We start from the raw sequence: 72,089 nt of genomic DNA on the forward strand, positions 1-72,089 counted from the left end.
TTTTGGGGCGCCGGAGGTGGGCATAACGGCCTAAACCCTAGTGAAGGAGAGGGTATTTCAGTAAATAATTTGGAAAGTAGTTCTGTTTCTGCAAGTAGGTCTGACCGCCTGAGCCCATCTGCAGAGGAACACTTTGGAGAGTCCGTCTCCGTGGTCCACCGTCCACCTCCAAACAACATCACACCATACCGTCCTCGTCGATCTCATTAGTGAATTTAGGCTATGTTTAGCTACTTTAGTCACTAGACTAAGCTTTAGTGACTAAAGTTAAGTAGCTAAAGTATCTCGTTTGGTTCCAGTGACTAAACCAGATTAAAAAACATTAATTATTGTGAATAATGACTATTGTTGAGCACCATATTGAGCGGCCGGACGGTCCGGCCCTGAGGCCGGACGGTCCGCGACCGTCCGGCGCCTGTGGGCCGGACGGTCCGCGCATGCGCAGAGTAGTTTAGGGTTCCGAGTTTTGTGCTATGTTTGTTGGCTAGATTTGCGGAATTAACCCAGAATCCAGTCGTGTAAAGGGTCCAGCCCCCCTTCTCTATATAAAGAGAGGTCTACGGCCGATTTGTAATCATCAATCGAATTAATACAACTTCTATTCGCATTTATTTCCAGTACAATTAGGAGTAGTTCTAGTCTAGTTCTAGTTTAGCCTCTCAATCCCCAAATTCTTCGCCTCTCTTCGACTCTACGCCGACTAGAGGAGTCTAGGTCGGCCGGCCCGAGCCTAGACAACCCCTAGGATCTCTCCTCCCCGACGGGGTCCCTCCTGAGAGCGAGATCCAGGCGCCGCCGGTGATCTTCCGTCGCCCCTGCACACGCGCGGACCGTCCGGCCCCAGGGCGCGGACCGTCCGGTCGTCAGGCAGAAAACCCTAGCCCCTGTGCCAGGTCGCGGACCGCGCGGCCCTAGGCCGCGGACCGTCCGCGCCTGACCAGAGAGCACCGCCGCCGGTTCTTCTTGAGTATTTGGCGCTCCAAAAAAGCATCAACATACTTTTTGGCGACTCCGCTGGGGACATACATATCTAAGCTCATCAAATCGACCCTCAATGGCCGGTTCAAGGGATAGCTCTGATATTTCTCCAAGCAACATCATAGAGCCGACTTGGGAAACCTTGCCGGCTGACGAGCAGCTCCAGTTCGAGGAGCACAAGGAGCGGATGATCCAGGAGGCGAAAGCAAAGTTCTTGGCCAACTTCAAAGTGGACAGGAACAACAAGGTCGTCCGACATCGGGCGACGGATCCGGCTTCGCTCCAACCCATGCCAGATATCCCCAATGTAAGTAATACCAACGATCTGCAATCTCTTAGAAATTATGTAGAAGATCAGCGTGAACAAATGCAGAACATCATAGGGGGTATGCAAAGCGATCTTAAGAGACTAGTACGTGCATTTGATAAATCTAGTATCACAAATTTTCCTTCGCACGAGGTTGAGTTAGGAGGTAACACGCGTAACACATCGGCTACAGGTTGTCACGACCAATCACAACCCCTTTATGGGATGCCGATGGACACATACCCTGAGCAACCGCAAATCGGCAGCAAATCAGCCGATTTGCACATGCCCGGACCGTCCGCACGTGAGCGCGGACCGTCCGGACCAACCACAGTCGGGCCGATTTTTAATGAGTTACCTAGATATGCGCCCGAACCACCACACACGACACAGAATCTAAACTACCCAGTCGGACCGTCCGCGTACAACAACGGACGGTCCGCACATAATCACGGACGGTCCGGGCCAATGTCCGGACAGTCCGCACATGACCTTTTTGAGGAGGATTGTTACCGGAATCCTCACCCGTCCCAACAGCACTTCCCATCGCACTATACAATGCATCAACCCATTAATTCAAGATCTAGAGCCCAGGAAAGCTTTCCGGCCCCACCCAGGAGGCCGGAAAGAAACGATCAAACCTATGACCCATATAGGGCAAATGAAAATGCACCACGTAACTCAAACCAATGGGGGGAAAGACAACATGCTAATATCCAGCCAACCCCACCTATGTTTGACCAGAGAGCCGGTGGTCTCGCACCGGCTGCCATTGATATAGTAAGGGAAGAAATAGCCGGGGCGTTCCGAGATAAGCTCGGAGTAAGCATGGTCCCTGGGGGGCAATCATATCGGAAACCTTATGATAGCCGATTTGATCACCACCCATACCCACAGGGAACCAGGATACCCGAATTCGCAAAATTTTCGGGTGATAAGGGAAAAACACACGCGAACATATAGGCCAGTTCTTAGCACAATTGGGAGAATTGGCCGACACAGAGGCATTTCGCGTACGTTTATTTTCATTATCGCTAACAGGAACCGCGTTTGCATGGTATGCCACTTTACCTCCTAATTCCATTTCATCATGGGGGGATCTAGAACAAAAAATTCATGATCATTTTTTCTCCGGTGACTATGAGTTGGATTTGGTAGATTTAGTGTTGTTGCGACAGACAAAAGATGAATCGGTTAATGATTACATCCGGAGATTCCGAGATACAAGAAACCGATGCTTTCAAATTCATTTAGCAGAGAAACAGCTAGTAGGATTAGCCTTTAATGGTCTGCGATATTATTTAAAAGAAAGATTAGAAGGCATCCAATTTTTTACACTAGCACAGTTACACCAGAGAGCTTTGGCTTGCGAAAGCCGGAGCAAAGAAACTGCTAAAATAATGCGTCACAACGTACACATAGTAGAATGCGACCAAAGTAGCTCAGATGACGAATCAGCAGAAGTGTACGTGAAAGGGAAATGTGCCTTGGGCCATTTCTAAGTATTTTGGTGATTGAGTGCCAACACAAGTGCTTAAATGTGAATTTATGCTCATGGATGGACAAAGTGCAAATCAAAAGTAAAGGTATGTTTCTAAGCCTTAGTACATTGGTTTTATGTACTAATATACTTGTCTAAGTGTTAGAAACAGAAAGAAGAAGAAAAGAAAAGAGATGAAATAAGGCTTGGCTGGGTACAACCAAGACACTGCTCGGTCTGGCACACCGGACTGTCCGGTGGTGCACCGGACAGTGTCCGGTGCGCCAGGCTGACTCGGCGCGAAGTGGCCGCTCTCGGGAATTCGCCGACGGCGTACGGCTAAAATTCACCGGACTGTCCGGTGTGCACCGGACTGTCCGGTGAGCCAACGGTCGGCCGGGCCAACGGTCGGCCGCGCGATCTGCGCGGGACACGTGGCCGAGCCAACGGCTAGAAGGGGGCACCGGACTGTCCGGTGTGCACCGGACATGTCCGGTGCGCCAACGGCTCTCTGGCAGCCAACGGTCGGCTGCGCCATTTTAGGAAGGAAATCGGGCACCGGACAGTGTCCGGTGTGCACCGGACTGTCCGGTGCACCCGACGACAGAAGGCAAGGTTGGCCTTCCAGATTTGCTCTCAACGGCTCCTAGCTGCCTTGGGACTATAAAAGGGACCCCTAGGCGCATGGAGGAGCACACCAAGCAACCTTAGAGCATTCTTGATCATCCACACTCAATCCTTGCGCATTCGTTTGTCATTCTCAGTGATTCGAGCTCCGTTCTAGTGAGAACTTTGAGATAGTCTTTAGAGCTCGATTCTTGGCCGTGTGTGTGTGCGCATTTTGGTTGTGGATTTGTGTGTGTTGCTTCCCTCCCTTACTCCGTATTTCTTTGTGAATCTCAAGTGTAAGGGCGAGAGGCTCCAAGTTGTGGAGATTCCTCGCAAACGGGATATTGAAAGGCAAAGCAAAACACCGTGGTATTCATGTTGGTCTTTGGACCGCTTGAGAGGGGTTGATTGCAACCCTCGTCCGTTGGGACGCCACAACGTGGAGTAGGCAAGCGTTGGTCTTGGCCGAACCACGGGATAAACCACGGTGTCATCTCTGTGTTTGATCTCTTGTGGTATTGTGTTTTGTTGAGACTCCTCTCTAGCCACTTGGCGATTATTGTGCTAACACTTAACAAGTTTTTGTGGCTATAAGTTTAAGTTTCACAGGATCACCTATTCACCCCCCCCCTCTAGGTTCTCTCAATTGGTATCAGAGCCGTTCTCTTCAAGAAAGGGACTAACCGCCCGAAGAGATGGATCCTAAAGGGAAGGGAATCGTGATCAACGACAAGGAGAAGGAGTCCTTCGTCAACGAGCCAAAGGATGACAAGTCCAACGACTCGAGCTCGGGCCACAGACGCAAGGATGGGAAGAAGAAGAAGACAAGACGCATCAAGGAGATCGTCTACTACGATAGCGATGAGTCTACTTCCTCCCAAAAGGACGACGACCACAACGACTACGAGAGAAAGAAACCGGTCAATTCGAACTTTTCTTTTGATTACTCTCGTATTCCTCAAAGTACTAATGCTCATTTATTATCTATTCCACTTGGTAAACCTCCTCATTTTGATGGAGAGGACTACGGATTTTGGAGTCACAAAATGCGTAGTCACTTGTTCTCTCTCCATCCTAGCATATGGGAGATTGTAGAGAGTGGAATGCACTTTGATAGTACGGATAGTCCCATATTTATTAATGAACAGATTCATAAAAATGCACAAGCTACTACTGTGTTGCTAGCCTCTTTGTGCAGGGACGAGTACCATAAGGTGAGCGGCTTGGACAATGCCAAGCAGATCTGGGACACCCTCAAGATCTCTCATGAGGGGAATGATGTCACCTTACTCACCAAGATGGAGTTGGTGGAGGGCGAGCTTGGACGGTTCGCAATGATAAGGGGCGAGGAGCCAACTCAAACATACAACCGGCTCAAGACCCTTATCAACAAAATAAGGAGCTACGGAAGCACGCGATGGACGGACCACGACGTCGTCCGCCTAATGCTAAGGTCCTTTACCGTTCTTGATCCTCACTTGGTGAACAATATTCGTGAAAATCCTAGGTACACCAAGATGTCGCCCGAAGAAGTTCTAGGGAAGTTTGTGTTGGGGCGAAGGCAAAGACGCCACCCTTCGCTCCAGGCCTTCGCTGCAGCCGCTGGTCCGACGGAGGCAAAGCGGGCAGGGACACCCTTCGCAGGACTCGACACTTTGACGAAGACCTGCGGCGACGTCCTCACACGGCGCGACCTCATTCAGCCCCAAGGCCCACGTGTGATCTGGCCCATTGTAACGGGCCCCGCGTGGCCGCCTCTGTATTACGGGCCTGACTTGTAAAGGCATACTTGTAATTACAGCTTGTAACCCTGCTTTATGGGAATATTCCGGGGATAAACTAGGCGTCTGAGGGCACATGCGTCCTTAAGACAAGACGCTGGGCACTCAGACACCTATAAATACCCCCGCACAGTGCCCGTGAGAGGCTAGATCAACAGAGCTATTGCCCCCGTGCACGTAACCCTGTTGTCGCCATTGTTCACCCCCGTTGGCCCACTTGCAGCAGAGAGCAAGTTCCAACATTTGGCGCCCACCGTTCGTGCTACGACAAAACCACCCGCGATGGCACCCAAGAGAGCTAACCCCAAGGCTGACGAGGCTGCGAAGGCAGCACTGCTGGCCGCAAGAAAGGGCAAGGCCCTCGCCCTCACCCAATCCACCCACCAAGAGCCCATTGAGGACAATGTCCCCCACACCGGCGAAGACGACACCTTCCGCACCTGCGGAACCGAAGGACAGTCGCAGCCGCCCACAGGCTTCGCCCCACTGGAAGGCGCCGACCTCACCGAGGATGGTGAGGCCCTCGGCGTCTCAACAGAAGAACAGCTGCAGCTGCGCGCCCTGCGCCTCAGGAACCGCAATCTCCAGAGGCAGAAAGAGATACTGGAGGCCAAGCGCCAACGTGTTTCCGCATTAGCCAAAGTGCGGCAAATGATACGCGACGAGGAGCAGAAAGCCCAAGACCTCGAGCGCGAGATCGCGCTGATGCAGCGCGAAGGCCACCTCGGTTTGCAGCAAGAACCACCCTTCCAACAACGCGCTCAGCCGGAGGACATGCGCGAAGGCTACCTCGGCCGACAGCACGGCCAACCCCTGCAGCACCGGGCGCAGCCGGAGAACCCGCGTTTCCCCCAGCATGACTACGCCCCCCAGCACGGCGCGCCATTCCAAGGGATCAACTACCTCGACGAGCGAAGTCCCCTGGCGCCACACCTGCAAGTGACGCCCTGGCCAGCCAACTTTCGAGCGGGGGCATACCCCAAGTACAACGGCAGCACCGATCCGGCGCAATACATCATGAGTTACCAAGTCGCCGTTGCATCAGCCGGAGGGGACGAGGCCACAATGGCAAAGTCTTTCATCATCGCCCTAGAGGGCCCAGCACTCACCTGGTTCACCAGATTGCCCCCGCTGTCCATTGATTCGTGGCGAAGTCTCAGGGACAAGTTCCTCCTCAACTTCCAAGGGTACCGTCCAGACACCGACGCTTTGGCCGAGCTCTCGCTTTGCAAACAGCTGGAAAAGGAGACTCTGCGGGAGTATTACCGCAAGTTCTTAACACTCAAGTCACAGCTGCCCTCTGTCGACGATCAGATCGCTATCCACTACGCCATCAATGGCCTTCGGGCCGGCGTCCTCTACAGCCATTGTATCAGGGATCCACCCAAGAGCTTGCAGGAGCTATATCAGCTCTTCGAAAAATATGCCAAATCCGAAGAGCTCCACCAGCGCAAGGTCGAGTCGCAACGGAAACCCAACAGTCAGACTCCGCAGTCCAGCCGCACGTGGACAAGGACTTCACAGCCAGACTCCAGTCGAGACAGCCGCAGTCAGCAGCAAGTCCACAACATCGTCAACCAACAGCCTGCTGCTGACCCCCCTCGCCGCCAGGAATATCCCCCCCAAGGCCGCGGAAATGGAACGCGCGGCAGGGGTCGAGGGCGGGCGCAGCAGCCGCCGCGCCGGTTCTATTGCCTTTTCCACGGCGAAGACTGCGCCCACCAGACCAAAGACTGCCCCGAGACGAAGGCCACCAGAGATAGAATGGCGAGGGCACAGCCGGCCGACAATCCCAGAATTGTCGCGCATAACTACCAGCCACCCCCTCCACCATACGTCCACGCCCCCGCTCCGCATCCACCGCACCACGCTTACCAACATCATCAGGAAGTACAAATCGTACCTCCTCCACCCCCACCACCACACCAGCAACACCAAAACATTCCCCATCCCCCAAAGCAAGAAGACTTCGCCGATCAACCTTATCGCGGAGTCATTCACATGATAACAGGGGGGTCAAGCACCGACTTCGACACCAAGCGGCAGAAGCGGGACCACTACCGCAGCATCAACCATGTCGCCGTCACTGGCCCAGTCGTGCAGACGAAGTGGTCCCACATACCGCTAACCTTCGACGCGCGAGACGTCGACCTACGCAGCGCCCCCCACATCGACGCAATGGTCATCAACTGCAGCGTGGCAGGTTGGGACTTACACAAAGTCCTCGTCGACAACGGCAGTCAGGCGGACATCATCTTCCTCCACGCCTTCGACCGCATGGGCATAAGCCACAGCTTGCTGAAGCCTTCGGACAACCCGTTGTATGGTTTCGGCGGCAAGGGCACCTTTCCAGTTGGCAAGATAGAGTTGCCCCTCTCCTTCGGTGTAGCACCCAATGCCCGAAGTGAGCAAATAACCTTCGACATTGTCGACATGGTATATCCATACAACGCCATCATGGGCCGAGGCTCCATCAACAAATTCGAAGCCGCCATCCACGGGTTGTACCTATGTATGAAGATACCAGGCCCGCTGGGCGCCATCACAATCTACGGCAACCAGCAGACGGCGCGCAACATAGAGCGGGACTTCGTGCCCGGTCAGAGAAATGTACACTGTCTCACGACCCAGCGCGAAGTCCCTGCGCCGGCTAGCCCAACCGACAAGCAGCACGACAAGGCACAGTTGCAGTGCCAAGACGGGACCAAGACTGTCCCCCTCGATCAGGCCACGCCCAAACAGACTGTAACTATCAGCGAAGACCTCACGTCACTTGAAGAAGAGAGACTTCTCTGCTGCCTGGCCAAGAATAAAGATGTCTTCGCCTGGTCTGCCCTCGATCTGGTCGGAGTCAGCCGAGCCATAATCGAACACAGCCTGGGGATTGACCCTTCGGTGCGACCCAAAAAGCAGAAGCTTCGCAAGATGTCAGATGAAAAGACAGAAGCCGCCAAGGCGGAGGTGCATCGCCTCCTGGAGGCTAAATTCATCGAGCCGGTGGCTTACCCCACGTGGCTCTCCAACGTTGTGATGGTGCAGAAGAAAAGCGGAAAATGGCGCATGTGCATAGACTTCACCAGTCTCAATAAGTCCTGCCCAAAGGACAATTTCCCGTTGCCACGGATCGACAAAATAGTCGATAGCGCGGCCGGATGCGAGGTCATGTCCCTCCTCGACTGCTTCTCCGGCTATCACCAGATATACATGAAGGAGGAAGACAAGGCCAGCACCAGCTTTATAACACCCTTCGGCACTTATTGCTTTGTCAGAATGCCGGAGGGTCTCAAGAATGCCGGGTCCACCTTCTCCAGACTCACCAAAACGGTGCTCGAAGGGCAGGTCGGCAGAAACGTATTCACATATGTGGACGACATCGTCGTCGCCAGCAAAAATAAGGAGGACCACCTCGCCGACCTGGCGGAAACATTCGCGAGCATGCGAGATGCACGACTCCGCCTAAACCCGGAAAAGTGCGTTTTCGGTGTCCGCCAGGGCAAGATATTGGGCTACCTGGTGTCCCGCCGAGGCATCGAGGCCAACCCAACCAAGATCCAGGCCATCGTCGACATGTCGCCTCCGCAGTCCGCCAGGGACGTCCAGCGCCTGACAGGCAGGATGGCCGCCCTCAATAGATTCATCTCCAGGTCCGCCGAGCGAAGTCTCCCCTTCCTCAAAACCCTCCGCGGCGCGAAGGACTTCGCTTGGGGACCGGAGCAAGCAGCGGCCTTCGCCTCATTAAAACAGTACCTGGCGGAGCTGGCCATCCTCACAAGCCCAGACTCCTCGCTCCCCTTATTGCTCTATGTCGCGGCTTCGCCGCACGCGGTCAGCGCGGCACTAGTGCAGGAGCAGACAGTCGAAGGCGCAGTCAGACAGTGCCCTGTTTATTATGTCTCCGAAGTCCTGACACCATCCAAATGCAACATGACAGAACTGGAGAAGATTGCTTACGCAGTTGTTATGTCCTCGCGCAAGCTGCGCCATTATTTTGAAGCATTCAAGGTCCGAGTCACCTCGGACAGGGGACTCGGCGAACTATTCAGGAACCCGGAGGCATCAGTGAGAATCGCCAAGTGGGCAGCCGAGCTCTCCGGCTACCATATCAGCTTCGAGCCCAGGACAGCCATCAAATCGCAAGTCCTGGCAGACTTCGTCGTCGACTGGACTGGGCCAGTAACACAGCCGGACCCATCCACAGAAAAGGTCTGGACTATCCATTGCGACGGTGCATGGTGTCATGCGGGGGCAGGCGTCGCTGCAGTCATCACCTCACCAGCCGGAGTCAAACACAGATATGCAGCACGCCTCAGCTTCGCTCTGGAATCCGACAAATGTACAAACAACATAGCAGAGTATGAAGCAGTCATCCTCGGCCTCCGCAAGCTAAGGGCCCTCGGAGTCACCACCTGTATCATCAAAACAGACTCCAAGATAGTCGCCGGTCAGGTCGAAAAAGACTATGCAGCAAAAGACCCCGCGCTCATGCAATACCTCGCGGCTATCCGAAGTCTCGAGAGGCAGTTCAAGGGATTCACCCTACAGCATGTGGACAGGGCCAAGAATGAGGAGGCCGATGCATTAGCCAAGGCCGCCGTCAGGGGCGAGCCCCTGCCCTCCGACGTATTCTTTCACACCATCGGCACACCAGCCGTCCGGAGCCCCGAAGGGCTCCAAATAACAAATGATAGCGAGGGCCACCGTATAGTCCACCTAATCATGACCGAGGACTGGCGGGCCCCAATAACCCTGTTTCTACAGGGATACTATCACCCAACCGACGTCAGTGAGGCGAAGCGCCTCGAGCATCGGAGCCGGGACTTCGCGCTAATCGAGGGCCAATTATACAAGAAGGGGGTCAGTCAGCCAATGCTTAAATGCGTCACCGAAACCGAAGGCATCCAAATCTTGCGCGAGGTCCACAGTGGAACTTGCGGCTCGCACGCGGGGCCAAGGGCCCTGGCTGCTAAGGTGATCCGGCAAGGGTTTTACTGGCCTGCAATGATCTGCGCCGCAAATCGAGTCGCAAGGTCCTGCGAAGCCTGCCAGAAGTTCTCTCCTCGGTCAGGCAACCCCTCGCAATACACAAAGCTGGTCGCCCATACATGGCCTCTTCAGCGCTGGGGCCTGGACATCGTCGGGCCCTTGCCCACCGCTCAGGGGAACCTCAAGTTCGCCTTCGTAGCCGTCGAATACTTCACCAAGTGGATTGAAGCGAGGGCTGTGTCCACAATCACATCAAAGACTGCCCAAAAATTCTTTTGGCAGAACATTGTTTGCCGCTTCGGAGTACCGTCCGAGCTAACAGTTGACAACGGCAAGCAGTTTGACAATCAAGATTTCAAGGATTTCTGTTTTTCCATTGGCACCAAGCTTGCCTTCGCTTCAGTCTATCATCCGCAGTCCAACGGAGTCGTGGAGCGTGCCAATGGGAAAATCTTCACAGCCATCAAGAAGATGCTCCTCGACGAGAAAAAGGGCAGATGGACCGACTTGCTACCGGAGGCAGTCTGGGCGCTGAACACAACCGAGTGCAGGGCGACCGGGTTCACTCCTTTCCGCCTTCTATACGGATCAGAGGCAATGACCCCGCAAGAAATAAAACACGGGTCTCCGCGCACAGCTCCGTCAGCCACCCCTGACGTGGATGAGCCAACCTCCAAAGATCTCATTGACGGAGACCGGGTCTTCGCCCTGCAGGCCTTAAACAAATACCAAGCCCAGACCAAAGCATGGCGCGACCGCGCAGTCATCCCAAAGGAGTTCAGCGCGGGGGACCTCGTACTCATCCGAACAGCTCGGACGGAGTCCAAGGGCAAGCTGGAGCCCAAGTGGGAGGGCCCCTTCATAGTCAAGACAAAAGCTTCCCCCAGCGCTTACAGGCTCGCAACGCCAGATGGCGAGGACCTGGAGCACTCCTGGAACATTGACAACCTTCGTAAATTTTTTGTTTAATTCCTAGGGCTGAGTTCGCCCTTGTAATTCACCGCAAACAATCTTGTACCGGCCCGCACTCTTTTCCTCCCGGGGGGTGAGGTTTTTAACGAGGCGGAGCCATGTAATATATGTGAGAAAAATCCCCCGCAAAAGCATGTGTCGAAAAAAGACCGCGACAACGGTCTTCGGCATTCGACCAATTCGAAGTCACCGCGAGGCTAAGCGCTAGCCACCCTCGCGTGCGACCAATCCGCGCAGAAGTCGCCTAAGGGTGCAGCCGGATTTAGCACAACAAGTGCGCAAAAATCAAAGTCTATCGCGAAGACTATCCGCGCAGAAGTCGCCTAAGGGTGCAGCCGGACTTAGCACAACAAGTGCGCAAAAATCAAAGTCTATCGCGAAGACTATCCGCGCAGAAGTCGCCTAAGGGTGCAGCCGGACTTAGCACAACAAGTGCGCAAAAATCAAAGTCTATCGCGAAGACTATCCGCGCAGAAGTCGCCTAAGGGTGCAGCCGGACTCAGCACAACAAGTGCGCAAAAATCAAAGTCTATCACGAAGACTATCCGCGCAGAAGTCGCCTAAGGGTGCAGCCGGACTTAGCACAACAAGTGCGCAAAAATCAAAGTCTATCGCGAAGACTATCCGCGCAGAAGTCGCCTAAGGGTGCAGCCGGACTTAGCACAACAAGTGCGCAAGAATCGAAGTCTATCGCGAAGACTAACCGCGCAGAAGTCGCCCAAGGGTGCAGCCGGACTTAGCTCCACAAGTGCGCAAAAATCAAAGTCTATCGCGAAGGCTTTTCGCGCAGAAGTCGCCTAAAAGGCGCAGCCGGAGCCTACCGCAAAAACCGCCCAAGGGCGCAGCCGACCCAGTATGGCAAAAGCAGAAGCGACAGCAAGACCAATTATAATCACACTGGCACAGCACAATCAATCACACCAGTCAAAGTACACAGCGCCCTCGCAGGCACAAGCACGCGAGGGCACACCACTCCATTCTACAAACCCTTGCACATACACAAGCGAGGGCACCACGCCCTACATCGGCTCAACCTTAGGAATAATCCCCATCTCTCTATAATTAAATAACATTATCCTAAGCTCCTCACCAGCAAAAAGGCTTCGCAGCTCCCCTTCCCCCACACCCGAGACGGCCGGCAAAGACAGCAGCTCCTGCCGACCAACCCTACTAACGCGAAGACGAGCCCCTTCCTCCGCACTAATCCTACGCTTCGCAACCGCCCTTCGTCGTCGGTGCCCGGTGCTAGGACCAGGCACGCCTGGCGCGTCCGCAGCATGTAGCGCAGCCTCCGCCGCAGCCTCGTCCAGGGCCGCAAAATAGTCCAAGTCCTCCTCCGACGACTCCTCGGTCCATTCAGCCGAGCTCCCAGAGTCAGTAAAATCAAAAAACTCAGAAACAGACCCACCACATTCATTTCCACCTTCCGCGGTCGAAGCCGCCAAAAAACCAGTAGTAGCGGTTGCGTGCGCAGGCCCAAAATCTTGAACCTGCGCAGCAACCAAAATTCAGTACATCATCCAAAAATCCCTCAACCCTAAACACCACCTACGCCACCTGCGAAGGCCCTGCCGCTGCGGCAGCCTCCGCCGCCGCCTCCGCCGTTGTCTCCGCCGGATCTTCAGCGCCCGGCACAGCAGCTGCGGGGGCATCAGACGCGCCTTCGGCCACCCTTGGGAGTAGGCCTTCGCCGGCCGCAGCAGGTACAAGGGCGCCTGGTGCATCTTCCGCGGTCACCGGGGCGACTCCAGTGGCGGCCTCCGCAGGGGTGGTCTCCGGCTCAGGCGGCGCGCCGTTCAGCGCCCCAAAATCGTCCACCCGCTCGCCGCGCTCCGCCTAAGACAAAACGTACAAAAAGTTCAGCAAACACACGCACAAACCGCATCCAGCAAGCACCGAGTAAACGACAACGTTACCTGAGCCCTTGCAGCCTCGGCCCGCGCCCGGACCACCTCTCGACCGTATGAACCCCACATCCGGTCAAAGAGGGCCCCGCCGGACTCCTTCACCACGGGGTCTTCGACCTCAAAGATATCTCGCCCAAAATCTTCATCCACCTGGTCGAGGGCCTCAAAGTGCCGGCAGCCTTCGCGAGAGAGCGCGTTCATCGCTGCCTCGCAGGTGACCAGGGAGGTGAACGACATCAACCCCGCCAAGACAGTGGGGAGCTCCTGCAGTTCCTCCTGCACCCACTCCAGACAGCGAAGTCCGGCCTCTCGCTCCGGCACCTCGAAGTCGCTCGTCCGCACACCCAGCTCGCGATATGAAGTCATGAGCTGCGTGCGCGTCCGTTCGGCCTCCGCTCGCGCCGCGGCCTCGGCCCCCTCCGCACGGCTCTCGCAGGCAGCAAGCCGCCGCTGCAGCTCCCCGGCGAGCTCCTTGGCGACATTGCCCTCCGCCCGCGCCAGCCTGGCCTCCGCCTGCGCAGACTGCTCCCTGGCGATGGCTTCGTTGGCCTCCCTTCTCTCCTCCATCAGCTGGCGCCGGAGGTCTGCCTTCTCCTTCTCAAGGGCGGCCACCTTCTCCGCCAGCTTGCGGCACTTGCTGTCGGAGGCCGACTTCTCACGGACAGCGTCCGCGTGTTGCGTCCGAAGTCTCTCGACCTCGGCAGACAACGTCGCCGTAAGGGCCCCCGACGCAGTACGGCTGGTGAAGTCGGCCACCTGCAGAACACACATAAGGCCCGTGTTAAAAAAAAAAAAAAAAAAAAAACTCGGCAGACCTGACTCAGCGCCTCCATTGCTCTTTTCAGCCGGCGGGTCGCCGCGTCCGCCTCGTCTCTGACCAACGCGAGGGCAGTCACCTCGCCTCCAGCGCCAAGGGTCTCTACCCCCGCCTTCGGCGCTGGCGCAGCCGTCGCGACCGCCGCGCCAGGCACAACTAGAGCGAGCGGGCCCTCGTCCAACCCTGCAACGCATCAACAGATTTAAAAAAAAAAAAAAAAAGAAAAGAAAAGTGTATACATATAGACTCACCCCCAAGATAATCCTCCACATCAATCTCAGTGCCGAAGTCGGCAACGCGTTTGCCGGGCGGCGGTAGCGATCGGGCCGCCTTCGCAGCCTCCGCCACTCCGCTGACGGACGGCACCACCTTCGACAGCTTGGGGCCTCCGGCGCCCACCGTCGCCTCCGGCGCCTTGCCAGGCGCGGAGGCACCCGCCTTCGCCGGCAATGGCGGCTTGCCTCCGCCGGAGGCCTCAGCCTTCGATGCTCCCCGCTGCCTTTTCGGCCGGGCTTCATGAACCCTCACGGTCGCCTGGCGTTTCCGCGCCGCCGCTTGGCGATCCTTGTCCATCACTGCCCACACAACATGACCGATATTTCGCCCATAAGGAAAAACTTTCCACCGACGAGCCATACGAGATGTAAAACAGTCCTCTTCATCCCAGGGGATAGGAATGTTTTAAGGCCAGCAACCCCCGGTAACCCTCAGCATCCGAGCCGAAGACTCCCGGAGCTCGGGCGAAGACATCCTCTCCCCCGGGGCCGCACACGTCCTCATTAACTCTCTAGCGAAACTATCAGACACCCCAAGCCCTCCCATCGCAGTACCTAATTTTCTCTTTTTCGAAGAGGTGGCGGCCGCCAGCGCAGGGTCGCCTCCGGCCTCCACCGCCGGTTTCTTCCCGCGGCGGTCTGCTTCGTCCTGACCAGGGTAGCCGTCGTACGGCAGTTGATTTAATTCAAAGACCCTGTTCAAGCGATCGTTTGACCCACGGATATCGAAACTGCGCTGGCCTTCCGTCTTCGGCACGTAGCGCCCCACGAGTCGCACCGCCAAGTCTTCTGCATCACGCACGAAGGCGGCCGGGTCACGGTTCCCCAAACTCAGTGCGAAGGCAGGACTTCGCACCTCCCTTCCTCCGTGAAAGGGCATCTGGCGAGGGCATACTTCGCCCAGCGCCCAGCCGTGCGCCAAGGGCCAGACCCCGTACGCCGCAAACTCTTCAACCAAATCACGCCCGCTGCTCTGACCGGCGGCGTACCGTAGGGCCTCTTCGTCTGTATCCTCTTCTGCCACTTCGAAAGGCGGATACGCAGAGTAATAGTGAGAGCACATTAAGGACACGGGGAGCCCTTGATGGCCTTCGATAGTCGCCTCAGAAACATAAAACCAAAACTCATTCCAACTGCCCCACTTGTTGCGGGCGCACGGGACCAACTCCACTACTGGCATCGTGGTCTTGCCGGTCTTCGGCGTGAAAGTGCACGACCCGAACTGCGCAACTCCGCCCTCAACCACCCTTTTCTGCCAATGCAAGCAATAATTCTTCGCGAAAACTTCAACCGACGGCTGCCCGCCGTACGAAGTCGTCGCCCAGACATACTTCGCCAGCGCCACTATGGCGTTCGGCGTAAGCTGATGTATTTGAACACTGAATCTGCGCAGGACTTCGCTGACAAACCGGTGCGCAGGCAGGCGGAGTCCGGCGGCGAAGAACGCCTCGAAAACAACCAACTCGCCCTCCGGCTCGGGGACTTCCTCCGTCCCCGGGGCCCGGGCGACTCCGTCGCCAAAGTAGCCCAACCGCTGCATATCTTCAATACGGCCTGACGTCATCCGTGACACACCGAATTCAACAGAGTCGCCGGCGCGCAACTCTTCCACCATCGCGTCACTCAACGTCTCCTCAGACGAGGCGGCGGCCGGCGGCGTGGCGGTGGCGGAAGAAGAAGAGGATGGCATGGCTACGTACCGTCGGCGGCGGCGGGCGGTTTGCTTCACTCGAGCCAGAACGACGGCGAGCAAAGGAAGCAGCGGAGGAAAAGGAGCAGCAAGGCGGCGGGCGGCTAGGGTTTTACGGAGCGCGGAAAGCAGAATTCAAACAGCGCCGCCCCCGCCCCCCTTTTATAGGCAGGGCGCGGCTCCTCGGGAAACCCACAACCCGACAGGCCGCGACGCTTCGGGAAACCCGCAATCCAACAGTACGCCGTCCATCAACGGTCACATCAAAAACCCCCGCGGAACCACTTCGAGCGAGGGCAGCGTCTCCGCCATCTAGCGACGTCTTCGGCACCAGGTGACTTTGTCGAACTGGTCCCTCGGAGGGCAAATGTTGGGGCGAAGGCAAAGACGCCACCCTTCGCTCCAGGCCTTCGCTGCAGCCGCTGGTCCGACGGAGGCAAAGCGGGCAGGGACACCCTTCGCAGGACTCGACACTTTGACGAAGACCTGCGGCGACGTCCTCACACGGCGCGACCTCATTCAGCCCCAAGGCCCACGTGTGATCTGGCCCATTGTAACGGGCCCCGCGTGGCCGCCTCTGTATTACGGGCCTGACTTGTAAAGGCATACTTGTAATTACAGCTTGTAACCCTGCTTTATGGGAATATTCCGGGGATAAACTAGGCGTCTGAGGGCACATGCGTCCTTAAGACAAGACGCTGGGCACTCAGACACCTATAAATACCCCCGCACAGTGCCCGTGAGAGGCTAGATCAACAGAGCTATTGCCCCCGTGCACGTAACCCTGTTGTCGCCATTGTTCACCCCCGTTGGCCCACTTGCAGCAGAGAGCAAGTTCCAACAGTTTGTAAGCGGGAGAATGATGATCAAGGAGGCGAGATACGTGGACGACGCGTTGAACGGTCCTACTCATGAGCCTCAACCCATTGCTCTCAAGGCAACGAGGAGTAAGGAGGCACTACCAAGCAAGGTGGCGCAAGTTGAGGCGGCCGGGCTCAATAATGAGGAGATGGCCCTCATCATTAAGCGCTTCAAGACGGCGCTTAAAGGTCGCAAGGGACAGCCAAGCAAGACCAAGACAAAGGAGAAGCGCTCGTGCTTCAAATGTGGTAAGATTGGTCATTTCATTGCTAACTGTCCCGATAATGAAAGTGACCAGGAAAAGGGGAACAAAAGGGAGAAGAAGAAGCATTACAAGAAGGCCAAGGGCGAGGCACATATAGGAAAGGAGTGGGATTCGGATTGCTCCTCCTCCGACTCCGACAATGAAGGACTCGCCGCCACCGCCTTCAACAAGTCATCCCTCTTCCCCAACGAGCGTCACACTTGCCTCATGGCAAGGGAGAAGAAAGTAAGCACTCATGATACTAGTACTTATGCTTCTTCAAGTGAGGATGAGTCTAGTGATGATGATGAGATAGATTACTCATGCTTATTCAAGGGATTAGATAGAACTAAGGTAGACAAAATTAATGAATTGATTGATGCCTTGAATGATAGGAATATACTGTTAGAAAAGCAAGAGGATTTGTTGTATGAAGAACATGATAAATTTGTAGAAGCTCAGAAATCTCTTGCTCTAGAAATTAAGAGGAATGAAATGCTCTCTAGTGAATTATCTTCTTGTCATGAAACTATTGCTAAGTTAAAAAGTTTTAATGATGATTTAAATGCTAAACTAGAAGTAGCTAGTAAATCTAATTCTTGTGTAGAAATTGTTGAAACTTGTAATAGGTGTAAAGATTTTGACATTGATGCTTGTAGTGATCATTTAGTTTCAATTTCCAAATTAAATAAGGAATTGGCTAGTCTTAATGCCCAACTTAAGACTAGCAAGAATGAATTTGATAAGCTGAAATTTGCAAGGGATGCCTACACGATTGGTAGACACCCCTCAATTAAGGATGGACTTGGCTACAAGAGGGAAGCCAAGAACTTGACAAGCCATAAGGCCCCCATCTCCGCCAAGGAGAAAGGAAAGGCCCCTATGGCTAGTAGTATGCAAAAGAATCATGCTTTTATGTACCATGATAGGAGACAATCTAGAAATGCTTATAGGAGTTGTAATGCATATAATGCCTTTGATTCTCATGCCATGTTTGCTTCTAGTTCTTCTTATGTGCATGATAGAAATGTTAGTAGGAGAAATGCTGTTCATAATTTGCCTAGGAGAAATGTTGTTAATGTTCCTAAGAAAGTAAATGAACCTTCTACAATATATCATGCTTTAAATGCTTCTTTTGAATTTGTAGAAAGGATAGGAAGATAATTGCTAGAAAATTAGGGGCAAGATGCAAGGGAGACAAAACTTGCATTTGGGTCCCTAAGGATATTTGTGCTAACCTTGCAGGACCCAACATGAGTTGGGTACCTAAGACCCAAGCCTAAATTTGCCTTGCAGGTTTATGCATCCGGGGGTTCAAGCTGGATTATTGACAGCGGATGCACAAACCATATGACGGGGGAGAAGAAGATGTTCACCTCCTACGTCAAAAACAAAGATTCCCAAGATTCAATAATATTCGGTGATGGGAATCAAGGCAAGGTAAAAGGGTTAGGTAAAATTGCAATCTCAAATGAGCACTCTATCTCTAATGTGTTTTTAGTAGAGTCTCTTGGATATAATTTGCTATCGGTTAGTCAATTATGCAATATGGGATATAACTGTTTGTTTACAAATGTAGATGTGTCTGTCTTTAGAAGATGTGATGGTTCACTAGCTTTTAAGGGTGTACTAGACGACAAGCTTTACCTAGTTGATTTTGCAAAAGAAGAAGCCGGTCTAGATGCATGCTTAATGGCTAAGACTTGCATGGGCTGGCTGTGGCATCGCCGCTTAGCACATGTGGGGATGAAGAACCTCCACAAGCTTCTAAAGGGAGAACATGTGATAGGTCTAACTAATGTTCATTTCGAAAAAGATAGACCTTGTGCAGCTTGTCAAGCAGGGAAACAAGTGGGAGGCTCACATCACACCAAAAATGTGATGACAACATCAAGACCCCTGGAGCTGCTACATATGGACCTCTTCGGACCCGTCGCCTATCTGAGCATAGGAGGAAGTAAGTATGGTTTAGTTATTGTTGATGACTTTTCCCGCTTCACTTGGGTGTTCTTTTTGCAGGATAAGTCTGAAACCCAAGGGACCCTCAAGCGCTTCCTAAGGAGAGCTCAAAATGAGTTTGAGCTCAAGGTGAAGAAGATAAGGAGCGACAACGGGTCCGAGTTCAAGAACTTTCAAGTGGAGGAGTTCCTTGAGGAGGAAGGGATCAAGCACGAGTTCTCCGCCCCCTACACACCACAGCAAAATGGTGTGGTAGAGAGGAAGAACAGGACGCTAATCGATATGGCAAGGACGATGCTTGGAGAATTCAAGACCCCCGAGTGCTTTTGGTCGGAAGCCGTGAACACGGCTTGCCACGCCATCAACAGGGTCTACCTTCATCGCCTCCTCAAGAAGACTTCGTATGAGCTACTAACCGGTAACAAACCCAATGTATCTTACTTTCGTGTATTTGGGAGCAAGTGCTACATTCTAGTGAAGAAGGGTAGAAATTCTAAATTTGCTCCCAAAGCTGTAGAAGGGTTTTTGTTAGGTTATGACTCAAATACAAAGGCGTATAGAGTCTTCAACAAATCATCGGGTTTGGTTGAAGTCTCTAGCGACGTTGTATTTGATGAGACTAATGGCTCTCCAAGAGAGCAAGTTGTTGATTGTGATGATGTAGATGAAGAAGATGTTCCGACGGCCGCTATACGAACCATGGCGATTGGAGAAGTACGGCCACAGGAACAAGATGAACGAGATCAACCTTCTTCCTCAACAACGGTGCATCCCCCACCTCAAGATGATGAACAGGTTCATCAAAAGGAGGCGTGTGATCAAGGGGGAGCACAAGATGTTCACGTGATGGAGGAAGAAGCGCAACCGGCACCTCCAACCCAAGTTCGAGCGATGATTCAAAGGGATCATCCCGTCGACCAAATTCTGGGTGACATTAGCAAGGGAGTAACTACTCGATCTCGATTAGTTAATTTTTGTGAGCATTACTCCTTTGTCTCTTCTATTGAGCCTTTCAGGGTAGAGGAGGCCTTGCTAGATCCGGATTGGGTATTGGCCATGCAGGAGGAGCTCAACAACTTCAAGAGGAATGAAGTTTGGACACTGGTGCCTCGTCCTAAGCAAAATGTTGTGGGAACCAAGTGGGTGTTCCGCAACAAACAAGACGAGCACGGAGTGGTGACGAGGAACAAGGCTCGACTTGTGGCAAAAGGTTATGCCCAAGTCGCAGGTTTGGACTTTGAGGAGACTTTTGCTCCTGTGGCTAGGCTAGAGTCCATTCGTATTTTGCTAGCATATGCCGCTCACCATTCTTTCAGGTTGTACCAAATGGATGTGAAGAGCGCTTTCCTCAACGGGCCGATCAAGGAGGAGGTGTACGTGGAGCAACCCCCTGGCTTTGAGGATGAACGGTACCCCGACCATGTGTGTAAGCTCTCTAAGGCGCTCTATGGACTTAAGCAAGCCCCAAGAGCATGGTATGAATGCCTTAGAGACTTTTTAATTACTAATGCTTTCAAGGTTGGGAAAGCCGATCCAACTCTTTTCACTAAGACTTGCGATGGTGATCTTTTTGTGTGCCAAATTTATGTCGATGACATAATATTTGGTTCTACTAACCAAAAGTCTTGTGAAGAGTTTAGCAGGGTGATGACGCAGAAATTCGAGATGTCAATGATGGGCGAGTTGAACTACTTCCTTGGGTTCCAAGTGAAGCAACTCAAGGACGGCACCTTCATCTCCCAAACAAAGTACACGCAAGACTTGCTAAAGCGGTTTGGGATGAAGGACACCAAGCCCGCAAAGACTCCGATGGGAACCGACGGACACACCGACCTCAACAAAGGAGGTAAGTCCGTTGATCAAAAAGCATACCGGTCAATGATAGGGTCTTTACTTTATTTATGTGCTAGTAGACCGGATATTATGCTTAGCGTATGCATGTGTGCTAGATTTCAATCCGATCCTAAGGAGTGTCACTTAGTGGCAGTGAAGCGAATTCTTAGATATTTAGTCGCTACGCCTTGCTTCGGGATCTGGTATCCTAAGGGGTCTAACTTTGACTTAATTGGATACTCAGATTCCGACTATGCTGGATGTAAGGTCGATAGGAAGAGTACATCAGGGACGTGCCAATTCTTAGGAAGGTCCCTGGTGTCATGGAATTCTAAGAAACAAACCTCTGTTGCCCTATCCACCGCTGAGGCCGAGTATGTTGCCGCAGGACAGTGTTGCGCACAACTACTTTGGATGAGGCAAACCCTCAGGGACTTTGGCTACAATCTGAGCAAAGTCCCACTCCTATGTGATAATGAGAGTGCTATCCGCATGGCGGAAAATCCTGTTGAGCACAGCCGCACAAAGCACATAGACATCCGACATCACTTTTTGAGAGACCACCAGCAAAAGGGAGATATCGAAGTGTTTCATGTTAGCACCGAGAACCAGCTAGCCGATATCTTTACCAAGCCTCTAGATGAGAAGACCTTTTGCAGGCTGCGTAGTGAGCTAAATGTCTTAGATTCGCGGAACTTGGATTAAATTGTAGCATACATGTGTTTATGCCTTCGATCATGTTCCTTATGCATTTTGTTGCTCAGTTATGGTGCTCAAGTTGTACAAACACTCCCTGGACCTCACAAGTCCGTTGCAAAGTGATGCACATGTTTAGGGGGAGATGTGTTACAACTTGACCCTTTGAGACTAACCATGTGCTTGAGTTTGATGCTTTAGTCTCAAAGAAGGAGTGAAAGGGAACAGGTGGACTTGGACCATGAAAGACTTCCACTGCACTCCGATGAGAGGGTAACTTATTCCAAGTTCATCTCATGTACTCTTATTGCCTTTGTATTCTTATTGAAGATTTTGGTGAGGCAATGGGGTTAAAGGGCCAAGATTGATCCCGTTTTGGTGCTTGATGCCAAAGGGGGAGAAAATAAAGGCCAAAGCAATAGATGGATCAGCTACCACTTGAGAAATTTTGAAAATAGTAAAATAGAGCTTTCTGTTTTATCAAAACTCTTTTATTGTCTCTCTTATCAAAAGTTGGCTTCTTGTGGGGAGAAGTGTTGATTATGGGAAATAGGGGGAGTTTTTGAAATCTTTGATCAATCTCTTTAGGAATGACTCTCTTTATGCTTCAACATGTGTGTTTGACTTAGACATAGAGATTTGAGTTTGATTTGCAAAAACAAACCAAGTGGTGGCAAAGGATGATCCATATATGCCAAAATTGAATCAAAATAAATTTGAGTTTTATTTGGAGTGATATTGCACTTGTTCTAGTTGCTTAATGTTGTGTTGGCATAAATCACCAAAAAGGGGGAGATTGAAAGGGAAATGTGCCTTGGGCCATTTCTAAGTATTTTGGTGATTGAGTGCCAACACAAGTGCTTAAATGTGAATTTATGCTCATGGATGGACAAAGTGCAAATCAAGAGTAAAGGTATGTTTCTAAGCCTTAGTACATTGGTTTTATGTACTAATATACTTGTCTAAGTGTTAGAAACAGAAAGAAGAAGAAAAGAAAAGAGATGAAAAAGGCTTGGCTGGGTACAGCCAAGACACTGCTCGGTCTGGCACACCGGACTGTCCGGTGGTGCACCGGACAGTGTCCGGTGCGCCAGGCTGACTCGGCGCGAAGTGGCCGCTCTCGGGAATTCGCCGACGGCGTACAGCTAAAATTCACCGGACTGTCCGGTGTGCACCGGACTGTCCGGTGAGCCAACGGTCGGCCGGGCCAACGGTCGGCCGCGCGATCTGCGCGGGACACGTGGCCGAGCCAACGGCTAGAAGGGGGCACCGGACTGTCCGGTGTGCACCGAACATGTCCGGTGCGCCAACGGCTCTCTGGCGGCCAACGGTCGGCTGCGCCATTTTAGGAAGGAAATCGGGCACCGGACAGTGTCCGGTGTGCACCAGACTGTCCGGTGCACCCGACGACAGAAGGCAAGGTTGGCCTTCCAGATTTGCTCTCAACGGCTCCTAGCTGCCTTGGGACTATAAAAGGGACCCCTAGGCGCATGGAGGAGCACACCAAGCAACTTTAGAGCATTCTTGATCATCCACACTCAATCCTTGCGCATTCGTTTGTCATTCTCAGTGATTCGAGCTCCGTTCTAGTGAGAACTTTGAGATAGTCTTTAGAGCTCGATTCTTGGCCGTGTGTGTGTGCACATTTTGGCTGTGGATTTGTGTGTGTTGCTTCCCTCCCTTACTCCGTATTTCTTTGTGACTCAAGTGTAAGGGCGAGAGGCTCCAAGTTGTGGAGATTCCTTGCAAACGGGATATTGAAAGGCAAAGCAAAACACCGTGGTATTCAAGTTGGTCTTTGGACCGCTTGAGATGGGTTGATTGCAACCCTCGTCCGTTGGGACGCCACAACGTGGAGTAGGCAAGCGTTGGTCTTGGCCGAACCACGGGATAAACCACTGTGTCATCTCTGTGTTTGATCTCTTGTGGTATTGTGTTTTGTTGAGACTCCTCTCTAGCCACTTGGCGATTATTGTGCTAACACTTAACAAGTTTTTGTGGCTATAAGTTTAAGTTTCACAGGATCACCTATTCACCCCCCTCTAGGTGCTCTCAGTACGCTGCTGAAATGGTTTGGCCAAAGCAGGCCAAATCTTTGGCTTGTGCTTCCTTACAGCCGGTTCAAACGAAACGGCAAGAGGAGGTAAAGTTTACATTTAATGTTGGTAAATGTGATAAAATATTTGATGAGTTACTTAAAAATGGCAATATTAAAATAAATGACACTGTTCCATCCGCCGACGAGCTAAAACGTCGTGCGTACTGCAAGTGGCATAACTCATTTTCTCATGCCACTAATGATTGTAATGTATTTCGGCGACAGATCCAATCGGCCATTAACGAAGGACGATTGAAATTTCAGGAAATGCAGGTGGATACAGAGCCCTTTCCGATGAACATGATTGACTTCGAGGGCAAGAAAGTCCTAGTTCGGCCAAATACAGCCGATAAAGGCAAAGGCAAGGAAACAATCATCGGCAATGCTAAAAAGGCCGATGGGGATTGTAAAGTTTCTTGCAGGAAAGTGGTGGCCGAGAAGACTCCCGATGGAGGGGAGACCCTGAAGGTGACCATCATAGCCTCTAGCACTGGGGGGCAAGCGCAGACAGGGAGACAGTTGCGGGAACCCGTGCTGTGCATCACGGACAGTCCGCCGTCCCGACACGGACGGTCCGACACTTCTCCGGACGGTCCGGAGGACTCTAGCGGACGGTCCGGCCATGCTCAGGACTCGCAGCGACCACGTACCTTCAAACCACGACGACCAGAGATAGGTACGTGGAAAACAAATACATTTAAAGCAGCCGGTCGGCTGATCAAGCCTGGCCCGACTTTCGATCAATTGTTGTCTAAATATGTGAAAAAGAAGGCCGGCCCCAGTGACCGGCCACCGAAGCGACCCCGCTCACCCATTCATGAGCAACGTCAGGTCAGGCCGATTGGACCACCTCACCAATCGGAAGAAATGAAAGGTCCTATTGTACAATTGAGACCTAACATGCCGACATGGACCCCTCCACCTCCTTATCCATCTATGCCATATCCATACACATACTTACCTCCACCATATGTCCCAAATCAAATGTGGGGCATGCCACCATATCCATTTGGAATGCCACAGTACCCCGCCTGGGGGGCACCCCAAACATCCGTTTTTGATAGGTTGGCGCCGCCAGTGCAAGACCGATTGAGCGCTGCTGAATCCGGTCACCAGGCACAGGCCCAACAAGATTGCCGGACTACTCGGCCTCCTAGGCCGACCAATCCGGCAGGGGGGCATATGCCTATAGCAACTCAAAGAACAACAAAAAAGGACATCATCAAAATAGGCACCGCAGATGTTGTCATACGGGGAGACAATAAAGGGCCGATGATTTTCGGCGAATCGGCCAACACAACCGAAAAGGATACGACTACCATCAAAACAGCCGATCCAAAATACTCCATGCCTCGATGGTGCCCAGCGGGATTGACACGATCCCAAAAGAGAAAATTACAGCGCCTAAGAGCAAAGGAGAGCCAGGAGAAGGAGGTGGAAAAGACATTTAATGACACACATCCACTATACCCGCCACCGCAAAAGAAATGGAGACCGAAGGCCGTTGAGAAAAAACAAACGGCCATAGAAATAGAAAGTCAACCTGCACCAGGCGCGGACCGTCCGGCCCCCGCGTACGGACCGTCCGCTGTTCACCAGGAAGCCTCTGGACAACCTGCACCAGGCGCGGACCGTCCGGTCCCCGCGTGCGGACCGTCCGCCGTTCACCAGGAGGCCTCCAACGACACGACAACATCAATGGAAGAGGACGACTTGCTGGGAGAAGACCTGGTCGACTACGAGGCTTCTCCAGAACGCCCAGGTATGGATGTAAATATTATTACATTTTCTGCCGATTGTACTATCATCGATGACGATGAACCTGTTGTTGCCCAGTTTGATTTTGGTCCTAAAGAAGCCGCCTTTACTAAACCAAAGGAATCGGTGAATCATTTAAAGCCGCTCTTCGTGCGCGGTCACATTGATGGGATACCGATTGCTAAGATGTTGGTAGACGGAGGGGCGGCTGTAAATCTAATGCCTTATTCATTGTACAGAAAATTAGGTAAACAAGATGACGAACTTGTCAAGACCAACATGACCCTCAGCGGTGTTGGAACTGATAGTTCGATCAAAGCCAGGGGAGTCACGTCCGTTGAATTAACCATCGGGACTAAGACCCTTGCTGTTACATTCTTTGTCGCTGATGTAGAAGGAAATTACAGTTTAATCCTAGACAGAGATTGGATTCACATCAATCAATGTATACCTTCTACATTACATCAAATGCTAATACAATGGGTAGGCGATGACATAGAACAAGTACATGCTGATGTATCGGCCTGCATCTAGGGGTGGTAATGGGCCATTTAATTTAGCCTAGCAAATTTAAGGATCGAGTCAAGTTAGGGCCGGATCATAAAACAATACAATTTTGAACTAACAAAATTAAGGGCTTTGTTGATTTGTGAAGCAAGTATTAGGGCCATGATCCATTACCACCTCTACCTGCATCGCTGTGGCCGATGCCCCTGTACTCTGGACTTATGAGACTGCTACATGTCTCATAGGAGTAGATTTTTCTGATTATCAATTCATAAGTATAGATAAGAAAGGTTTCATTCCTGTAATGCTAGAGCCGATGGAGAATCGGCTAAATCCTAAATAAAGTTTAAATGATGAATACACACAAAGTTCATGAGTCTCTGATCACGGACAGTTCGACTTCCAAGGCCGGATGGTCTGGTCTTTCACAAAAGGGTTCGGACTTTAAGACCGAACATGTATCACAGCAAAAGGACAGTATTACGGATGATCCGGTCCCCGAGACCGGAAAGTCCACCGTCACACAAAGACCTTCTAATTCCTTTGTGGGGAACATGATAGAGGAATTCAGAGATCTTGATAAACTAGGACAGGGATTTACATCGGCCGATCCTTTGGAGGATATTGACATAAGGGATGGTAAAACTCCAAGGCCGACTTTTGTAAACAAGACCCTGGAGATCGATTCTAGAGATGAGATGATCGGTCTATTGAAGGAATATTCAGATTGCTTTGCTTGGAATTACACTGAGATGCCTGGATTAAGCCGAGAGATCGTAGAGCATCGGCTGCCTATTAAATCTGGTTTCAGACCTTTCAAGCAAAGAGCTAGAACATTTCGTCCAGATCTTCTCCCACGCATCAAGGACGAAATCCACCGGCTGCTAGAAGTTGATTTTATCAGACCTTGCAGATACGCAGAGTGGGTCTCCAATATTGTGCCGGTGGAGAAGAAGGAGTCAGGTAAACTTAGAGTATGCATTGATTTTCGCAATTTAAATAGAGCAACTCCTAAAGACGAATATCCCATGCCCATAGCTGACACATTAATCAATAATGCATCAGGAAATAGAATTATTAGCTTCCTTGATGGTAATGCCGGATATAATCAGATTTTCATGGCCGAAGAAGATGCGTCTAAAACGGCCTTTATATGTCTAGGCTTCATTAGTTTATTTGAGTGGGTTGTCATGACATTTGGTCTGAAAAATGCTGGTGCCACTTATCAGAGGGCTATGAATTTGATCTTCCATGAATTGTTAGGAAACACTGTGGAAGTTTACATTGATGATATTGTAGTCAAATCAGCTGAGTTTAGTTCTCATATAGCTGATTTGCGCAAAGCCTTTGATAAAATGCGTCAGTATGGTTTGAAAATGAACCCACGTAAATGTGCTTTTGGAGTGTCGGCTGGTAAGTTTTTAGGATTTGTCATACATGAACATGGTATAGAGATAGACCCTGACCGAATCAAGTCTATTCGGAATGTGGGGCCTTCGACCTGTAAGGTCGAGGTACAGAGGTTCCTCGGCAAGGTGAATTATTTACGAAGGTTTATTTCTAACCTAGCCGGGAAGATTGATGCGTTTACCCCTATTCTTCGGCTTAAGAATGATGCCGAATTCACTTGGGGGCGGAACAGCAAGAAGCATTTGATCTCATCAAAAAATACTTATCTTCGGCTCCCGTATTAAAAGCACCACAAGCAGGAGTGCCATTTCGATTATACATTGCAGCTGAGGATAAGGTCATTGGGGCTGTTCTGACACAAGAAACTGAGGGGAAGGAGCATGTGGTGACATATCTAAGCCGAAGGTTGGTGGATGCTGAAGCTGAAACAAGGTACACTTTTATTGAAAAGTTATGTTTATGCTTGTTTTATGCCTGCACCAAATGTAGATGTTATTTACTGTCTAGTCATTGCACTGTTTCTAGTCAAGCCGATGTGATCAAATACATGTTGCATAACCCAATTATGAGTGGTAGAATTGGTAAGTGGGCTTATGCACTAATAGAATATGACTTGGCCTATGAACCATTGAAATCTATGAAAGGCCAAGTCGTAGCGGATTTCATTGTAGAACATCGGGTTAATGATATTCATGAGCTAGACATGTCATACCTCACTATTACTCCTTGGACTTTATATTTTGATGGATCGGTTTGCAATGAAGGGCAATGAATTGGCATTGTACTTGTTTCACCAAGTAATGTCTCCTTTGACTTCTCTAGCCGATTGAAAACTTATTGCACTAATAATCAAGCTGAATATGAGGCCCTCCTATTCGGTTTAGAACTTTTAAATGGTATGGGAGTAAAACATGTGATGGTATTTGGTGATTCTCAGCTGGTTGTCCAACAAGTGTTAGAAGAATATCAATGTTTTGATGGTACTCTAAATAGTTACATTGAGAAATGTTGGAGCATAATCCATTCTTTTGACGAATTCAGTATTCGGCATATCTCTAGAGTTAAGAATCATAGAGCTAATGATTTGGCACAAGATGCATCAGGTTATCGGATAAAGAGAGGGAAGTTTCACAAAACTGAAAATCTGATAACCAGTGCAAAGCCAAATTCCCAGGTCGCGGACCGTCCGCGTGATGACGCCGGACCGTCCGGGGTTACCAGAAATGTTCTTTTCATTAATTCGGCTGACAATGAAGCCGATGCAAGTGATTGGAGGACACCTATACTTAATTATTTACGAAATCCCAATATCAGGACAGATAAGAACATTCGGCGAACAGCTTTCAAGTATGTTTTGATGAGTGATGAACTTTACCGCCGAACAGTCAATGACATCCTGCTTAAGTGCTTGGGCCCAGATGACGCTATATTAGCCATGGCCGAAGTACATGAGGGAATTTGTGGTACTAATCAATCAGCTCCCAAGATGAAGTGGTTGTTGCGAAGGTCTGGTTTTTATTGGCCTAGTACGATAGCTGATTGTTTCAAGTACTACAAGGGTTGCCAAGTGTGTCAAAAATTCGGCGACCTACAGTTGGTCCCTGCAGCCGAATTACATCCTATCATCAAGCCTTGGCCGTTCAGAGGATGGGGATTAGACTTTATTGGAGAAATTCATCCTTCATCATCAAAGGGGCATCGGTTTGTGTTAGTTGCCACTGACTACTTCACCAAATGGACTGAAGTCGTTGCTCTAAAGAACATGACACACAAGGAGGTAATTGAGTTTATAACTGAGCATATCATTCATAGATTCGGCATTCCCCAGACCTTAACTACAGATCAAGGTATTTCTTTTATGTCAAAGGAGGTACGTGAATTTGCTGAATTATACAGAATTAAGCTGCTTAATTCATCTCCATATTATGCTCAGGCCAATGGTCAGGCCGAGTCTAGCAATAGGACATTGATTAATTTGATAAAAAAGAAAATATCTGATAATCCTAAACATTGGCATAAGATTTTGTCTGAGGCTTTATGGGCTCATAGAATATCTAAGCATAGGGCTACTAAAGTATCTCCTTTTGAGCTTGTCTATGGGCAGGAAGCAGTGTTGCCTGTGGAAATAAGTTTGAATGCTATCAGGTTCACCAGACAAAATGATCTAACTGTTACCGATTATTATGATTCAATGATGGATAATATTGATGAGGTGACTGACAAAAGGATGATAGCTTTGGGAGCAATAGAAAAGGACAAAATCATGGTAGCCAGGGCCTACAACAAGAAGGTCAAAGCAAAATCATTTCAAGTAGGGGACCTGGTGTGGAAGACCATTCTGCCTCTAAGGAATAAAGACCGGAAGTTCGGGAAATGGTCACCAAGCTGGGAAGGCCCTTATAAAGTAAAACAGGTGATGTCTGGCAACGCCTATTTGCTACAAACATTACAAGGCAAGGACTTGCCTAAGGCTTTGAATGAGCGTTTCCTCAAACAGTACCATCCTAGTATGTGGCAGGATGCCTAAGAGAACCGATGTAATCACATCGAGTTAGTTGATTTTGGTTTGCTCAGCTCCACCAAAAGGCAGGGGGGCATATGTTGAGCACCATATTGAGCGGCCGGACGGTCCGGCCCTGAGGCCGGACGGTCTGGTCCGGACAGTCCGCGCCTGTGGGCCGGACGGTCCGCGCATGCGCAGAGTAGTTTAGGGTTCCGAGTTTTGTGCTATGTTTGTTGGCTAGATTTGCAGAATTAACCCGGAATCCAGTCGTGTAAAGGGTCCAACCCCCCTCCTCTATATAAAGAGAGGTCTACGGCCGATTTGTAATCATCAATCGAATCAATACAACTTCTATTCGCATTTATTTCCAGTACAATTAGGAGTAGTTCTAGTCTAGTTCTAGTTTAGCCTCTCAATCCCCAAATTCTTCGCCTCTCTTCGACTCTACGCCGACTAGAGGAGTCTAGGTCAGCCGGCCCGAGTCTAGAAAACCCCTAGGATCTCTCCTCCCCGACGGGGTCCCTCCCGGGAGCGAGATCCAGGCGCCGCCGGTGATCTTCCGCCGCCCCTGCGCACGCGCGGACCGTCCGGCCCCAGGGCGCGGACCGTCCGGCCGTCAGGCAGGAAACCCTAGCCCCTGTGCCAGGTCGCGGACCGCCCGGCCCCAGGCCGCGGACCGTCCGCGCCTGACCAGAGAGCACCGCCGCCGGTTCTTCTTGAGTATTTGGCGCTCCAAAAAAGCGTCAACAACTATATTATCTCTATTAATTAGTAGATATTTGCCACATGAAAAAAGTGGAGAGAGCAAATAAGGTAAAAATAATATTTTAGTCCCTTTTAGTATACCTTTTGGTAACTAAAGAGCTAAAGTTTAGCTAATCCACTTTAGTCACCATGTTTGTTTTTTTAGGGACTAAAAGTGACTAAATTTAGCCACTAAACTTTAGTCATCTCAGATCAAACGGGGCCTTATTCGCTGCTTCACTGGCCGTAAATTCGCAATCTTGATCTGGGGAATGAATTAACAAACTCCAATTTTTGGTTCTCTGGTTCCTTCAGGGGGTCGGGTCTGCACGCCATCTGCTCGGCATATGAAATCTGCTGAGCCGTCAACACCACTTGGAGTAACTTATTCGATGAGTTCATGATTTATTGATTTATTGCAGCCAGAAATCACGCAGCTGAGTTTAGTGCTCGTATCCCTGGTGGGCTTTCTTTGTGTTTTATGTTATGTGTGTATGCTTTCTAGCATATTGTTAGCACGTTTATAAGTTGTTTTATTTCCTGATTTGTGAATAGTGAATTGGTTATGGTGGGCACCGTCAGAGTAAGCCCATTCATTCTTTGAGTCAAATAGTAATTGATGGTTTGATTTGAACACTATTGCAATTGGCATAATTTCGAGCTTATGAAACATTGAAACCTACGAATTGTAACCGTTGTTACAGTGGCTGTGTTATAGGTAGCAGGAAAACTTTGTGTGCTGCCATCCTTAGATTGTGGATAGCTTTGCACATTATGTGGATTCACTCCCACATGGCCACACATCCCAGTTGAATTCCATCCCTCATTTGCAGAATCGTTTTGCTTAGGCCTTGTTCGGTTATTTCAATTCCATATGGATTGGTGTGTATTGGGATGGATTGTGATGGATTTTGACTTGCTATGGATTTAAATCGAATCAATACCACCCAATCCACATGGATTAACGGCGAAACGAACACTACAAGGGTTTTCAAAATTAACATGTTTGTTCATGCTCCGAAGCACCTAATAGTTTGAAGACAATATGGGTATTTGGTGTGTGAATATTTTTTTCCAACTTTAACCCTTTAGTCCTGAAGTGATGGAATTATATTGTTTGAAATTAAATTGGAACACGTTGTGATATTTAGAGGAACTGAGGCAAAGGTTTGGCAACTCGGTGATATTCTTCCTTATATTCTATATTTTTCTTTGATTATATTACTTGGTATGGTCAGCAGCTGGAGATTTGGCCTTGAAGGCCCATTTTTTGTAAATCCTTTAAGCTTGTTCTGTATTCTACCTCAGGTGGTGCATTACTGTTATTGTCTTCTACAACTGTAAATCGTGATGATGTGTAGTTAAGTAAGCTTGTGTTGACTAACTAAATTATTGCACTATAAGAAAAAAAACTAAAGTATAAAAAGTACATTATGCAAGTTTTCAATTATTCTTGATGTGCGCTACAATTTAGGAAATTGCAGCTACCTAATGCATATACCCCTTCAGCGCAATCATTTTCAAATATTAGAGTGATATTTGGTAGTACCATCAAGCACACTGGATATCTAAATCATTGGAGCAATAGACAACCTAAATTGATCTTGTTAAAATAATCCTCTCATCGGCAAAGATGGGGTTTAGGGTTTTTCCCAACGAGCAAGGTTGAGTTCTTTTATCTTAAAAGCATTGACTAGGGGGATCATGTCCTCAGCTGGTCGAGTTTTTTTTCTCTAAATATGGTGCTGGTAATATGGCCAGTCATTATAGTCCTATTATTGCTTGTGTATATCATCTTTTTTGTACACCACATAATTTGTTATATGCAGAGACAAGGTTTGTCACGCAGACTGTCACACATAAATTCTCTTAGAGCTAGTTTGGGAACACCGTTTCCCAAAGAAAAAAGAACTAATTTTTTTTGGGAAAAATATTTAGGAAAATAAGGTTTCCAAACTAGCTCTTACATGTATTTCAGAATCGGTGCAGTGTAGGGAAATGATGGGCGTCGTTGAAGGCCGCTTGACATAATCCGAATCATTCCAGAACTCATAAGGGACTATTTTAAAAGCCGACCGAGGCGAGCTCCTTTTGGTGGCATCTCGCTGCTTGGCAGCTTTTACGTTGCACAGACAATCTAGCTCTCTTTCGGTACCTTGGGGGTGAATGATGTTTTAGCAGCAGTTGTTTGCGTCCTGCTGACAGAGTATGTGACAGAGTTCTATTACACAGCCGGCCTAAGGTTACCTTCCCCATTGCTCTCCTCAACAATTTCAAGATGGGTTTCATCGTATGGCCTGTTTACGCCTTCCAGCATGGCTAGCTAAGCTGCACTGTTGTTCTGCTTGGCTGCTTCTTTGCACGCACTTGATCACCACAAACATGACTATATAACATATGACATTCTTGTATATATGTGAAGATTGAATCCAGTTTACTTAGCCTTTTAGTTTTACATGGAATTCATCTCTGCTGCGCAATTTTGCAAACTTAGTCCAAGCGCTAATTCCGAACTGAGCGGCAGTAAAGTTGCTATTGGGTTGCAGTCTGCTGTTACTGTTGTCAAATTTATAAAGAGCCCTTCAGAAACATTAGTGTGTCTTGATTGCTAGCAGCAATGTTGGATTAAAACGTGTTTGCCTGTTTGGTCTGTGCACAACTTTAGGTGGTTTCTTGGCACCGTGCTGTGCCTGTGTTTCTGATTATTTTGGGTGTTTCTCCGAATCTCTAATAGCTGGCTGTGTGCTGATGATATATAGAGTCCAAATAGAATGGAAGAACTACAGGGCCCAAGTACGCTGAACTGTTGTCTGAACTGGCATTTGGGAAAGGATGTCATTTTATGTTTGAAAGTTGCACCAGTGGGCTATGATGGTCTGCTTTGAGACGCGATATGAATAGCCATGGTCTTCACGTGCTGGTTTGTATTTTTATCATATTTTTTTGGGGCGGGGTTGGGTTTCTCCTTCCACAAGATTGTTTTGAGCTCAAATTCTGCCATACGGTACTATCCATTCATATTGTGTGATACTTTTTTTATACACTTTTAAAGGCGCAACCATGTGTTGGTGTTGGTGAGAAGCTTTTCTTACACATGTGACTAACGTGAGCTCTTTCCTCCGCCTTTTATTTTCCTATTATGAAAAAGTGCATATAAAGCACCCGGCGAGTGTCAGCAATGGTTATGCAGTTACATGAAAACAAAAGCTTCCACCAAAACGAGGCAAATTATTATTTTTTTTAAAAATAAAATATGTTTCGCAGGTGGGAAGGGATCATCAGGAAAGATGGAAAACATGTTAGCTAGCGCAGCCTCCACTGAGCACAGGTTTCTATTCCGACGTCAGACAGGCTAAATGGAATGCGATGCTGCAAGCATGATGTCTCGCAGTCGCAGTCGAGTGCTCCGGTAAAGCACTGTAATAATCGCCCCTCTAGTTTGACCTTCTATATAGATATTGTTGAATATATCTCCAAGAAATCAATATGATTAATGAGAATGCTAATGTGTTTTTTGAATAAAATCCCATTAGCGGATATCTATATAAACTAAGGGTTGATGTGTTAGAGAAAAATACTTTATAGCCGTCATCACCACCTACTTTCTAGCCGAATCACCACCGCCTCTCTTTGAAGTGTTATTGTGAGTGCCTAACAAGATGTCTTTTTTTGCTGCATGCACGGTACTAGCACACTGACATCACAACTATTCATCCCCACACATATGGATAATGTGGAGACATTGTTGACGCTACAGTTTTGTTACCAAGTGGGGGTGATACCCTCCAACAAGGAATAATAATGAGTGAGACCTCACAAAAACATCGATGAGTCTTGTAACCCTTGCATTACCTTTTGTATTTACTTTTGAGCAGTTTACTTTAATAATTTATATTATTTACTGTGAAAATAATGATGCCATTCAACAGGACAATAAACCAAGATAGAGAAATTCACCGCGGGGGAGGCCAACATAATCAGAAGAAGCGAAAATTAATATCTCCGTCCTGCCAACTCGTAGGGTTTGACCTCCGTCGCATGGCCTTAATTGGTCGCCAAAGGAAAACGCACGGCGGCAGCTAGCGACCTGCGTAGCGTACATACACCATGCCTAGCCTTGCCCTGCAAGCAAGAAAAAGGAAGTCGTAAGGAAACTCCACAGGAGGCCACGTTGTTGTGTTTAGTTTTATGCTAAGACGACGACGACGTACCGATGCGCGCTTGACTATTCTTTAACTGCCAGATGCTGTGACGATTGACGGCTTAAGAAACCGTGGAGCTAGAGGAAGATATTAGCACCAGTCCACACGGCAGAAATGCCACATGATTCACATGATGGCAAAGTAGCCAGGTACTCGTACGGTCGTACCAGGAAATCGTCACCCAGTTGCCTTGTAGGGAAGGCAACGGCACAAGAGAAGGCGCGCCATCCCTTTTTCCAAGAATATCTAAAAAACAAAATTACCTACATATAATAGTACAGTTTTCAATCTTAATAACCTACAAATCATGATAATAAACGCCCTCCCCAATCGCGTCACAAGCGGACAAATCTCGTCCATGCATGTATTGGTTTCTTGGTTTCCAAGGTAGTTTTCTGTTTGGTAAAAAAAAAATTAAATAACACATATACTGCTTAAAAAATCATGAACAATTCATTTTGAATAACAAAAAAGAGAAGCGGAGCGCCGCTCTATCTACTCACGGCACACTCCGGCGTCTGTCGGACGCGTACCGGCGTACGTGCACGGGAGTGGCGTCACCGTTGCCTTTGGACGGTAGCAGGGCGCGCGGCATCCGAGTCTTCGAGTTCGAGGTACGTCAAGGAGCGGTGTACGCAGGCAGTAGCCGAGACGACCCCATCTGACGCCCGGGGGACGGCCGACGGCGACGAGACCTGGAGAATGATCCAGCCTAGATGCTCCGTTCCGAGTTGGCTACTGCTACGTTAAAAAAGTATTGGTATTGTACATACTCCGTAGGTACGTACACGCATGCATGCATGCCTGTCACACTTCAACCTTTCTAGCTAGTGCTCGATCTGTTGCTAAATGGTTTGTGCATTCCTACCAGAGCTGGAGCATTTTATTGTTGAAGCTCCTAATCAAGTTAACGATCCGTTTGCGCGTGGTTATACATTGTACTACTGTCGATATATCCATCCGTTTCGGTTGTACTGAAGCAAGGACGTAGTACGTACCTCAAGTACTGACTGGGAAGAACCGTCAACTGAAACTATTGCAGGCGCATGAGAGATGAGAGCGACGAGAGTTGAGAGCAACAGGTGACACAGGTCCCGGCGTGCACGCACCAGTCCCCTGGCATCGTATAGTAGGCGGCGTCCACGCAGAGGATTGCCACCTTTATTCCACAAATCCGTGGCAAGCAGGCAGGCAGGCCGGCCGTGCGCGCAGGGACGCCGAATCGGCCGGAGTGGAGTCACGGCATGGGATACGGCGGAGTCCGGGTAGGCGATAGAGGATATAAGACTGTCTCCAGCAACGTCCTCTATATACATCCTCTATATCCGTCCTTTACAGTCTTCTCTAAAAGATTCTACCCCCTATATTTATTTCCTCTTCAACAACGTCCTCTAAATCACGTCCTCTATATGTAAATACCTATATTAAAGACAATTTTATTTTTAAATTTTTGTACATACGTGTTTGTCATACTCTCAAATGTATTGTATATATTTTAGTTTTACTAAAACAGTTGTTTAAAGTATTCAAATAGATAGAGAACCGTTTAAAGGAACTCTATACATAGAGGATCCAGCAGCGTCCTCTAAATTTAGAGGACCGTTTAGAGGACGTTGTTGGAAGGGTAGAGGACGTCCTCATCCTCTAAATTTAGGGTACAGGAGCATTTAGAGCTCCTTGTTAGAGCTAGTTCGCCCGCACGCACTCCATGACGATCGACAGACACACGCGCAGGTCGTGAAGATGGGTGGTGGGGCACGGCAGGGCCCGCACGGCGCCACCAGCCCACCACCCCTGTGGCCTGTGGCTGTGGGGAATTAAGGAATAGTTGGTGACCTCGGCACGATGACATACCAGTGTGTTTGGATTGCAAGTTTGGTCGCTTCTGGAGCCATCCGAACCTATATCCGATCCTCCGTTGATATTTGGTTTGCATCATGGAAGAATGTCATCCATCATCACCATGTTTTGTTTGTAAGCTAATATACAGGATCACTTCATTCCATATGAAATCACCGGATGGACCGCTGCCGGATCAAGTCATGCGGAATCAGCCTATCTGTGAAACCAAACGCCCTGTACATATTCGATTCGATTCAAGGCCATCACGCCATTGTCATGGCATGCATGCACTACTGCTATCTGCTTCCGTGGTAATATTCCGGGCTAAAGCCTAGAGAGCAGGTGTCGCGACTCGCGGCGGTCTACAAGGGCATCGTCTTCTTGTTCTTGACACCGCCGCTGAAGGATCTGAATCACGGCACCTGGGCTGCTGTGGTTTGGGAGTGGCTGCGACTCCAGCTAGGTCTTCTTGCATTTGCATTGTTTGCAGCCAGAAGCCTGACAAACCGCGTGCTCGCCGATGAGCATTGATCAATCATCAGGGGCATCCAATTACTGCTCCAACAGGAGTTACAGTACCCGCGTATGTGCGGTTCAGTGCTTGCAGTAAATCCATTCCTAGCAACTTGCCAGGTTTTGGTCTGTACATGTACTCGACGCGCCTCTGCCAATGGGCACTGCCTGGTTTTGTAAATTTGAATGCCTCCAGTAGAAATGTAAACCAGAAATTACTGTAAACAGCTGTACTGCTTTAGGAATAGTAACATCCCGATCCTACAAATAAATTCCAAATGCCTTCTGTATACTAGTATAAAAATCCAACGAATTCGGCTGCACGCAAATAGTACGCTATAGAGGAAAGTATTTACGTTTGAGCACAACTGCGCTATCATTATTATTTATTATGATCAAGCAAAGTACACAGCAAAAAAAAACCTATATATTGGCTATACCCCATTGAGCGGGAGCACCTGCACCTCTTTAATTTATGTACTCCACCGGCCATTGCGCCGTACTCACTCCTAACCTCAGTTGCTAAATGCCATCATGTTCATACAGTACAAATCTAAAGAAAAAGAAAGAACAAATCTAAAGAAAATAAATAGCTCAGAAAAACACTGAGAAATCACCATCTTTGGAATGATCTCTCCTCCCGTCGCCGTCGCCGCCCACAGGGCCTCCGTCTGCCACAGGCGAAGCCTTCCCTCCCTCGCCCTCCTTGGACGCGAACACCTCGCGGACGACCTTCTCGACGTCGAGCGCCTCGTCGCCGTCCTCGTCCTGCGGCGGCGCCGGGATGAACGGCGGGCGCGCCACCTGCAGGATGCGTTCCCAGTCGACGCCGCCGAAGAAGGGGTGGGCCTTGACGCCGCGCGCGCCGATGCGCCTCTCGGGGTCCTTCTCCAGGAGGCGGGCGATGAGGTCGCGCAGCGGCGTCTGCTCGCCGACGAGCTCCGGCTGCTTGGCGAGGACGCGGTAGAAGGTCTCCTTGCGGTTCTGCCCCCGGAACGGCGTGCGGCCGTAGAGCATCTCGTAGAGCACCACGCCCAGGCCCCACCAGTCCACGGCGAAGTCGTGTCCGCGCCCGGCGATGATCTCCGGCGCCACGTAGTCCTCCGTCCCCACGAACGAGTTCGACTTCGCGGGAGTCCGCGCGCCGGCCGACGCCGCTGAGGAGGAGGCCGTGGTCGCCGTCGAGGACGAGGACGACGACGAGGCCGTCCGAGAGGTGGACAGCGGCGACGGCGAGTCCGCGGCAGGCTTCGCAGCGCTGCCGGTGGTGCGGAATGGGAAGCACAGGGCGGCGCCCGCCGGCTTCCTTGCTCTGCCGCGGATCGGGGACGGCGCGGCGACCGGAGGCGCCGGCTTGGGACTGGTGGCCGGCGCGTCCGGCTCCTGCGGCTGCGCCGGGAGCCGCGTGGAGAGGTCGAAGTCGACGAGCATGATGTGGCCGCTGTCCTGGATGAGGACGTTCTCCGGCTTGAGGTCCCGGTACACGACGCCGAGACTGTGCAGGTACTCGAGCGCCAGAACCAGCTCCGCCGCGTAGAACCTGCGATTGAAACAAAAAAAAAAACGACCAGGGCAGAGATTAGCCACCAAATTGTCAGGCAGCACCTGGTTCCGTTAGGCCGTTGATGAACCGTTGGATGTACCGTATGACGGAGTCGGAGAACATCTTCTCGGTCTGCCGCCGCCGCAGCGAGTTGAGGTCCCCGCCGCCGCAGCGGTCCATGGCGAAGCCGACGATCGCGTCGGTGGCGAGGATGCCGCGCAGGGAGGGGAGCAGCGGGTGGCGCAGCGCCAGGAGCACGTCCCGCTCGAACCAGATCCGGCGGTGGCCGTCCCCGTCCCCGCTGGCCGCCTTCTTGTGCCGCGCGGCCTCCCGCGAGACCGCCTTGAGCGCCATGGCCGCGGCCGCGGCGCCGCCCTCGCCCTCGCCGTCCAGTTCCCCGGGAGCGTGCACGACGTGAAACACGACGCCCTTGGCGCCGCGCCCGAGCACGGACACCACCTTGAGGTCCTCCAGGCTCAGCTGCCGCGGCGGTGGCGGCGCCGGCGCCGCGACGGCCGCCATTGCGCGAAAGAGCTGGGGCGGTGGATTGCAGTGAGGAACGGAGTGGGGTTTGGTGCGTGAGCGCAGCGGGGAGGGTGATGGGGCAGCGCGCCGGGGTGGGGATTTGGTTTGGTCGCGATTCGATTCGAGGATTCGGTGGAGAGCGGGGGATTTATGCGGGCCTCGGCGCCCTCGGTGCCTTGGGGACGAAGAAGCGCCGAGTGCCGAGCGCGGACCGCTCCACCTCTCTGGGCGGTGGGGGGGTGTTGCGGACTTGCGGCCTTGCGGGACGGTCTTGCGCGAAGCCGTGGCAGTTTTGAAACGTCCCGGCCCCGGGGCAGTATTTTATCCGGGTATATATGGCGTATCATGTCGTGTGCCGAGGTAGAAAAAAAGGGCAGGAAATGAGGGCGAAGTCGAGTTGGTCGGGTCTACGTCTGCCTGCGACTGCGGGTCGTTACGGCCCATAGTCCTCTGCTGCGGCCTGCGACGGTTTACTTTTTGTTTGATGAAGGAGATTTTGTTGGTCCGTAGGGCTTCTAGAAGGCGACACAATCCTTGCGTTTTCTTTATTATTTTACTGCAGTAAATGTATGCATTGCAACGTAATTTAATTGTAGCTGAATCTGAATCAAACTCTATACTATCAGACGTTTGTTGTTCTAATTTCTATGAACGTAGATCATAAATTTAGATCTTAGAACATTATGATGTACTAGTCATATGTCTGTGTATTGTTACGATTTTTATATATAACATAGAATAAATTTCGTTTTAATAAAACACAAAATATATGTTTTCTGTTGATTAGGTGGGTGTGAATGTGGAGCCAACAAGGCTCAAACACTCATTTATGCATAATTTCACCTTATTTTTTTACATAAACTCTTCTATTATAGTAGTAGAAAAGAGATTATAGAAGTGCGGGTTGATTCTATAGAAATGTAGGGTTTTTTTTAAAAAAAATGACACGGAAACTGGTGCTTTAATATAGTAGATATTATATACAGGGACGAACCCATCCATTTTTGTGGTGTCCCGTGACACCAACAGATTCTAGTGATCTTCACTAGAATGTTTATTTATTAGTGCTTAAATGAGTTGATGATACTACAATTTAATGAAGATGACATCAATTACAGTGAGTAAGAGTCTACATAGAGAGCTAATAATAACACTAAATAAGATAAAAAGTTCATTAGACCCGAAAAAATGAGTCTGGCTCGTGAATGTCAGTGCCCCCGCAAATATGAGTATATAAAAAAGTAGGGCAGAAAAACTCCTCTCTTTAGAGTGAACGAAAGGAAATGAGATAATTTTTTATCTTTTCAATATAATATAATTATATATACACATGTATATTAGATAGATACAAAGTATTATAGATATAAATATGATATAATATAGACAGGTGATATAGACATGGATCTTTGATACTACAGGCAGATAGATATAGGCATAGTTTTGGAAAGAGAAAGTATTATTTGTTTGCGCAGGATATATTTCTTCAAACATCTTAAATACTCTCTCCGTCTTAAATTAAAAATCGTTTTATCTGTTTATTGTTTATTGATATATATATATATATATATATATATATATATATATATATATATATATATATATATATATATAAATCAAAAGCTAAAATTAATGACTACTATTTTAGAACGAAGAGAGTATTATTTTTTTTGGCTATTCTTTCAGTTGATGATTAGCGACTTGCTATGGTGCTGATGTTATACCGCTACTCAATTTCACTTGTTATTCATTAAAGCCGAATCTAATTCTCAACTTCATGTGCCAATATCTATTTGATATCAACACCATTCTACTGTTTAGGGCTGGGCATTCTTTTTTAAAATTTCGGTTCGGTTTTTTTTTATTAAAAATGGTTTTCTAGACATTCAAACCGATCAATTTTCTAGAAAATGGAAAATCCAGAAGTTCGGTTTCAGGTTTTTTACTTCGTTTTTAAGTAAAAACTAGACACCGAACTTATACTTAAGACAACATAACATATACAACAAGTTTACATGATAGATTACACATAATTTAAAAATGTAAAACTTATATAGGCACAAATATTTAGAGATACAACATACATCACATACATATAAGTGAATAACAATTTAATTGCATCACACATTTAATTCACATAATCAAACATCCAAATTTTAGTATTGATAAAGTTCGGTATTATGTTTTTTTGGTATTTCGGTTCGGTATACGATGAAAACCGATTACTATACCGAACACCGAACTTCTTAGGTACAAAAACTGAAACCAAACCGAAGTACCGAAAACCCAAAATTTCGGTTCGATTTGGTTTGGTTTTCGGTTTACGGTAAAAAAAGTGCCCTCCCCAAGTTCTATTTTTCCATTATTGAGGGAATTTAAAGTGTGGTGAATAAACTGCTATTGTTTACTTACTACGTGTTTGGTTAGCGATGTGGAACAGTCTTAGTGATCCGAACCTGTATCTAAATCAGAATGTCGTTTGCTTAGCGTTACAGAGCCGACCCGTCCGTCATCCACTAATTCCAAAATACAACTAAACCCTAGCAGCGACCCATTCCTCTCGAAACAACCGGACGGCCACGCTCTTCTTCCCGATCCTGCGAGGAATGAACCCATTCTAGATCAGATGGTTCATAGTAGAGTCACTCAACTAACCAAACACGATGTAGTGCAGGACTTTGCGGACAAAAAACATATCACAAACCATTAATAAACACCGTAGACAAGTCATCTTGCACTAGAAGTACAGTTTTCACCTCTTTCCACCCCCCTATCGGTGGAGTTAATCCATAAACTTGGCAAATGCTTCTGTGTTCTGCTTGTCACTTACTCCCTCCTCCATCTGTTCTAGTTTATAATTCATTTAACTTTATTTATCAAGTTTGAATGTCTCGTTTTATTCATTTTTTTGAAAAAAAAACTCACATACATACTTAAAGTATATTATACGCTAAATGATATCATAGAAAAAATTAATAATAATATTTTTTTAATAAGACGAGCTGATAAAACTTGATGTTAAAAATCAAACGAATTATAATTTTGAACGGATGGAAGCTCACTTATTGCACGAGTTCGAGTTTCTTCTCTTTTTTTTTAAAAAAAATATTACAAAAGGCACCCACCTACATGGGAAGTGATTTGAATGTTACTCTGAATGGAGTGCAGCAGTTGGGCTGATGAGGCTGACAAGTCTCACAACCGATAGTGGCAGCCTAGCTACTCTTCTCAGGAGACCTTTTTCAGACCTGAACCAGAAGTCATAAGTGGCTATGGTGACTGGTCGCCTGGCCGGCGTTGGGATCTAGTACACTACTCCGCAACAACGACCGACCAGTGGCGCTAGTGCGTGCACACACACGCGGACACGCCCTGCTTCAATCATCCCGTTCCTCTCCTCTGATCACTGTCGAAACCTCACATCATCGTGAGCGTATCAGGACGTACCGGTAACCACCGTCGCCCAAGCGTCAACATTTCCGCCCGTCACGAGGGGCAGCTGAAGCCCATGGAGCTGCTAGACATCGGTCATGGATCGGGGAGGACCACCTGAAGGAGACGACGACGGATTTCGTGGCGATCATCTGGCCACGGCCACGGTGACCGCGATTCGGATCGGCGGTCGCGATCAGAGTTGTTGGCCGGTGAGGCGAGGACCCCGAGCGTCTGGACGGATGGCACGACCGCCACCGCCATGCCCCAACCGAGCACGGGTACGGGCGCTAGCTCGTGCCTTCGATGACGCGACACGGGATGGTCTAGTCCTGTGGTCCATGTAACTATGTAAGCCACAACAGTCTTCTCATGACTTGTCTCGTGTGTACCAGAAATCATGGAAGAGCGCTACTCACATGACTACAGCACAAAAAGATTGGATTCGAATCTTTAGACCTATAAAAACCGAATTTGTGCCTGTGAAAACTCTTGGAACGAGCGTAGCTTTGTAGGCTATAAGACACTTGGAGTATGTGAAAACCATCGTTGGAAGTCAAGGAATGTTCAGTTAAATTAATTTAAGTGGTAAAGATGAGTTTGAGAGTATTACATTTGGAGATAATGGCAAGAGTAAGGTTCAAGGACCAAAAAAGTTTGCAATATCCAACGATATGAGCATATAATCTCCCAGTTTTAACCTATTTTCGGTGGCACAATTATGTGACTTGAGATTCACGTGTATATTTAAAGTTGATCATGAGGAAATAGCAAGTGTTGATGGATTAAATCTCGTATTTACAAGTTTTTGATATAAAAACTTATACTCGATGCATTTTAATTCAAGAGAAGCTCAACTATCGACATGTCGGTTCTCCAAATTAAGTTTAGATTAGCTTTAGCATAGAAAATTGGCGTGTGTAGGCATAAAACAATTGAATAGACTCATCAAACATGATCTAGCTAGTCAAAGGTTTGAATGATGTGAAATTTGAGAAGGATAGATTATATAACTATTGTCAAACCAGTAAACAAGTTGGAAACATTTATCCTAACAAGAGTATGATGAGCACAAGTAGGCTATTAAAGTTGTTGCATATGGATCTATTTGTGGATCAACCTCATATATAAGTATTGGTGGCAATAAATATGGATTTATAATTATGGATGACTTTCCAAGATACATATGGGTTTTCTATCTCAATGACAAGACCAAGTCTCCAATATTTTCTAGTCGTTTGTCAAGAGAAGTAAAAATAAGTATGAACTGAAAATCAAGAAAGTAAGAAGTGATAATGAAAGTGAGTTTAAAAACTAAAAAATGGATTAGGTATGTGATGACATGAGAATTAACCACGAGCTTTTAGCCAAGTATACTTCTCAATCTAATGGACTTTTCAAAAGAAAAGGATAGAACACTTATTGAATGACAAGATATATACTTAGTGAGTATAGTGTGATTGATGCATTTTAGGCAGAAACTATTAACATGTCATGTCATGCAAGTAATATACTCTATTGCCACCGATTGTTGAAGAAGACATAATTTGAGATACTGGTATGAAGGAAGACAAATGTTTCTTATTTTAGAGTCTTTTGTTTTAGATGCTATATTCTAAAAAAAGACACTAGATAAAGCAAAGCATATAGAGTTTTTCTACATGGACACTCCACCTTAAGAAAGGCATATAGAGTTTATAACAAAATGCATGGCATAGTTGAAGAAGTGCGTGATGCTGAGTTTGATGAATTAAATGGCTCTCAAGATGAAAATATCAGTCTATAAGATGTGATAGGTATCCAACTTAGCAATGCATTGAAGAATATGATAATTTGTGATGTGAAGCCAAGTGAGGTGATAGAAGAAAAATCCAAGTGAGCAGATGCTCTCAATGTGGTATCATCCACAACGACTATGACATCTTGGTTTTGATCATTAACAACTTCAGTACTTCTAATTGTGAGTTATACATTCCCAACGTTGATGAGCTTCGAATGGAGGATGGGACCATCATTTTACAAGATCGTGTCCAGTAGAGGGTCGATGAACTCAATCCAAGGTTGCGAAAATGGAGGAACAAGATGTGAAGATTGATACATAAGGTAGGTATAGAAATCGTTAAATCAAGCAAAACATAGTTGTCTATTTCTAATGTCGTTCTTCTAGTTGGTTGGTGCAGCGAGAAAGGTCATTACTTTCATTACTATGGATGACTCACAATCAATTGGCAATGGAAGCCGACTTTGTCTCTCTAGTATTTGCTTGTTGATGTGAGGAATTCTATACTTATTTGAACCCGCAACCTTAATAACTTCCTTCAAAACTAGATGTAGTGTGAGCCAAATTCTATTTGCTTTTTGGACAATACTCATTGAAAGCATGTTTCATTTATGAAAAACCGTTACAATGAGAAATGAACTTGCAACTTTTATTGAAATATTGTTGCATGAATATAACCATTTGGACAAGCAAATGATAACGATTGAAGTGGACCTGATACAATATATAATAGTAGTACTTGAAATTTTTTGATCTTATTAATCACTCCTTGGTGTCACAAATGATGTCCTAAATGATCTGAATTATGAGTATAGAGGGAGTAGATTGGAAGCAAACCCTAGATCACCAACAACACAAATAGAGCACATGCATTCGGCAATGACATCCACTCAATGCTGCTACTCGTCGCCTCATCGCTCTAGGAGAGGAACAACATGGTATTGAAAGGGAAATGTGCCCTTGGGCCATTTCTATAATATTTTGGTGATTAAGTGCCCAACACACATTAAGGGAATGAGTATATGCCAAAGGGTGGACAAAGTGCAAATCAATACAAAGGTATGATTCTAGACTTAGTACATTGGTTTTTGTGTACTAACATATTTGTCTAAGTGCTAGAATCAGAGAAAAGACAATTGGAAAAGACTTGGCTCGAGCAGCCAAGACTCTGCTCAGTCTGGGTGCACCAGACTGTCCGGTGGTGCACCGGACAGTGTCCGGTGCGTCAGGCTGGCTCTGGTGAAAAGGCCGCTCTCGGGAATTCGTCGGCGGCGTACGGCTAAAATTCACCGGACCGTCCGGTGTGCACCGGACTGTCCCGTGAGCCAACGGTTGGCCGCGCAATCCGCGCGTGACGCGTGGCCGGGCCAACGGTCTGAAGGGGGCACCGGACTGTCCGGTGTGCACCGGACTGTCCGGTGTGCACCGCACAGTGTCCGGTGCGCCAACGGCTCCAAACCTTCAATGGTCGGCTGTAACGCCCCGAATTTTGCAGTTGAATTTTTTCTTTTCTTTACTCGCCAAATTCGGGCGTTACCTTTTCTTTTTCTTTTTGCCCTCGCTAGACCTTGACCTTTTCCAAAGTTCTAGCGGGATTCGGTTTGGATTTCCCGTGTAAGAAAAACCCTAAATACTTTATGTTGTTTGATGCACCATGCCGAACCTTGCATTTCTTTTGATTGCTTTGAAAGTGCAAATGCATTCATGTAGAAAGATCGGATTTCGAAAATGAGGAGAAGATCTTTTCTTTCTTTTTCTCTCTCTTTTTCTCTCTCCTCTTTTTCTCTCTCTCCCGCGCCGTGGGCCGACCCCGGCCGGCCCAGCCGCCCCTTGCGCCCCCTTTTGGGCCCAAAAAGGCCCAACCGCCCCCCCACCTCCCCTTTTTCCCCAATTCTCTCTCCCTCCCTCTCATTTTCTCTCATTTTCTCTCCCCCACCCTAAGCCGCCGCCGCCCCTACCCCCCTGCCCTAGCGCCGGCCGCCGCCCTCGCCGTCGGCCGCCCCTCGCCGGTGAGCCCCCCCCTCCTCCCTCTCTCCCTCCTCCCTCCCTCTCCCCTCCCCCTCCTCTCTCCTCGGCAGCCCGGCCGCCTGGCCGCCCTGGCCTGGCCGCCTTGGCCGCGCCCCCAGCCGGCCGCTGCCGCGCCGCCCTGGCCCCAGCCGGCCACGGCCGCCCCTAGCCGCGCGCCCCAGCCCCCGCCTGGCCAGCCCCAGCCGGCCCCTGGCCAGCCCCGGCCGCCCTGGCCCCTGGCCGCGTCCCCCTGCGTAGGGCCGGTTCAACCGCCCTAGGGCCGGTTCAACCGCCCCCCTGTTTTTTTTTATTTTATTTTATTTACTTTCTGTGATCATAGTTATTTTATTTTAGGTAGGCTAATCATTGTTAATGTTATTGAAATATGAAGCTTAATTTAGAATTCCGTTACGCTAATTGATTCATGTGATTAACTGTTTATCTCGTTCAATGTTGATCAACTTAAAATGATTAGGTTTCCATTAGTGTATATGTAACAGAATTCTTTTGTTAAGAACCAATTGTAATTGATCGTTAGTGCATAAGATTTAACCCCCTGCGAGACCCTTTCCCGTTTCTTTCTAACCATAACAAATGCAATGTCAAATGTCATACTTGATGCATATTCGCTTTATTTGTTCCCTTGTATGGTGTACTGTTCTTTTGTATTAAATATGTGGATGGATGTATGTATGTTTGCGCTCGCATAGAGAACGATCCGGTCGAAGAGCCCGAGGAATTCGCAGGAGAAGCCCCTGAGCAGCAGTCGGTTGGTGGAGGCAAGTGTCCTTTGACCTATCTCTGTCCTAATCATTCTTTAATTCACCTCCCGCATCACACATTTATACCTAAGGATTGACTAGCTTTTTGTTATCCATGTCCTTGTTTACCTATTTGGGTCGGATTATTACTGCTTAGTTTGATGCTATTGCTCAACTTTAATCAATGAACATGATGTGGTTATCTATGATACGCTGTTTTCCCGTTCTTATTTATGATTATACTTGTGGCATTTAAGGGGACTCGAGCGGTTTCTCGAGTGCCTCTCCGTAAGGACCTGTTCAATGGATGACCGCCCGAGAAAACAGTGCAACCATGAGGGTGGAATGGGGTGCCCTTAGCTGAATAATTAGAGGATCCGGGGTGTAGTTCGCTTCGCCGTCGTGCCGTCAATGGGGCTCGGTGTATGCGGCTCGCTCTGCCAAGGTTGATTTGTCCCTTGGGGAGGAGTGCGGTACATTTAGGAAACCTAACGGGTGGCTACAGCCCCGGGGAATCTTTGTAAAGGCTTCGTAGTGAATCCTTGGCCATTCACCTCGGGAGTGAATAAGGGTCTTGCAAGCCCGGGCCAGATAGGGAATCACGGCTTGTGGGTAAAGTGCACAACCTCTGCAGAGTGTTATGAAACTGATATATCAGCCGTGCTCGCGGTTATGAGCGGCCAAGGGAGCTCCAGAGATTAGTGATACTTGATCAGAGATACTTTGGTACAGGTGACAATGAGATTGATGGTTCTGATTACGATTATGGTATTGGTAAGTGGTATTCTTTCCGTTTGGAAAGGATACATTGGGCTAATGACTTGGGTTAATGTTAAAACCTGGCTTTCTACTAGTAAGTAATAACCTGACCAACTAAAAGCAACTGCTTGACTTATCCCCACATACAGCTAGTCCACTACAGCCAAACAGGATACTTGCTGAGTATGTTGATGTGTACTCACCCTTGCTCTACACACCAAACCCCCCCCAGGTTGTCAGCATTGCAACCACTGCTCAGGCGAAGATGAAGCTGTGGAAGGAGACTTCCAGGAGTTCCAAGACTACGACGAGTTCTAGGTTTGGGTTAGCGGCAACCCCCAGTCGGCTGCCTGTGAAGGCCGTGTTATCTACGTTTCTTTTCCGCACTTTGATTTATTGTAAGAACTATATGGACGTCTCAGACGTATGCTGTAATCGACTATTATTTCCCTTTTAATACTATTTGAGCACTGTGTGATGATGTCCATATTATGTAACTGCTGTGTACGTGAATAACTGATCCTGGCACGTACATGGTTCGCATTCGGTTTGCCTTCTAAAAACCGGGTGTGACATAGGTGGTATCAAAGCCGTGCTGACTGTAGGACCGCTAACCTAGAGTAGAATGGTCGTTCTAAGGACTATAGACCTCTGTCTCTGCCTTGACTTTGATATCTCTTCAAAAGTTGGTCATACCGACCAAACCTATGTTCTACTATATATAATACCTTGCTGAAAATTATGTTTTATTCTAATCCTTCATTTACTTATGATTCATTATTTGCTGGTCATATTAATTCTGTTCTCACCCTTTTGCTTGCGATGTCTTTTGTAGATGGCTCGACTTAGACACACTGCACGAAAGTCCGTCATCCCCTTCTTACCCTCCCGCCTTGCTGAGCGTCCGCTTCGCCGTCCCGTGGCCGGACAGTCCAGCCACTTGGAGAGACTACACCACCGCCTGCGTGAGGAGCAGGAACGTCGACGACAGGAGCAGCAGGGCTCTTCTTTCTCGCTCCACCAGGAGATAGAGTCTGTGAGGAGGCGCGACGCTGCTCGCGGGTGTCACTTCCACGATGCGCTCGACACCCTGCTACGTCGGGCATTTGACCGGCATACTTGGTCCGTCGAGTATCGCTGTGTGGTCTACCAGCATAGTCGCGGGGTCTACCCGGACCGCTGGGAGGCGACTTGCTTGGTGCGCTGCCCGGAGGACAGTCTCCAGGGTGCAGAGGCCTGCTCAGAGCACTATTATATCTCTAAACGGGACTCAGCTGAGGCAGCCATGCAAGATGCTGCACGGCGTGCGCTTTCGCACTACTGCTCGGTTTTCGGTGGGGCAGCTGATGGTCTTGACCTGAAGTATTACCCCCGCCGTCCATCTGGCAGCACAGGAGGCGTGATTGTCTCACCTGTCGGTGAGGGCAATCCTAGGTTGAGCAGCACATTCAACCTAGCCGCCGTGCTAAACACGGAGCTGGACCATGCATTAGACGAGCTGAGTAGGGCTCGTGCTGAGATCGCCCTGCTGCGGGCTGAGCGCGCGGAACGTCGTCATCTGGATGGTGGTTCCCCCGCTCCCGTCGGGACTCAGCACCCGTACCGCTCACCTCAGCGTGGACACCAGCCTTATGGCAATCCCGACTGCAAGACCAAGATAAATCTAGAACCATAGATCGTTAGAGTTGGATCTTGAAATTAATACGAAATATATGCATAGAAGCTTCAGTCTTAGCGTTAATCTCGGTCTTAGTTAGTCTTAGTTAGACAGGGTAGTTTGCTATATCCTGTGCATTTATGTTTGTCATGATGAACTATGTTTGGTTTGGATCTTTGTAATGATTGTCACCAGAGTGTGGGTATCCCCTGCATTTTGGTTTACATATTATGTTAATGGAGTTAGTTATATAGTTGGGAAACCTTTTATTCCACTTTCCTCTTGATCTGAGAAGCTGTGTGGTCTGTGTTGGAGATCAGTGAAGATGCTCACCTGTTCAGTGCTGTTGAAGAATTCTATACTCTTTTCTTATGCTGCAAGATTTTCCAGATCAGTTCTGATGTGTGGTTGCATTCTGCAGATGTCAGAGAACAGGCGTAGAGGAGGAAGGCATGCTCAGCAGGAGCAAGCCGGTCAACAAGATGAGGCGCCCCAGCAGCAGCAGCTGCCACCCCCGCCCCCGATGTCGATCGAGCAGATGTTTCTGATGCAGACTCAGGCAGTTCAGGCCATCGGTCAGACTCTGGCCGCCATTCAGCAGCAGCAGCAGCAAGCACCACCCCAGCCTCAGATGCCTCAGATGCCTAGAGACAAGCGTGCTGAATTCATGAGAGGTCATCCACCAACATTCGCTCACTCTTCTGACCCCATGGATGCTGAAGATTGGCTGCGCACTGTGGAGCGGGAGTTGCATACCGCTCAGTGTGATGACAGGGAGAAAGTCTTGTATGGTCCCCGTCTGTTGAGAGGAGCAGCACAATCATGGTGGGAGTCTTACCTCGCCACCCATGCCAACCCCGACACCATCACCTGGGAAGAATTCAGAGGTAGCTTTCGTCAGTACCACGTGCCTGCAGGTCTGATGACAGTGAAGAAGGAGGAGTTCCTGGCCCTTAAGCAAGGGTCATCATCTGTCAGTGAGTATCGAGACAGGTTTCTGCAATTGTCTCGCTATGCTCCTGAGGATGTCAACACTGACGCCAAGCGACAATACCGTTTTCTGAGAGGCTTGGTCGACCCCCTGCAGTATCAACTGATGAATCACACCTTCCCGACATTCCAGCACCTGATTGATAGAGCGATCATGACAGAAAGGAAGCGTAAGGAGATGGAAGATCGTAAGCGCAAGATCAGTGGACCCCAGCCTGGAAGCAGCAGCCGCCCTCGTTTTTCAGGCAATCAACCTCAGCAGTTCAGGCAGAACCAGCGTCCACCTCAGCAGCGTCAGCAGCATCAGCAGTTCCAAAGGCAGTATCCTCAGCATCAGTACCAGAACCGTCAGAGCAATCAGTCAGGAGGTCAGTTTCAAAGGCAGAATCAGCAAGCACCCCGTCTTCCTGCCCCAGCAAACCAGCAGAACAGTCAGGCAGCACCAGCTCAGGTTGGAAACAGGGCATGTTTCCACTGTGGAGAGCAGGGCCATTGGGTGATGCAATGTCCGAAGAAGGCAGCCCAGCAGCAGTCAGGCCCCAATGCCCCAGCAAAGCAGAATGTGTCTCAGCCTGGAGCAGGCAACCGCCCTCAACAGCGCTATAATCATGGAAGATTGAATCACTTGGAGGCTGAAGCAGTTCAGGAGACCCCCGGCATGATAGTAGGTATGTTCCCAGTCGACTCCCATATTGCAGAAGTGTTATTTGATACTGGAGCAACGCATTCTTTCATTACTGCATCATGGGTAGAAGCACATAATCTTCCAACTACTACCATGTCAACCCCCATTCAAATTGACTCAGCTGGTGGTAGAATTCGAGCTGATAGCATTTGTTTAAATATAAGTGTGGAAATAAGGGGGATAGCGTTTCCCGCCAACCTTATAGTAATGGGTACTCAGGGAATAGATGTCATCCTAGGGATGAATTGGTTAGATAAGTATCAGGCAGTTATCAGTTGTGATAAAAGGACAATCAAGTTGGTGTCCCCACTAGGAAAGGAAGTGGTGACCGAGTTAGTCCCACCTGAGCCGAAGAAAAGAAGTTGTTATCAGATGGCTGTCGATAGCAGTGAAGCAGATCCAATTGAGAGTATCAAGGTTGTGTCTGAATTCCCAGATGTGTTTCCAAAGGATTTACCGGGTATGCCACCAGAGCGGAAAGTTGAGTTTGCCATAGAGCTTCTTCCTGGAACCGCCCCCATCTTTAAGAGAGCTTACAGAATATCTGGACCAGAGTTGGTTGAGCTTAAGAAGCAGATTGATGAGCTGTCAGAGAAAGGTTACATTCGGCCAAGCACCTCGCCTTGGGCCGCCCCTGTCCTATTTGTGGAGAAGAAAGATGGCACCAAGAGGATGTGTATCGATTATCGAGCTTTGAATGAGGTCACGATCAAGAACAAGTATCCTTTGCCCAGAATAGAAGATCTGTTCGACCAGTTGAGAGGAGCCAGTGTGTTCTCCAAGATTGATCTGAGGTCAGGTTATCATCAGCTCAGGATCCGACCTTCGGACATTCCGAAGACGGCATTCATTTCCAAGTATGGTTTGTATGAGTTCACAGTGATGTCTTTTGGTTTGACCAATGCACCAGCGTTCTTCATGAATCTGATGAACAGTGTATTCATGGATTACCTTGATAAGTTTGTGGTGGTATTCATTGATGACATTCTGATTTATTCCCAAAGCGAAGAAGAGCACGCAGATCATTTGAGGATGGTATTGCAGAGATTGCGAGAGCACCAGTTGTACGCAAAGTTGAGCAAGTGTGAGTTCTGGATCAGCAAAGTCCTGTTCTTGGGTCACATAATCAACAAGGAAGGATTGGCTGTGGATCCGAAGAAAGTGGCAGACATTCTGAACTGGAAAGCGCCAACGGATGCTCGAGGAATCAAGAGCTTCATTGGAATGGCCGGATACTATCGGCGATTCATTGAAGGGTTTTCGAAGATTGCGAAGCCAATGACAGCGTTGCTAGGCAACAAGGTTGAGTTCAAATGGACCCAGAAATGCCAAGAGGCCTTTGAAGCGCTGAAAGAGAAGTTGACTACAGCGCCTGTCCTAGTCTTGCCTGATGTGCACAAGCCCTTCTCGGTGTATTGTGATGCTTGTTACACAGGTTTGGGATGCGTGTTGATGCAAGAGGGAAGAGTTGTGGCTTACTCGTCCCGACAGCTGAAGGTTCATGAGAAGAACTACCCAATCCATGATCTAGAGTTGGCAGCAGTGGTTCACGCACTGAAGACATGGAGGCACTATCTGTATGGACAGAAATGCGATGTTTACACAGATCACAAGAGTCTGAAGTACATATTCACTCAGACAGAGCTGAACATGAGGCAACGAAGATGGTTAGAGCTGATCAAAGACTATGAGTTGGAGATTCATTACCATCCAGGCAAAGCAAACGTAGTGGCAGATGCTTTGAGCAGAAAGAGTCAAGTCAATCTGATGGTCGCTCGCCCGATGCCTTATGAGTTGGCCAAGGAGTTCGACAGGTTGAGTCTCGGGTTTCTGAACAATTCGCGAGGAGTCACAGTTGAATTGGAACCTACCTTGGAGCGAGAAATCAAAGAAGCGCAGAAGAATGATGAAAAGATCAGTGAGATTCGGCGATTGATTCTAGATGGCAGAGGCAAAGATTTTCGAGAAGATGCTGAAGGCGTGATATGGTTCAAAGACCGCTTATGTGTTCCCAATGTCCAGTCTATTCGGGAGTTGATTCTCAAGGAAGCTCATGAGACAGCTTATTCGATTCACCCTGGTAGTGAGAAGATGTATCAGGATCTGAAGAAGAAATTCTGGTGGTACGGAATGAAGAGGGAAATCGCAGAGCATGTGGCTAAGTGCGATAGTTGTCGAAGAATTAAGGCAGAGCACCAGAGACCAGCTGGATTGTTGCAACCGTTGCAGATCCCTCAGTGGAAATGGGATGAAATTGGTATGGATTTCATAGTCGGATTGCCTCGCACTCGAGCCGGCTACGATTCTATTTGGGTAGTGGTGGACCGTTTGACCAAGTCAGCCCACTTCATACCTGTCAAGACCAGCTACAACAGTGCAGTATTGGCAGAGTTGTATATGTCTCGGATCGTTTGTCTTCATGGTGTGCCAAAGAAGATAGTGTCAGACAGAGGAACGCAGTTCACCTCTCATTTCTGGCAGCAGTTGCATGAAGCCTTGGGCACACATCTGAATTTCAGTTCAGCTTATCACCCGCAGACAGATGGCCAGACTGAAAGGACCAATCAAATTCTTGAAGACATGTTGAGAGCCTGTGCGTTGCAAGATCAGTCCGGATGGGACAAGCGATTGCCTTATGCAGAGTTTTCCTATAACAACAGTTACCAGGCCAGTTTGAAGATGTCACCGTTTCAGGCGCTTTATGGAAGGAGTTGTAGAACTCCGTTGCAATGGGATCAGCCTGGAGAGAAGCAAGTGTTTGGGCCAGACATTCTGCTTGAAGCCGAAGAGAACATCAAGATGGTCCGAGAGAATCTGAAGATAGCGCAATCGAGGCAGCGAAGCTATGCAGACACAAGAAGAAGAGAGCTGAGTTTTGAAGTCGGAGACTTTGTCTATCTGAAAGTGTCACCGATCAGAGGAGTCAGAAGATTCGGAGTGAAAGGCAAGCTAGCACCCCGCTACATTGGTCCGTACCAGATCCTCTCAAAGCGTGGAGAAGTGGCTTATCAGCTCAGCCTGCCAGAGAATTTGTCTGCTGTGCATGATGTCTTTCATGTGTCTCAGTTGAAGAAGTGCTTGCGTGTGCCAGAAGAGCAGTTGCCAGTGGAAGGTCTTGAGGTCCAGGAGGACTTGACCTATGTTGAGAAGCCAGCTCAGATCCTTGAGATTGCAGATAGAGTCACCCGAAGGAAGACCGTCAGAATGTGCAAAGTCAGATGGAATCACCACTCTGAGGAAGAAGCAACCTGGGAGCGTGAAGATGATCTAGTGGCCAAGTACCCAGAGCTCTTTGCTAGCCAGCCCTGAATCTCGAGGGCGAGATTCTTTTAAGGGGGATAGGTTTGTAACGCCCCGAATTTTGCAGTTGAATTTTTTCTTTTCTTTACTCGCCAAATTCGGGCGTTACCTTTTCTTTTTCTTTTTGCCCTCGCTAGACCTTGACCTTTTCCAAAGTTCTAGCGGGATTCGGTTTGGATTTCCCGTGTAAGAAAAACCCTAAATACTTTATGTTGTTTGATGCACCATGCCGAACCTTGCATTTCTTTTGATTGCTTTGAAAGTGCAAATGCATTCATGTAGAAAGATCGGATTTCGAAAATGAGGAGAAGATCTTTTCTTTCTTTTTCTCTCTCTTTTTCTCTCTCCTCTTTTTCTCTCTCTCCCGCGCCGTGGGCCGACCCCGGCCGGCCCAGCCGCCCCTTGCGCCCCCTTTTGGGCCCAAAAAGGCCCAACCGCCCCCCCACCTCCCCTTTTTCCCCAATTCTCTCTCCCTCCCTCTCATTTTCTCTCATTTTCTCTCCCCCACCCTAAGCCGCCGCCGCCCCTACCCCCCCTGCCCTAGCGCCGGCCGCCGCCCTCGCCGTCGGCCGCCCCTCGCCGGTGAGCCCCCCTCCTCCCTCTCTCCCTCCTCCCTCCCTCTCCCCTCCCCCTCCTCTCTCCTCGGCAGCCCGGCCGCCTGGCCGCCCTGGCCTGGCCGCCTTGGCCGCGCCCCCAGCCGGCCGCTGCCGCGCCGCCCTGGCCCCAGCCGGCCACAGCCGCCCCTGGCCGCGCGCCCCAGCCCCCGCCTGGCCAGCCCCAGCCGGCCCCTGGCCAGCCCCGGCCGCCCGCCTGGCCGCCCCCGGCCGCCCTGGCCCCTGGCCGCGTCCCCCTGCGTAGGGCCGGTTCAACCGCCCTAGGGCCGGTTCAACCGCCCCCCCTGTTTTTTTATTTTTTTATTTTATTTTATTTACTTTCTGTGATCATAGTTATTTTATTTTAGGTAGGCTAATCATTGTTAATGTTATTGAAATATGAAGCTTAATTTAGAATTCCGTTACGCTAATTGATTCATGTGATTAACTGTTTATCTCGTTCAATGTTGATCAACTTAAAATGATTAGGTTTCCATTAGTGTATATGTAACAGAATTCTTTTGTTAAGAACCAATTGTAATTGATCGTTAGTGCATAAGATTTAACCCCCTGCGAGACCCTTTCCCGTTTCTTTCTAACCATAACAAATGCAATGTCAAATGTCATACTTGATGCATATTCGCTTTATTTGTTCCCTTGTATGGTGTACTGTTCTTTTGTATTAAATATGTGGATGGATGTATGTATGTTTGCGCTCGCATAGAGAACGATCCGGTCGAAGAGCCCGAGGAATTCGCAGGAGAAGCCCCTGAGCAGCAGTCGGTTGGTGGAGGCAAGTGTCCTTTGACCTATCTCTGTCCTAATCATTCTTTAATTCACCTCCCGCATCACACATTTATACCTAAGGATTGACTAGCTTTTTGTTATCCATGTCCTTGTTTACCTATTTGGGTCGGATTATTACTGCTTAGTTTGATGCTATTGCTCAACTTTAATCAATGAACATGATGTGGTTATCTATGATACGCTGTTTTCCCGTTCTTATTTATGATTATACTTGTGGCATTTAAGGGGACTCGAGCGGTTTCTCGAGTGCCTCTCCGTAAGGACCTGTTCAATGGATGACCGCCCGGGAAAACAGTGCAACCATGAGGGTGGAATGGGGTGCCCTTAGCTGAATAATTAGAGGATCCGGGGTGTAGTTCGCTTCGCCGTCGTGCCGTCAATGGGGCTCGGTGTATGCGGCTCGCTCTGCCAAGGTTGATTTGTCCCTTGGGGAGGAGTGCGGTACATTTAGGAAACCTAACGGGTGGCTACAGCCCCGGGGAATCTTTGTAAAGGCTTCGTAGTGAATCCTTGGCCATTCACCTCGGGAGTGAATAAGGGTCTTGCAAGCCCGGGCCAGATAGGGAATCACGGCTTGTGGGTAAAGTGCACAACCTCTGCAGAGTGTTATGAAACTGATATATCAGCCATGCTCGCGGTTATGAGCGGCCAAGGGAGCTCCAGAGATTAGTGATACTTGATCAGAGATACTTTGGTACAGGTGACAATGAGATTGATGGTTCTAATTACGATTATGGTATTGGTAAGTGGTATTCTTTCCGTTTGGAAAGGATACATTGGGCTAATGACTTGGGTTAATGTTAAAACCTGGCTTTCTACTAGTAAGTAATAACCTGACCAACTAAAAGCAACTGCTTGACTTATCCCCACATACAGCTAGTCCACTACAGCCAAACAGGATACTTGCTGAGTATGTTGATGTGTACTCACCCTTGCTCTACACACCAAACCCCCCCCAGGTTGTCAGCATTGCAACCACTGCTCAGGCGAAGATGAAGATGTGGAAGGAGACTTCCAGGAGTTCCAAGACTACGACGAGTTCTAGGTTTGGGTTAGCGGCAACCCCCAGTCGGCTGCCTGTGAAGGCCGTGTTATCTACGTTTCTTTTCCGCACTTTGATTTATTGTAAGAACTATATGGACGTCTCAGACGTATGCTGTAATCGACTATTATTTCCCTTTTAATACTATTTGAGCACTGTGTGATGATGTCCATATTATGTAACTGCTGTGTACGTGAATAACTGATCCTGGCACGTACATGGTTCGCATTCGGTTTGCCTTCTAAAAACCGGGTGTGACATCGGCTGCGCCAGAACAGGAAAGAAATCCGCACCGGACAGTGTCCGGTGGTGCACCGGACTGTCCGGTGCGCCAGTCGACAAAAGGCAAGAATTGCCTTCCTGGAATGCTCTCAACGGCTCCTAGCTGCCTTGGGGCTATAAAAGGGACCCCTAGGCGCATGGAGGATGACACCAAGCACACTTTGAGCATTCTTGATCATTCACACTTCGTCTTTGCGCACTCGTTTGATATTCTTAGTGATTTGAGCTCCGTTCTTGTGAGAACTTTGTGATATTCATTTGAGCTCAAGTCTTGGCCGTGTGTGTGCGTATTGCTGTGGAATTGTGTGTGTTGCTCATCCCATCCTTAATTCCGTGTTCATTTGTGATCATCTTTTGTAAGGGCGAGAGACTCCAAGTTGTGGAGATTCCTCGCAAACGGGATATAGTAAAAGGAAAAGAAATACCGTGGTATTCAAGTGGATCTTTGGATCACTTGAGAGAGGTTGATTGCAACCCTCGTCCGTTGGGACGCCACAACGTGGAGTAGGCAAGTGTTGAACTTGGCCGAACCACGGGATAAACCACTGTGCCTCTCTGTGTTGATATCCTTGTGGTTATTGTGTTTTGCAAGAACTCCTTTCTAGCCACTTGGCTTTATTGCTCTAACACTTAATCAAGTTTGTGGCATTAAGTTTTAAGTTTTTACGGGATCACCTATTCACCCCCCTCTAGGTGCTCTCAGGTATTTGGCAGACGACTCCGGGTCTGTTTTGGTTTAGCTGTAGATTCTTGAAAATCCGATTTTAGCTATGAGCTGTGTGGAAGCTGATGAGACTATGAGAGCTGACAGTTGTGGGAAATCTAAAATATATTTGGTCGAAACAATGATTAACTAATATAAGAGCATGATAACTTGGTAACTTGGATGATAGAAATCTAGAAAATATGAAGTACGAGATGATTCTGAATTAAACTAGAGAAATCTACATTTTCAAGAAACTATTTTGTTGTTGCACATATTCGGTTGGGATTCTAGATCTTTGGTAGAGAATCTAGCTCAGAAAGTTTAACGAAACACACACATCCTTGGGCCGTGCGCTAGTCCGCAAGTCGTACATCATATAGGCCTACTGGAAGCAGAGGATTGGATGCTCATCTTCAGTAGAATTTCTATCACACTTTATATCTCAAACTCTACTTTGCGAACAGTGCAAAATAAATTTTTGCATGGTTATTTCTACGGTCTGCTGGAAACGGTCTCAGCTTGGTAGCGGTTGTTTCCGGTCAGTCTCGTCATCGTTTTTTCTCTGTTTTGACTAGCTTCAGAAGTTGCATATCTGTTTCAGCTTTTAAGCTTAGAGTCATGCTCGTGGCTCTTCTGCCAACCGTCGGCTCGCCTCGAGAGAGAAGTCAAAGGGAAAAGGTTCACAGCATTTTAATAGGACAAGGAATTTGTGCGGCGCAGGCCAGGAGAACGACCTGCACCTGTGCGTGCGCGTCAGAGATGATGACCGAGAGAGGCCACCGCACAGCCAGAAGAAGCTGCGGCTACGCGTCGATTCCAAAACTCGTCCGCTACAGAAACGAGCAAGTGCGATTGGAGCGGTTCAGGCGAACTCACGGATCGACTTGGACGCTAGACGCATGCCTAAAATTCACCCAAGCCTCTTCTTCTCTCAATAACTACTGCGACATGGGAGGGATCCGAATGAATGGAGTTTCTGTTAGAAAATCAGGTGTTTTCAGTTTTAATTTAATATAGAAAACAATATGATATATGTGATGATATATATCTACATATGTGTATAACTACTCACGTAAGCAGTAAACAACAATGAAACAGACACAAATACGAAAAATAGAGTGTACCTTGCGGATGGATTGATGTTCAAGGCATTAGTGGCTCCATCCACACGAGACATCTCGTGTGTTTGTTGGATGTAGCCGTATGAAGTCGATGCAGAAAGATATACGTCGTGCAGTCTCTCGAACGGTACCGGGAAGAAAAACAACAACACGCGTCGCCCCAAAAAGATGACAAATAGTAGGATTTAGACGAAGCGGGACGAACAGATCACACGAGCAGTCGCGAAGACACTCCCCACTCTCTCTGTGCTCGCAGAAGATGGAACAATGACGTGTTATTTGTAATTCACGTGAGAGATATTAGGTCGCTGGAAGAGCTCCCTTTCCATTCTTATAGAGAGGAAGACAACGGACATAAACGGCCACGCATGAATACTACCATTTGAAAGGAATATTCAGATTAATGTCCGATCTACCACGATCGTCGTCGCAGGCGTCGCGCGTGGCAAGTCATTCATCCTTTCTCAACTTCTCACTAGACGCTTGCTATTTAAGTTGATCGATTGTCTCTTAAACTTTCAATACAGTGTAAAATCTATTAGTGCACCACATCATTTAAAGTGGACCATTAATATTAACTATTATTGAATAAATTAATTAGGCCAAACCCACGTTTATCCCACGGTTTCCTTATAAAAAATATATATTTAAGGGAAGCAAGGACTTTTTTTATTATCAATCGGCTGGTCAAATTATTCCGTGGAGCACCAAAACCAGACACGCATAGGTACTACGTATCTGAACATAAAAAAAGAGTAGATTGTAGATATAGTGCTATGCTCATAAGTGGAGCAGGGCCAGCCAACTTCACGCACTAGCCGCACGCACAACGCACTAACAAAGCTCCAGATTCCGTGTCTTCTGTCTCTGGTACGTACCGCTTGGCGTCAGTCACCAGTCATCTTTTCGCGCCCATGATTCCCGCGTTGCTTTCGCTACGGGAGAAAAGCAGCCGCTTCCATTCCATGGCGGCATGGCCGGTCCTGTCAACCTTTTTTTTTTCCAGTTCTGTCCACCAAAAGCTATTTTATATTCTTAAATGCTCATCTTTTAAGTCTGTTTCTATAAAATTTGATTTGATGAAAAACTATATAGAACGCGTTTGGTTGTCTTTATCCGGCTCGACCAGGTTCGGGTGATACAGTGCAATGCGTGATTGGACGCCTGGTTCAGCCTTCAGGACAGGCCCCCGTGATGCAAAGGCATCCTTCCGGCCAGGCTCAACGACATGCGAAATTTTTTTCTCGTTCCTGCAGCGCTCTGGCTCGTTCGGTGCAAATCGATGCACATGCTTGCCATGCAGTGTGAGAGTGAGACAAACGGAGATTACGTGTAGGTAACCAAACAAAGTCTTTAAGCGACCAGATTCTATCAATGCAGCAACCAAACGCCATCCAAGTGCATGTGCTTGGCCTGGCTAGCTACTTCTAGGTACAACTTGGCTCATCTAATCAGAGAACCAAACGTGCCAACGACCGATCGAGCCGTTGTAGTAGTAATCCGTCAAATCTCTACAACTATTAAGAGCCTATTGTAGACTGCCCCCGCCTCCCCGCCTCCCTCTGCGCGTGGCAACCCCACCCCCCACCCGCAAGCCCCGAGCAATCCATCGTCAGCACCGGCAGCCGCGCACCCCGCGCGCACCGCCGTCGCAACCCTGCCCGCCTACCACGCGATTCCAGTGCTCCAAATCCCTGCCTCCCCGCGCGCATGCCCCGTGCAAGCCCGCAATCCCAAACCCTCTCCTCCTCCTCCCCCTGCGCCCCCACTGTCACCGGGCCATGGCGGCCTCCTCCTCCCGTGGCGTCGCCACCGCTGCCACTGATTACGACGACGAGCCCTACCTCCTGGGCTTCATCATCTCCGACGTATGCGCTACTACCGCGGCAAGGTCGCCGGCCGCGAGACCGTCGGCCTGGTCCGCCAGCCGCTCAACCGGTACGACAACAACGCATCGCCGTCTTTAACGCCCGCAACGACCAGGTCGGCCATCTCCCAGGCGTCCTCGCGGCAGTGCTCGCCCCGCTCCTCGACTTCCACCTCCTCGCCCCCACCCGCCCCCTGGTGCCTAGATCGGCATTCCACGAGGCCGCGACTGGTGGATACATTCCATACGGTGCCCAGATCCGTGTTCTACAAGGCCACCGCTGGTGGAGACGCTCCCCAACCCGGTGCGCAGATCAGTCGGCGATGGAGAAGCTCTTGGCGTCTCTGGACAACGAGGAACCCGCCCCGACTGTTGACGAGCATGTGTGTTGATGCTGAGCGCAGGATCTGGAGCACACACACTCCTGGATTAACCTAGGACTCGCTTCAAAGGTTTTGAGTGTCAACATCAAGGAAGGCGTCCACACCCTGTGCCCTCGCCCGCGCGCAAGCCTCCGCCGCGGCCTCGCCTGCCCGCGCACAAGCATGAAACCACCCAGCCCCTGCCGCCCACGCCCGCGGTTCTGGGAGTCGGCTGCTTCTGCCCGACGACGGCTGTGACTTGGCCTATCAATGTCTGCGAGCTGAGGAGACGATGCCACAGGGTGGCCGATGGAGGCAATCCACAGGGAGGTGAAGCGAAGCCACGACGACAGCGTCGCCATCTACACACCTCTCTCAATTTATCCCCTGTCTCGACTTAGCAGCTACTAGGCCGTTTGGCTCGAATCTGACTCAATCAGTTACAAGTATGGTACCTATTAACTTGTATCTGACTTAACTTGTATCTGACGGTAGACTCATTGTTCTTCAACTCTTTGATGCCTTATTTAAGGTAAACATATTGCCTGCTTCATTAGGTTTATTCTAAAAGAAATTTCTTGTTTGATTTGAACTTGGTCCTTGGTTTGGGATCTTGTGCGGAGTAGCAGTGCAGATGATCTTGATTCTTTGCATCACCTTATACACTAACTGAAACAAAGAAGTAAGACGACATTGTGCATTTAATCCAGATTTTTTCATATATCCCAATGTTGCTTGTTGGTTTTGCAGGTATTGAAGGCAAATGACAGACTTTTCAGATGTTCTCTTCTTGTCAACGACACAATAGCATCAGGTTGTAGCGAGCAAGGAAATGGATGTAGTTTTGTTGGGAATAAGGATGATGCTAATGGAGCCATTGAGCGGACACACCTCTCAATTTATCCATGTCTCGCCCTAGCAGCCACTGAGTTGTTTGGCTCGGATCCGACTCAGGGTGCGTTCGTTTGTTCCGGAACCATCACCTGGAACCAATCCAACCATGAATGCTTACCTAATTTTTATGAACTTTGATTACCTGGAACTATTCCTAACCTCAATCCTAAAGAAACGAACACACCCTCAATCAGTTACAAGTATGGTATTTGTTAACTTGGATTTTTCTTCTTTAGGATTTATTACTGGGTCCACCAAAGCCGGGTCTGCACACAAGAGGATGAGATGACTGGAAGTCTAGAGATGAATTTTTTCTATAGATTAGCTCATCCATTCGGCGTTCATTGCTTTTGTGATCACATTATCCGTGTGTTTCTTCTACGCTGCCATTGTGTCGAAGCTATTTCTGCTATATCAAAGTGGATTTGTGGCTGCAACATTATGCATATTCCTTCTTAATTCTTATACATGTTTGTTCATCTCCGGCTTCAGGAGGACAACTTCTAGCACACCGCTCACCAAGCAGTGGAGGAGGAGGAGCATCACAGTGCACTTATCACTCGGCGAGGCATAGGAACAGTAGTCTGGTGAGTTTACATTATGCATGTGATTATTTTTTTCTATTCAGTTATAGCATTTGAGAATATTATGCATGTGATTCTTTTTTTCTTGTGATGATTGGTATGATTGAAATGTTTTATTAGTATGCACAACTCTTAATCAATTCTTTCGTGGCTTCATCCACCTCATCGTTGCTTCTTTGTTGCTTAATAATAAGGGTCTGGTTCATAGAACCAGTCAGTGCTGCACTCTTGCCTATATGGGCTGTTTTGTTGTTCGGTTCGTGTAAATAAAAAAGAGGAGTGACACAAACGATTAACTGTTGCAGAATTTCAACTTGTTTAGTAGTTCCTGATATCCTAGCCTCATGCCTAGCATTTACGAAATATCATTTTGAAAGAATCAATTGAATTTCTCTATGGGCCAAGCCTTATAGATGCATTGCAACTGGCAAAAAGTTAGTGGTTTTGATCTCATGTAGAAACTCACACGCTATTTCGGTTTGTGTTGACGCTTTCCTACTGATTGTAAGGAAAACTATAACTAAACTCGCATCTAAATTTTGGAGTCAGTTAACCTATCATAGTTTTAGCTCCATATTTCCTAACCTATTTCATCTTCCAAAACTAGAAGAAAGTTATTTACTTGTTTTATTGGGAATAGGTGCGTGATATTGAGGTTCCTTGAAATTGGAAGTGTGAGTGGTGTGGTCAAAGATAGACGGATGATCCTCAATCCTCATCCATCACCTGAAGCAACAAAAAGGGTATATATACTCCACTATGCAAGTGCATGGTGTTCCCTTCTTCTACCTGAACATATCTCTTCTCTCTGATATTCCCTTCTAGGTGCTAACATGGAGAAGCCGATGAAGCGGGTGATGAAGACCCCCCTACCAGCACAAGGTCCTGGAGAAGACCAGATTTGTGATTGATCTTGGTTCTGTTGATGTTCGTAGAGATCTGTGGTGTCTTGGCATTTCTGACACTTCTTGGCACAATGCAGGTGAAAACAGTGCGCGAGTCCGTGAACCGGATGATCGAAGCATGGAGGGAGATCCCAGACTTGGATGAGGAGGTTTGCTCCTTCGACGTGCCACCATCGTCCCAGTCTACATCTTCTCTCACAGGTGATGTGTCTCTATTTAAGGTCTATGATTGGTTTGGACTGCATACCGTAAGTACACTTAAAATATCTACTACTTGATAAAAGAAACAGAAATAGTCCTTACTTGGTAAAACACACTGAAGAAAACAATTTGCATTTTTTATAACCATTTTCTTTAACATATGCATGGTGTTATATTTGTTCGATTTAGTTGTCTGCATGAGAGTTATTCATCAGACCATGGATTTTCTTTCTAAGATTGTTTGATTGCATAATTGGACAGACACCGCTGATTCCTTGGGCTCCACCTCCACCCCTTCAATTACAAGGAGGAACTCATGGCCGACTAACAGGCAGCCCCCACCGGACGCATCACACAATGTCACCAACAGAAAAGGCAGCACTCCTTCCATCGTAGGCAAGAAAATTTTGCCTCCTTCACGCTGTAGCACAGACCAAGCCAAGAAATTTGAAGGCAGGGTTGATGTTACCGTCGCTTCAGATGCGACGCCAGCCAAAATGGTGACCGAGGAGAAGCTCCTGAATGAGGGCAGCGTTAGAGAGAGGCTTGAAGCTCGGAGGGTGCTGTTTCAGAAAACTGGTGACAAGGGTTACAAGAAGCTGGCTGGTCCCAAGTCAGGATCCAGAGTTTTTCCATACAGTGGGGATGGTGACTTTGAAGAGACAGTTGAGACTGAGGGTGCACCTGACGAACTTCAGTCAGCTCACAGGGATGAAGCTCTGTTGAAGATCAGGATGCAGCTTGTTCATATTGAGAATCAGCATGCCAGTTTGCTTATTCTTCTCCAGGTAGTTATTCCCTTGTTACAATGTATCATACATCAATAATTTGTTGAAATTCTTTATTCCTCATAATGAATTGGATACTCTAATTTTTTAATTCTATTTTCTCTCTATTTGCTTTAGAACATCCTCTGTACATGAGCAGATGAGATGCCCTACACGGTGACATAGAAGCTAAATATAACGAATAAAAGATAAAACCTTGTTGCTTGGTAAAATTTTACACGAAGCAAACTTTGGTGCAAGCTCACTCATTCCCTATGTAAAACAGTAAAAGAACCAGGACCTACCAGCACCTACTGGAGTCCTTTTTCCTTTTCTTTTTTGGTCCAATGTGGACATATTTGTGCAGGACGGAGGTCTCATCCTGTTCTTGTACCAGCATATTTAATAGGAGCTTATTATTTGGTCGCAGTGAGTAGCACTTACTGTTTGGTATGAATCATGCACCCATTCAATGAGTCCTCCAAGCAGTACTCAAATCAGTATGCATTCAGGCCTGATCAGTGGCATGGTGTGGGTGGAAACCTGGACGGCATTACAACATTCACTAACAATACGGCCATGTTTTAATTACAAACTTTTAAGCATATCTTCATGTGTCACACCCTGCATCTGTAAAAAAACACGTCATATAGGCAATATACTACTCACTCTGTATCAAATCAGATCGTCCTCCTCGCTGTTATCTCCTTCTTCAACCCTTCTTCTACCTGAACATATCTCTTCTCTCTGATATTCCCTTCTAGGTGCTAACATGGAGAAGCTGATGAAGCGGGTGATGAAGACCCCCCCTACCAGCACAAGGTCCTGGAGAAGACCAGATTTGTGATTGATCTTGGTTCTGTTGATGTTCGTCGTCTTCATGGGTAAGCTGAAAGGTTCCTTCTCTGTTTTGTTGTGTTCAGTTTGGTGTCTAAAGAGGCATGTAGCTGTTTGTTATTTACAAGCCGAGTCACTTTTGTGTAGAGTTCTAGAGATATATGGTCACAACATTATGAAGGAACTTGAGAAAATGATTGTGAGGCAGCAGAGGTATTATATCTATTGTTGATTACCATGGCTACTGCTCCAATTATTGATACGTAGTATTATAAGGTAGTTCATTATGCCACCACATGGAAATTTAAGCTATCCGGGAGAAAGCCCCTCTTTGTTCTTTGATGGCTCATAAAATTATAAGTAAAACATTTGGTCTCATCATTCAGCAGTTGCCAGTAATTGATGCTTTGTCGAATACACAATTTTTTTATTTTTTTTCCTTTTATTGCAAGGATCAAGGCCTGAAATCTTGAGATTTTCTCCATTCCAACAAAAAGGTTATATTCTTTATGCATGCAAATAGGCAGTGGCAATCAAGGGGACAACGATTGAGAATACATGTTCCCTGAAATCTCCAAGTGGAAAGCCATTGCCTGCCTTGCAATTTTCACTGCTTGGATCTCAGTTTTGTCTTATGATTGCGGAAAGGATGCCTACACTGCGCTCGCCATGTTTAATGCCATCACCAACCACTCTGGTACGCTGCGTATAGGATTGGTAGGAGCTACGTTCCCTATATTGACGATATGTTTCCGTTGCAACGCACGGGCCCTTACCTAGTTCTATATTATGAACATTACGAAAACCTTTATTTTTCTTCACATGTAATCCACATGACATCTAGATTCTCATTACAGCTAGATTATTGGAAAAAAGCTGAACCAAGCCCCTAGTCGAACGAACCACTAACTGGACGCACTACCGCTGCAGTAGGCCACAGTGGATGGATGCGCTTGGGGATTCTTCCACGGAGGGAGAATTTTATCAACCGTCGGGGGGAAAAAAAGAAGCTTTTGATACGCTACGAAGACAAGCATGCGGGATGTCGGGCATTGCAAGTCGCACTTGATCAAAAGAAATAAAGCAGAGGCGGCAGGATTCGGAAGTGTCCCACGACGTGGGGAACTCCGTGACAGCTGATGAAAACCGAACGTAGTAAAGAGGAGACACGTATGATCGTGGTGTCTGCGAAGTTGGTTGCAGCTAGCTGCTAGCCTCGGCCCGGTATCCAGTGGGCCCGTCACATAGATTACAGGCACAGTGGATGGGAAAGCGAAGTTTGAGGCCCCAGTCCCAGTTGGGTGACTGCAGGCTGCAGCGCGCGGCCAACCACCGACCCCTCGATCCCTTACCCCACGCACGTCACGTACGACAAGTCGACAACTCGACCAGGTCTGCCTGTTGAGAAAATCTCCATGGCTACAGGCAGGCAAAGAGCTGTGCATGGGCGCGGGAGTCTCGATCGGGACGCGCTTACCACGAAGAACACGCGGCATGCAGACTCTCCACGGAAACGAGAGGAGAGGTTGCGCGCGGTCACGAGCTACGACGTCAACAATCACAGGGAAAGGCGTTCCGGGTTCACAGTCACAACTCACAGGTGGGGGCGCAGCCGGCAGCACGTGTGTGGTTCGTTCATACTTGGATCACGAGCGAGCGTACGTGCGTGCGTGGCCATACAAATTAAGGCAAAGTGTACCAAGCAGGACAGCGTCTCCCTCTGGGCAGGAAGATGATCGTACGCGCCATGATTAATTAGCCGCGGAATGCTGGATGCTCTCCTCCAACTTTGGAGGTGTTTAATTGGCCACCGTAGTACGTCGCGTCGGGCACAATAATCACCTTTGCTGCTTTGCGACTACTTAGTAGCCAGGCTGTGGTCCTCCTCCGTGAGTGAGCGAGGACGGCTGTGCTGGTGGTAGGAGGAAGGATTATAATCCTCTCGGCGATCACCGACGACGCCAACGCCAAACCGTGCTGTACTGTGCGCCTATATATGCCGGCCGGCCGGCCGATTGCCATGCAAGTACATACTTGTATCCCTACCCTCTCCGCGCAAGTGTGGCGAAGGATCGAGTAGGGTCCCAACGCACTTGCAAGGGCAGCGTCCAGCTGGGCCGCCGGGGATCATCACTGCTCACGTACTACCATTATTCCCAACAACAAGAGAAGGCTCGTTTTGTTGGCCTGCAGTGCCGGCGCGCAGTGCGCTGTCGTTGCCGCCACGCATTTACTGGAGCCTTCACCGCTGACCCCGCAGGCTCCATGTTTATTTTTTCTTTCTCTTTCTAGGTAGGTAGGCAGGCTTGTCCATTCAAGCAAAGCAAGGCCAGGCCACAATTGGGCCTGTCATGGGTAAATTACGAGATATGGCTGCCTGAACCTGAAGGACTGAAATGCATGCCTCCAGACTGGCATAAACCATGCTGCTAAATGTGATACTCACAATTCCTGCCTTCACGTCGTTCTGTACACGGGGCAAACAGAATATATTAGGCAGGGAAAAAATGAATTTAATAAAATGCTTGATAAGATGCTAAGGTTGCAAAACATTAAATATGGGGAGGCAAAACGAAATATGGTATTGGATGCTAAATATTATATGGGGAAGGTGAAAAAACATGGTATATGACGCTAAAGAAAACCTTGAAAATATAGAGACGCAAATAAAAATAATAAACCAGCAAAAAAACTTACAGAATAAGAGACAAAAAAATATGAAATATAATTTATTGAAAATGCTGGCTCATAGACAAACAAATAATAGTAAGGCGGGAAAGGAACTTACAAAATAAGAGACAAAAAAAAAATAATCTATTGAAAATGAGACAAAAAGAAATAAAATTTTAATTTATTAAAAAAATATGCTGGCTGTGGGGTTCGAACCCACGCGCACTTCAGTGCAGAAGATCTTAAGTCTTCCCCCTTAACCACTCGGGCAAACCAGCTGATTTGTGTAAAAGTTTCTCTGTTTAGTATATATAGTCTTTATAATCAGTAGTGCCGACCTGATCTGCTCCCCTGCTAGATGACCAGAGGAGTCTGCTGCCAAATTTAGCAGGCCAGCGCACGAAACTTCTGGAGCCGGACGACAATGCATTGGCGAAGGCAGCCTCCGCAACCATCTGGCCACCATTCGTGGCTCAACGCGGTTTTGTGTCTCTCAAACAACATGGCTAGGGTAGGCGAAGGGCAGGGCCAAGGAAGCCGCCGTAGTCATGGACAAATTCTTTGCCTCGGGTACGATTTCGTCCTAAATGATTATTGGACCTTTAATTTGTCGATGGCATCGATCATTTCTTCTTCTTCTGAAGGCCATTTCTTTTTTAATGAACGAACGTCACGAGATTGTGCCAGTTTCATTGATATAACCGATTTACGGAAACCTATTCTCGTGCCATTAGAGATGCTAAATAAATTTCTTGCCGGTGCCAAAACGGTGTTTGGTTTGTCCATTCTAGATAAGATGGTGCATTATATAAGTTCATTCCATAAATTTAAGTGTAATTGCTGATTTTCCTGGTTATATTGCGAGTTTAATCATTTTATGACATATCAAGGTTTGCTCTAAGTCATAAGATATGTGCCTCTTTTCTTTCAGCTTTAGGTAATTAAATTTACATTTCATATACAGTATAACTTTGCAGTTTAAAAGAAGTGACTTTTTTGTAACCAGTTTGTACGCATGGTGACTGATTTTGTGCTTTATAACAAAATGGTGATAAATACAATTCCAGGATACACGTGAACGCTAGTTTTCTTGATTTGACCGCACATATCTGCGTTGACACTAATTCTTCTAGGCGTGGACTGATATCATATTGTATAATTGGCTTCACCTTTCTCTTGCCAGATGAAATTTGACAAATAAGAGACCATGGAGAGACTTGAGGTGGACGGGGATTTCATTGCCGCTGGCAATTGGAAGGTAATCCACTTGACTTCTCGTTTTATCGGACGCTAGTGATGCTACAATGTTGTTATAATTGGAATTATCTTGTTTGTGTGACTGTTAGCCATAGGGTTGTATCAGACACATATACTGTACTTCCATTCTATGTAGTGTCTTGTGATGCTTGTTTGTTAAAGTTTCTCCAGTTTAGAAATACAGCTGCATCCTAGAAGTATCACCGATGTTTCAACCGAGACTTTGAAGAAACATCAAGAGATTTTGAAGACTCAGCCCCCACATCGCTCACGCTTGCGCGACATGGGGCTAGCCACCGGAGCTAGCCGACGGGGAGCTCACGTGGCTCGCGGTGATGGTGGCGTTATAGACGTCGTTCCCTTACTGAAGGCATCATGTTTGTGTTTGTCTCGGCCTCGACGTTGCCTTCAGTTGATGCTTTCGTTTCTCGGCGTCTGAATTGCGGGTGGAGGTGGGGTTGCAACGTGAAGTCGAAACTGCTATATCTGGGGATGTGGCTCGACAACGATGACATGAGGCGAACCCACTTCCTTGTGGTATGGATTGTTTTGGAGGCCGGGCAAAAAACCGAAGGTGGGTGTTGGATCAAGATCGTTGGTGAAGAATTGGAGCTGCCTCGAGTTTGGGTGTGTTGAGGCTTGGCAATGATGGTGCGTCGCGGTCTTCCTCCTTCAGTGCCAGGTTTTAGGTGTAGGCGTTGTCGTGTTTCTTTTGGTCGTGTGCGACCCGTCTGACGAAGTCGGAGTTTCTCGTACCTTGTGTTGAGCTCGGCAACAATGACTCTAGATAGGTTTTGTGTGAGAGTTTGTCACTGCTTGTGTTGGTTGGACACTCTGTGTAGGTTTTGGGGCCGGTTTTGTTTAAAACTAGGTCAATTCTAATCTTCTTCTTGTTGGAAAGGCAGAGCTCACACCATTACGTTAAAAAAAAATGAGACTTTGAACCTACCATATCGAATGTTCCATAGTATATCTCTCGTCTGCTGTTGTTTTCTAGATTAGCATTTTGGTTATTCAATAATGTGACGTATCAGGATGGTGGTGGTGGTAGGATCAGTTGGATCATTCTTTTGCTTCTTTTCGCAGCTACATGGGGCACTATGCAATGAACTTTACACAGTAGTCCGTGAAGTTTTGGATGCCATTCCTCCTTTTGAGACTACACGGTCAGGATGCAGTCCTGGGCTCCTGGCATTGAGTTCCTTGAGGATATCTGTTGAGAAAGCCAAGAATTTACTCCAGTATTGCTCAGAGAGTAGCAAGCTTTACTTGGTATATATTTTTTCATCCCTGTGAATGTGTTTGATATTTTCTAGTCTGAGAAAGTAAACAAAGGATGAATGCATGAACTATTCTTGTACAATGATGTCACCGGTGGTATAAATTATAAAACACATATGCACTTGGCAGAGAACCAACTTTTCATGAACTTTCTGTATTATCATATGCAATGTGCTTGACTTAACACTGAATTCCAGGCTGTTACAGCAGAAAGCGTTCTAACAAAATTTGAGAATTCAAGACAAGGACTTCTGGAAAGCCTTCACCAAGTAGAAGAAACAATTCCGGAAGCAGTCGGTTCTAAGGTAGTTGTCCATAATCTTTCAGAAACTTAGCTTTGCCAGCTAGTATTTTTGTTGGACCATACATACTGAACTTCTGCAATTAACCCTACAGTCTTTCAGAAACTTAGCTTTGCCAGCTATTTTTGTCGAACCACATATACTGAACTTCCGCAACAAATCCTAATGTCTCCCTTTATCTTGAGGGGATTGCAGCTTTACAATATTGCTTGATTGTAGGGATCCAAAACGTACACTAGTTTCGCCAGATTTTCAGTTAGTTTTTTTTTTGGCCGGAAGCTTTTGATGAGGAATTAAATCTTTCATGCTAATCTGACTTGGATCTTGTTTTCTTGTGGAATTAATTGGATTCCTGGTCCCCTGATGACTACTTTCCTTTCTAAATTTCAGATCACTATGATTGCACAAGAGCTGGAAAAGGCTGGTTTTGTCTTGGACCAGTCCGAAAAGCAAGTTGGTGATGAAGTGAGTGAACTAATCCAGAACGAGCCAAAATCCAATGGATTCCTTGATGAGAATGAGCTTGAATTTCTCCACCAAATTGCTTTCCGGGTTGGTATTACATCATCCGTGGCAGCTCTCACTGAAAGAAGAGCACTTAGGAGGCTTCTTGAGAGAGCCCATGCAGAGGAGGACTTGAAAAAGGAATCAATTGCAGCCTATCTACTGCACCTTATTAGGAAATACTCGAATATATTTAAGAGTGAAACAAACGATAGTACCAACTCCCTGTGCTCAAGCCCTTCCTGCTCCTCCAGTAAACTGTCCAGCTCAACTGATCTCCATGGAAACTGTCAGATCCTCGAGAAGCGGCTCCCAAGTGTTGGCTCCTTAAGTCCGAAGCAGATTGGAGGGTTATCAGGGACAGGGAGTATGCCCTTGCCACCTGAGGAGCTGAGGTGTCCAATCTCCCTGCAGCTCATGTATGACCCTGTTGTCATTGCATCCGGTCAGACATATGAACGAGCTTGCATCGAGAAGTGGTTCCACAGTGGCAACACAACCTGCCCGAAAACTCGCAAGCAGCTGTCCCAGCTCTTGAGAACACCTAATTACTGCATTAAGGGTCTGATAGCATCTTGGTGCGAACAGAACGGGGTTCCAGTTCCAGCTGGGCCGCCAGAATCTCCCAAGCTAGAACATCTGAGCATCTCATCGCTGGAAAGCACCACATGTGCGGCGACTGATGGCGCTAACACTAACACT

The 72,089-nt window shown here is 48.2% G+C and overlaps 3 protein-coding genes and 1 non-coding gene across 7 annotated transcripts in view; 1 reads left to right on the top strand and 3 right to left on the bottom strand.

The window, feature by feature from the left end:
- LOC103646293 (pentatricopeptide repeat-containing protein At1g06710, mitochondrial) overlaps window positions 1-151 on the bottom strand; it is a 4,491-nt gene extending 4,340 nt beyond the window's left edge. For 2 of the 3 annotated variants that reach the window (XR_562122.4, XM_008671022.4), the window contains exon 1: window positions 1-94. This exon is cut by the window's left edge and continues 2,959 nt beyond it. The gene's annotated coding sequence lies outside the window, so the exon portion shown is untranslated. The other variant, XR_562121.4, reaches the window with a different exon arrangement.
- Window positions 152-37,324: 37,173 nt separating this feature from the next.
- LOC107403167 (uncharacterized) lies at window positions 37,325-39,158 on the bottom strand. Its single transcript, NM_001321447.1, is given in 4 exon segments — window positions 37,325-37,787; window positions 37,789-38,362; window positions 38,365-38,509; window positions 38,613-39,158. Coding segments are annotated over 4 exon segments (1,365 nt in total). The 5' UTR covers window positions 39,035-39,158; the 3' UTR covers window positions 37,325-37,563.
- A 29,080-nt stretch (window positions 39,159-68,238) lies between these two features.
- Window positions 68,239-68,321, bottom strand: TRNAL-UAA (transfer RNA leucine (anticodon UAA)). Its single transcript has one exon. It is a non-coding gene; the product is annotated as a tRNA-Leu (tRNA).
- Window positions 68,322-68,413: 92 nt separating this feature from the next.
- Window positions 68,414-72,089, top strand: part of LOC100279391 (U-box domain-containing protein 7) — a 5,326-nt gene continuing 1,650 nt past the window's right edge. The window contains 5 exon segments of one of the 2 annotated variants that reach the window (NM_001152404.1): window positions 68,514-68,613; window positions 69,227-69,301; window positions 70,387-70,572; window positions 70,779-70,886; window positions 71,274-72,089. The exon segment at window positions 71,274-72,089 is cut by the window's right edge and continues 503 nt beyond it. In NM_001152404.1, coding sequence (NP_001145876.1) covers window positions 69,251-69,301; window positions 70,387-70,572; window positions 70,779-70,886; window positions 71,274-72,089 — 1,161 coding nt within the window. In that variant the 5' untranslated portion in view covers window positions 68,514-68,613; window positions 69,227-69,250. 2 annotated transcript variants of the gene reach the window in all.

The sequence above is a fragment of the Zea mays genome, chromosome 2 (assembly GCF_902167145.1).
Source record: "Zea mays cultivar B73 chromosome 2, Zm-B73-REFERENCE-NAM-5.0, whole genome shotgun sequence".
NCBI classification, from domain to species: Eukaryota; Viridiplantae; Streptophyta; class Magnoliopsida; order Poales; family Poaceae; genus Zea; species Zea mays.